Below are 64,283 nucleotides of genomic sequence, written 5' to 3'. Positions count from 1 at the left end.
AGTCTAAACTGCATGTGAAAGTGAAGCTTGACTTGGAATAAGAGGTAGAGAAAGTTGAAAAGGACAGACTTTGCATTTTTGTTCACTGGCATCTGTTGTGTTGCTGTTGCCGTGTTCATTTCCTCTAAGAGAGCGTCAGGGAGGGAAACAGGAAGAAATGCAGGTTTGTTCATCTGATGGAACCGAGTATATGCTTGGGCAAGGATACACATGAATTATATTTTTTCTTATCTCATGTGAGGCCTGTTTATTATAAATGTAGTGTGTTATATATGAATTACTAATTACTTTAGTTAAAGGACGTTTACTTAAAGGTGCACTTTAACTCTCCTGCTGGAGGGTACGACGCCTGGTTGTGTCTGTAGAGACGATATTGCTTTGCCTAAAATATTCCACAGTATGGCAACAAATCTATCTCCATAGAGAAATGTGGCCATGTTACGGGTCAGCTCTGCGGTGAGGTGACCCCGCTCACCGTAAGAATGCATGTTTTTCAAGGTATTTATGAACAAAAACATTTCAAATTTAAATTAACATTTTTTGTAGTGCCCAAAATCACAACAAGAGTTGCCCCAAAGTGCAACAGTGAAAACAGACTAAATAATGTTCATAGCAATTTAGCAATGTCCCAGCATCCCCTGTTCTTATTGCCTCCTTCTCGGCAAGGAAAACTACTAAACCTCTTCCACGGTGAAGGAGATATCCGACTCCCCCGGAAGGACAGGCGGACGCGCTTCAATTTGCAGATAGACTGTGGAACTGGAACCACTCAGGAGGAGAACCAGTCCTTCGAGGCAGATGAAGAACTGTTCATCTGGAATAGAGACCGTTTCTCTTGGCAGCTGAGGAGCATCTGGATCCGCAGGTCGGCATGAGGCTGAAAATAGAACCACTCCCCAAGGGAAGTGAGGGAAAGAAGGAGAAAAAGATGTGAACAGTAATGAACGGACTACAAGTGAAATCAAATATTAAATTGTTGATAGGAAAATTAGTCAGAAGCAGAGGATAGTGCTCAATACTTCCCCAGAATAGTTGATCCTAGGGCAGCGTAGCTTGGAAACTAGGTTTTTATTTCTGCTCCTAACTGTCCTGACCATAAGTGATTTCAAAGAGGAACGTTTTAAGCCTGGTCTTAAATGAAGAGACTGTGTCGGCCTCTTTAACATGGAGCTCATTCCATTCCACAGGAGCTTGGTAGTTAAACGCTCTCCCTCCTACTGTGCCTTTAGAAACTAAAATATTCATATATATATGTATTCTTTCCATATTCCAAGCTATTGAGACAAGCAGGTGGTGGAAAGACATTGTTGATGGATAAATGACGTTTAATCCATGACTTATAAGACTGACTATCCATGGTGTTTCTCCATAGGGATATCTCCTGTCATTCCACATGCTGGGCGAGCCTCATTATATCTTCATTATAACTCCATTTTGAAATGTAAATGGACTAAAACCTCAGAGAGCACACATGATGAGCTCGTCTCCATCCCTCGCCACAGACGTCATTGATATTGTTGACCCAGAAAATGTCCCAGGAATAATCAAATATAGATTAAATGCATCTTTCTGCAAATATGAGATTCTCTGGATGGCGCTCAAAAGGCATACAAATGTCTGTAATGTAACAATGTACTACTGTGTGTGTGCCTTGTTTCACATCTGGTGTGCAAAGAAAATACTACAGGATTTCCCACGACTCAGATATATTATTTTCTGTTCCGATTGTTCCTTTGTGGGTTTAGTAGGAGTTAAAAGTTGGAAGATGGCAGTTTAGGAATGTATTGAGTTATGTTTTCAATACTAAGTAAACTATTACTACTACTAAATACTCTTTTTTCAGGACTGAGCATCCAGCTAAAAGAAAAAGAGCATCAGTAATGAATTTAAACCAAAATGAGATAAAACGTCTCCAACAAAAACCTAAATCCATCACAAACAAACTTTAAGGTGCACTTTGTAACGTGTTGTTTGGTGGAAAGTCAATGGTGATGTTACTGCTTTGACTGTAACGTTCCACAGTATACCATATATACCAGTTACAAGTCAGATCTGTGGAGAGACGACGCCGCTCTCAACAAGCATGTTTTTCGGGGTTGCAAGAAAATAAACTCAAATTAAAAGAATGCAAGATAGACACATTTAAAGCCATACTGTGGACCATTCCAGGCAACATAATAAGAGACAAGGAAGCGACAGACTCTCCACCAGAAAAGTCTCCAGAGTGATATTGTGTACTGATATTGTGTACTGATACTGCATCTGCACCTTTTGGCATGAGCAGAGGACGCTGACAGGTATTCCATCACAGTAACGATAGAAATCTGAAAGTGCCTCTCAGTCGCCTCAACCGTCAAGTGCATCATGTCTCTTATTAATGTAGCATTCGCCTCGAAGGTTTTCTGCTCCTTTTGCCTTTTCCATGTTGTTATCCGTTAGCTTTGAAGCCATTCATCATAGTGTCTTCTTGTAGAATTGTGCATTCTCTCCTCAGATCTCATTTCAGTTAGTTTTATTTTCGGTTTTGGGGTTGTAGGCAAGTCAGAGAGTACCGGCTGAATTTTTAAAAAGAAGTGAGAGGTGCATTGTGTAATCTATTTTTATTTTTTATTTGTATTGTTTAGCATCTCCATTCCACAGATCTGAATGGCAAGCTCAAAATCTGGAGATGGGTCAAATGCTGAGAACGTATACCTTACCTTACGTTACCTTAAATGTGTTTAATGCCATATTTTTGGAACATCGCTGGCAAAGTTTCATTGAGACGAGCAGTATAGCCAATCTCTTTAAATAGAAATTGTAATCTATTCTGATGTTAGGACTTGCCAGTTGGAAACTTTTGGCTGTTAATGGGGAGAACTGCTAATAAAACCAATTTGCATGTGAGTCTCTATCTTGGGGAGATAGAGCGTGTGTGGGTTTTGCAGGCGAAGGAAATACAGCCTGCACTCCACTTTTACACTGAAAAACGAGATAGTGGATATCATCATTTTGAATAAGACTAAGCAAAATAGTCTCAGTATTACTTGAATATATGTTGCTGTAAAAAGCATAACATATAAATAAATCTGTGGTAATATTACACAGGCTCTGACTTATTAGTTGTACTATTATTACTGCACCATATTTCACTCATGTAAGCACCAATATGTGAAGTCCCTTTGTATCTGTAAAAGACCACGTATGAGCAAATGTTTAGACCTATTTTTATAACGACTATGTACCATTGTAAGCTCCCACTACGACACTGTTTGCAGGGTTTCACTTGGAGGCAGTTGGAGTGGATTAGAACGTTCTGCGGTGAATCTCTGGAGGCAAATGTACTGAAAGGATGGCTGGTGGGGCAGAAAAATTGGACGGTCAAAATAGACCTTTCCGTGTCCTGTGGCTGGACTAAAGCACTGTTACTTACTCCTGACATCCTGGCAGTCATTGTTCCATGCGCTGAAGGGCCTGTGGCAGATAAAGTCACCTTGAGGTAGGACAGTGAGTGATGCCAGAAGAGGACAAGCCATGCCATTAGACCAAGAGGAAACATTTAGTTTGACAATAATGCCTAACAATACACTGACATCTCCCCGATGCCAGTGAAGGATGTGAAATAGAAAGCGTTATCATGCCAGATGAATTTATTGACTTTATTTACAGTACACAATAAACACCAATAGCCGTCAGGATCACTGTTCAGTGGTTTTGTGTGCACTGACAACTGCTTCTGTTGAATTGTCCGAACAATTACCCCTTTACCACTGAATACATTCAAAATTCACTGGCTGAATGTATTCCAGATGATTCAATTACAGAGCGGACAATACACAATCCATAGTATTTACTGACAGAGATATGCCTACTGTTTATGTAATGTAAAGCAGCTGATATGTGGGTACAAGGTAGGTAGTATATCCATCTGAATTCAGTGCGAGGAACTCAGTTTCTTTGTAACTGAAGTATATAAATGTCTTTTTAGCTCTTCTCTTCTGTTTGTGGAGTACTTCAGTGGGAGTGCTGTGCCACATCAATGATGATTCAGTTTGGATAAATATATGATTTAGGTTCCATCCAAAACTGCCAGTCAGCAGTTCCCATGTTAAGAGAAGAACTTGGTGACACCTGTCCCACGGTTCTCCTTGATGTCTGTCAGATTGTATCCCATGGTCTCAGTGCTATACGTGAGCAGGTTTGGACAGGTAGGCGATGAGTGCCACTACCACGCCCACATACATCCCTGTTCCCACTGTGATGGAGAGCGCCGCCAGGAATAGTGCTCTTCGAGAGCTCATTCCTGCTCTGGAGAAGTCTCCCTTTGAAATGGCCTTGCCGGTCTGACAAAACAAAGCACACAGAAAGAGAGAAAGTAAAATAAGCCAGTGTTAGTCATCATTGCTGAGTGTATGAGTAGGTGTAAAGCAGTGGTTTAAAGAGCAAAAACAAGAAATGCTCTCGGGAAGCCATTAGTTACCATAGCAATTAGGTCATTAAGCGTTCGACATTGACAAATGTGTTGTTTGGGTGTTATGGTTTCCCATCAAAAAATGAGCCTGGTCTTTTATTTATTCATTCCTCGGACCTATTATTATTCCCCAGTATCATTTCCTGACATAATTACAACCCAAGGTGTAGCTATATTTATCTGAATTGCACACACAGCATATTACTGTCAAAATACACAGGTAGCAGTATGGTTTTGTGAACATAATACAAAAGACTAGAGCGTACGAACTACATGATTTAAATGATCAGTCATGTGAAGCAATAGTGTGCTATTTATGTGTGGAAAACAGATTGTGGTAGCACTGGTCTCGGCTTCTGTTCTCACTGACCTTAAACAGAAAGTGGAATAATCAGAGCTAATGGCAGGCGGGAGATATGCAGGCCCTTACCTTGTGAGAGTAGTAAAAGGCAACAATGCCCAAGGGCCAGAAGCAGCAGAGCATGGAGAAGATGGCGAGACCGAGGTAGTCCCGCGGGGGCAGCACAATGAAGTTATCCTCACTCTCGCTATCGCTGGAGCTGTCACTCTGAAAGACAGCAGAAGATAAAGAAAAATACACGTCACACAGTCTCAAAGGTCTGTAAATCAGACAAATATGGAGAGCAGTGAGCCAGACTATGACATCCAAACATATAATATAGGTAGTATTGTGCAAGTTGGACATCTTCACAAAGGTGACAACTTATCCATGGCAAGCTATGTGCCCTTGTCCATCTAGCAGCCAGAAAAAACATGTGCCTAGTCAACCGCAGAGGATTTGGTGGCTCTGTCAACAGGCACGAGCCCACTGACAGATAACACAGGATGAACGGATTGGTCCATCATCGCAGGCTGACAGGGGAAACAGCCAGAAGACAGTGTCATTTATGTGCTAAATTGCTTCTAGCGCAAAGAGAGACTTCCATCGTATCTCCTGCCGCTCTGTAATGCACCACAGACAGCGGGCGCTCAACAGGCACCAATACAGTGTCAGCACAAAGCAAGCAGGGCCATAGGGGCAAAGCAGGCTAATGAATGATAGAAGAAAATGTCACTCAGGCAGGTGACCTTTAAAACACGTGTAGACATCTCCCAGACATATTGGGTGTTTGTCTAAATAAATAGTCAACAAAACAGGCTGGTCTCATTTGTAGCTGCAGGGATCACTCAGTGCACGGAACAAGGAAAAGTACAAAACAGAAATCAATAGAGAAGGAAGCAAAGGAAGCAGCAATTTAAAAAATGTAATTAAAGTACAGTCTGATAGAAAACAGGATCAATACCTTGAATTTGTCACAAAACATCTACCTGCTATAACTGATACATGGCTGAGCAGATTAATTTTACAATATTTTTTTTACAACACTCAGCTGAAAATGTGATCATTTTGTATGAATAGTTTTATAATAGCAGCAAACCAAAACTGAACCCTAGAGTCTGAAATGTCTTTACTGTGAAATGAATAATGGTTCTATTATATTATGTGCATGTGTAGGTATGTTTTTTTCTTTCAGAATGTTGAATTCCCACATAAAAATGTATCAATTCCAAATAGTAATATTGGCCCTTGACCTCCAACTGAAAATGTTCTCAATTTCTAGAACATGAAGGCAACCTACCAACACAATCAAAAATAAATAAAAATAAAAATCCACTGGGTCAAAGAGTTGCCAACCCAATGCTTCTCCACCCGGTTAAAACCAAACGGGAGTCTGAGATGAGACCAGTGAGCCCTAACAGAGTGATCAATCACATCTGATAAAGCCAGACCTGATAAGAGCATTGCAGTGTCCCACAGAGTCAGACACAGAGTCAGACACAGAGTCAGACACAGAGTCAGACACAGAGTCAGACACAGAGTCAGACACAGAGTCAGACACAGAGTCAGACACAGAGTCAGACACAGAGTCAGACACAGAGTCAGACACAGAGTGCATGTGGCTGGGGACCTGCTCTTGCATCCATCCCATTCAGACACTATGTAACTTTTCCACAGTGCTCTTAACATCAGCTCTCTCGAGCCTTGTTACCCTCATCAGAAGGTGACAACCCAGGCCACATGCACACACCTACACACATCTACACACACACACACACACACACACACACCTCTGCTGTTAGCAGAGCAGTCACAGTAGCAGCCACCCACCTCTGGATTCTGTGTCCTCTGCAATTTCTTTTCTCCTGTCACACTGATGTTAAGTACTTCCTAGCACAAACTACAGGTTTGAACCACTTTCACTTTTCTCAAAGAGGGATTAGTTAGTTTATATATAAATATATACACATATATATATATATATATAAATATAAATATATATATATATACCATTCACATTGGTAACTTTGAGAAACAAGTCATAGACTGTGATATATATATATATATATATATATATATATATATATATATATATATATATATATATATATATATATATATATATAGTCTATGAGTTTATGGTATACAACTACAACTATTCCAACAATGTTATTTCTCTAACTACAACTTTCACCACTTTATTTGCTGTACTGAACAATTGTCTGTAACATAGAGCGTAATAGTTATTCTAGGTCATAAAACAATTTTGTTCGGCTGTGCATACGACTAAAAGGATTTTTTTGTGTCTTTATCTGTTTTATGATTTACCGGTAATGCATTCTTTCATGTCGTGTGAAGCAACTGCTACAATTGCTTTGTGTACGAATTGTGCTGTACAAATAAACTTATCTTGTCTAGTTCAAGATGATGCAAGGTTAAACGTGGATAACTTTTAATGCTCATAAATATAAATATTTTGCAGAACTGTGTAGTATTCATGAATACAGTTTTAAAACATTAACCTACATGTCACTGAGAAGAGAGAAAACGTCAGAAGGGACTATATTTACATAAGTATGTAAGCTTGGTTTTGCACAGATGAACTTTTTTCTTGTCATAACTTTGAGATAAGATACAAAAGATAATTATATATAGGAGAATCAGGAAAGCCTGGCTGAGAGATATAAGATGCACATAACACATTTTTATCTCATCGCTTGATCTCTTCACATTGTTTGGTGGCTCAAGGGCCTGTAATTACAACCAGCGCACACATATTCATGCATGGGGTGTGTGTGTGTGTGTGTGTGTGCGAGTGTGTGTGCGAGTGTGTGTGTGTGTGTTGTGTGTGTGTGTGTGTGTGTGTGCGAGTGTGTGTGTGTGTGTGTGCGTGCGAGTGTGTGTGCGTGTGTGTGTGCGTGTGTGTGTGTGCGTGTGTGTGTGCGAGTGTGTGTGTGTGTGTGTTTGCGAGTGTGTGTGTGTGCGAGTGTGTGTGTGTGCGAGTGTGTGTGTGTGTGCGAGTGTGTGTGTGTGCGAGTGTGTGTGTGTGTGTGTGTGTGTGTGTGTGTGCGAGTGTGTGTGTGTGTGTGTGTGCGAGTGTGTGTGCGAGTGTGTGTGTGTGTGTGTGTGCGAGTGTGTGTGTGCGAGTGTGTGTGTGTGTGTGCGAGTGTGTGTGTGTGTGTGTGTGCGAGTGTGTGTGTGTGTGTGTGCGAGTGTGTGCGTGCGTGCGCGTGTGTGTGTGTGTGTGTGTGCGTGTGTGCGCGTGTATGTGTGTGCGTGCGTGTGTGTGTGCGACTGTGTGCGTGCGTGTGTGTGTATGTGCGTGCATGCACGTGTGTGTGTGTGTGTGCGTGTGTGTGTGCATGCGTGTGTGCGTGCGCGCGTGTGTGTGTGTGCGTGTGTGTGCGTGTGTGTGTGTGTGTGTGTGCGTGTGTGTGTGCGTGTGTGTGTGCGACTGTGTGCGTGCGTGTGTGTGTGTGTGTGTGCGTGCGTGCACGTGTGTGTGTGTGTGTGTGTGTATGTGTGCGTGCGTGCACGTGTGTGTGTGTGTGTGTGTGCGTGCACGTGTGTGTGTGTGTGCGTGCACGTGTGTGTGTGTGTGTGTGCGACTGTGTGCGTGCGTGTGTGTGTGTGTGTGTGTGCGTACACGTGTGTGTGTGTGTGTGTGTGTGTGTGTGTGCAGGCATAAAACAGAATAGGAATACATAATGGAGCGACACAGAGTTTTGTGACTCTGAGGCGTATTGTGGCGTATACACCCTCATTTAGATTTGCCCATTATAAGTTAGAGGTGCATATACTTCTTACAAATTTCTAACTTTGTAAAGTTGTTGTACTGAAGACTTTCTGCACTGACGCACACACTTCGACAAAGGTGGGAAAAGTCAGCAGCACAGGTGCTTAGAGCTCTCATCTGAACACTCTTCATCAGATTCATTTGCTCTGTTCAATCGACATGGAATAACTTTGGCTCCTGGCTCAACTGCACACCCACACTCGCATCGGCCCAATCTCCCTTAATTTGCCAGAGGTGTAGCATTATTTATGGCATTAATGGCGATTGCTGCCACGTTTCCATCTATCTGCCAGGCCTGCGAGTGACAAGAGGCAGCATGATCATCATCCCAGAGAGGGTGCCATACTTCTTCCTCTGCCAGCTCAGAGCTTGAGGTATTTCACAAGAATCCCTGGTTTAAATGAGATTTTCACCACTTCTGAAGACCCTTTGCTCTTAAGCTGTCTCACTTCTCATCGCTGGCTATTGTTATGAATTTAAAAGAACAACGGTCCGGCAAGATAAAACCATAAAATCAGATGTGTCATTTTCTTTGAACGCAAATTATGGTGAAAGGCGTACAATTACCCTGCACTCAATTTGAAAGATACTGGTAAATTGACCATTTGTGGCAAAGTCTCATAAATGTGTGATCGACGCTGGCAGTCCATTAGAGAAGCAAATGAAATAAGACGCATTTGTGCCACTGCATTTGGTTTAGACAAGATGACCCTGACGCTTTTCCTTTAATAGCGTCAAACTAAGAGCCGAGAATGCCTTATTATTAATACTGTATACAAGTCTCTGAAGAATGCACAAAATCAATCTTGCCAGCAGTGTTCAGAATACTTGAAATGCAGCAAATCACACAATGTGCCACCAATGCAAAATCAGATGATAGGATCGTGTTATTGACCAGTGATTGACACCTGCCCTCACCTCCTCGTACTCCGGAACGTGCTCCTCCTCCACGTCGTACGACACCGTCTGGATCTTGGCGTCCTTCTCCCCCTGCGTGTCGTCCAGGATGATCTCAGCGGTGACCGTATCTGTATCCTTACTCTCGGTAAACGTGGTCTCGAAGCTCTCGCTCTTGGAATCCTTGCTGTGTAGGCTGACGTCATCCTTGTAGAGAATGAAGCCCGGTTTGTAAAAGGCCTCCACAGCCACGTGAAGCGAGGTGGCATCTAGGTACTGCTGTGTCTTGTGTTTGCCGTTGGTTCCGGTGTAGTAGTATCCGATGAGGCTGTCCTGGTAGGGCTGTGCGGTGTAGTCACACTGGTAGCCCTGATAGTCATTTTGTACCACTAGACGATTGGTTTTGTCCAGTAGCGGATTCTGTAGTTCACTTAAGCTCTCCATCACCAAAGCAAGTCAATTTGGCAATAGTTAAATGGTTGTATCTGAGGTGTATTCAATATTTCGGAAGCTGAAAAAGAAAGCATAATATATTCAGAATGTTATATCATTAAAGCATGGTACATTATTGAAACAGTCTTCATTCTAGATGGATTTTTTAACCTGAACATTCTTAAACGATTAGTTGATGAGATTTTTTATGGTTGCGTTTATACTGCATCTCTAAAAATACACAAAGAGCCACAATTGCCTGTAGAAGAAGGTGAGAAGAACAAATGGCTGTGACTGCCGACACGTTACCATGAGATGACTGCTTTTAAAGCTATTATTGAATCAATAGGTCCGCTCCGTGTCACTATGCCTTTCAGGATTCACAGCCCCCTCTTTCTGTCAACAGACATAGAAGAGGTGGACTGGTAAATATAAAACCCTCCCAGTGGATTATGTGAACGTGAATTGGTTTTCGCCAGGTATGTCTCAACGGGGTTAAACCTGCAAATGATTTGCTACTGAGCAGAATGTTGTACCCTTGACTTTATGCATGCAGAGTTGCAAAACAGGCTCATGTTATGTCTGATTTTTTGTTTGAATAATGTAAAGTATAGTGACAGTGGTTTCGACTAGGGTTAAAAAATTAATCATAATTGAATAGAAACTGTAGTTTAAATGGTCACAATGAGGAAATTGCAAAGACTGCAATTATTTAAAGCTCCAGTACATAACATTTTTGCCCCCAAAAATAGACTACAATAAAAGCATGTATTTTCATTTTGGTTGTTTACTAATAATCTGATAAAGACATGTGTCCTCACTGTGAGCAGGCTTGCCACTCCACAAACCTGACTCTGGAGTAGGCCTGTCAAGACAATTATTATTATGTATCGACTTGAAAGCAGGAACAATACTTTTTGGGATTCAAGATTTATCTCTTCATTTCTATAGATTGAACCATGGAGAATGGTTTTAACTTTCTATTTCCATGGAACCAGGCAGGAAAGTGAAAAAGTGAAATACTGTTGTTGTTGTTGTTGTTGTTGTTGTTGTTGTTGTTGTTGTTGTTGTTGTTGTTTTAAGTAACCTAATTTACTGTCAAACTGTTTAGAAGTTTATATTTAAATTTTCAGTCAAACGTTAATGCTCCTGGCCATAAAATGTGCACTCGAAACACATTCTTAGTTTCTATTAAAACATCATATCTTTTCAAACGTGAAAATGCTTGTCAGAAACATCACTTTTACACATTTTTCCAATATCGAGCTGCCCTAGTTTACAGACATCCCTGATGCTCTGGGTCGATGCTGAGGGCTGAACTGGAGTTACCACGGTCAGGTAAGAGCGGAAAGCCCTCGTGGCCAATTTACCGTATATATTATTTCAACAGAATACAACAGAGCCAACCTTATAACCAGCCAAATTTCCCCTGTGTTGAGAGCCAGACATAAAACTGTATTGTCTACAAGTTCTTATGCAGTGGAGAGGAGTACGCAGAAGAACAATGGGAGCAATAATGGACTTTCAGCAGCAATTTGCAACACAGAAGCGGAATTAAGGCGAGATCCACTTCAGTTGAACCTCAACTTGAGCGATCGTCGCACCCCGGTCACCTCTACGAGAAGAACACGGCCCCTGTGTCCAAGACGGGAATTAAATGCGTGGGGAAGTAATCTACATCAGAAATCAACATTCCTCTCACAAGCGCTCGCCACACTGAACCATAAAATCCCCATCTGCCGTATAGACACAACTGTTGCCTTTTCTACAAACAGAAGACGGCTGATGTCAGGGTCGTTCAGCCGACTCCCAAACTGGCCGTGACGGGTGTTTGACATCACGTGCAGGGTGCTTGTCTCTGAACCGCCCCTGACCACTCTTTATGTTTGTACCCGCAGACAGAGGGGAGGTCGCGGGGCTTGAGTGGTGAGTTGACAGAAGAAAATTAGAAACGAAGCATGTCTCACAATGCAGCAGACTGGGTTGCGGTGATAAGAAATAAGCTATTTTTCCGCGTGAACATCACAAATTGGATCTAAAGGGGGGGGGGGGCAGCACACAATTGAATGCCTATTGTTTGTTTGCTTGTTGATTGACAATTTCATGCTTTTGTCATCTTTGCAATTATATGTGGCCTGAGAATATTTTTAATAGCTTGGTTATAGGCGATATACTGTACAGGCAACAGACCATATACCATATTGCAATACAAGAAACATATACATTTTACATTGGCACATGATTTATTTAGTGCATGCTAAATTATGATTCGCCCTTGCATATGTAATGATGACACCATATGCATGCACCCGCCAGTACAGCTGACCTTTGAACTCTGACACATGCATTCATTGTGTTATTCTTATTCACCCTGCACCACAGCACTCTTCTATCGTGTTGTCTGCAGACTCCAGCCACACGTGCTTCTGAGGCTGAGCCCCCCACTCTCTCCAGATAACAGAGGATTCCATTACACACCACATTAGACAATAAAAAGCGCGGACCAAACCTACTATTTATTTGTCTGACACGAGGAGTTAATGGCGGTGATGTGGGATGATTAATTCCTTATTATTACCCGAGATCAACACGATGTTTTCAGATTTATGACATTTATTTGTGCATGGATTCTGTTTTAAGCTTCCTATTTCTCTTGTGTACTCATCCAAACAGGGCACCAACGCGCTCAAACACCCGCTAAAATAATTCCCAAAGAAAAATGCAAATAACATACGGGTTGTACAATTACAATTATTATCACTATAAGTATTTTTTTAAAAAGTTGGGTGTTACCTGTGTTAGAATACCCCTTATTCCCCTTTTGCTCATCACGTCGACGCAAATAGAAAAAGAGACATCTTCCACCACCGTCACCAGCAGGACATAGTTTCAGGACGTCCGTTACGCAGCCGTTACTCCGTGTTTACCGAAAAGGACGGACTTCGCTCCTCCGCCTGCCATGGCACCGCTGCTGCTTGGACACTGACGGGACTTTTCTCTTTTTTTTTATTATTTATTATACTGAGCTCGTGCGCCAAACACAACTCCAGTGGCCGGTTCCCCTCCGCGCGCCCCGATTGGCTGCGCGCTCGGCTCCTCGCAGAAATACGCACAACGGGACTTTTTGTGCGCTCGTCTTTTACGGAGCGTTTCTGTGTTTCAACGTCTCCAACTGGACTTCTTTGTCTCCACGCGATCCCTCTTGACCGGTGAAGTGATTTATTTCCCACCCGAACCACGCGTCTTCCCACTTCCCACTGGAAATAACATTGTAGACGTATCACAAGCTGTTTCGCCGTTGTATCCCACCGAGAACGCCCACCGAGCCACAGGCACAACACTAAACAGAGACGATGATGCATTTTGGTGTCTAGTATTTATCAGCAGCAGCATTCAAACACTGGGATTACCCTCGTTCTTTCAAAACATGTCATCTCACCTAAATCCACAATAACAAGCTCAACGTGGGCCGGGCGTGTTTTGTGATTAGTTTCTAAACATAGCCTCAGAGTGAGCCACTGTTAAATTCATTGCACATTTATATTTGATTAATATTTTAAAACAAATCCCATGCATTTCTCATGAGCTTGCCAATTTGGTTTTGCCTTTAACCTCCCCTCTGCTAAGCTGCTTATGATTCCCTGCCACCATTTATCACTGCAAACACAGTTTACATATATTAATGCGGATGTGTTTTCCACCAAAGCACAGGGATAATACAATGCTGTAGTTTTCAAACATAAAGTGCAAAAAGTATTTGACTTTCTAAATAAAATAATTTCAGTACTAACTAGGACAAGAACTGTGCTGTATGAAACAGATTGACAAGAGTATTTCAGATCAATGTGTTTAACGGAGGACAAATCAGGTCTCCTCTCACCAGAGTGCCAGGGAACACTGTGTGCTTTAGGGGGGGAAATCCAATTTGAGCTGACATATTCGCACTGTCATTTCATGTGATAGATTGCAATTTTGGAGTGCCTTGAACTTCTAAACCAGACAAGGCCCCAAAATGACCAATATTGGACACGGATATTGTTTGCACCATTTTTATTATTTGTTTCTAATTTGGGTGGTTTGATAATGCTTTAGTGGATGATGCGCTGTGCAATTAAATAGAGAAGATTGTGCTGTCAGTCAAGAAAGGCTGAAAAACAGATATTTAAGACTAAACTAAGGGTCTAAACTAGGGTCAAGAATAAACCAGTTTTAAATAATCAGGCCAATTGCAAGACTAACTTGACCAATGCATCAGTCTAGTCTATACGGGCAGCAGGGGCTCAGTGGTAAAACGTGTTCCCACAGACACTTAGCTCTGACCATTGCATCCTCGGGCAAGGCACTTTGCCTATGCATGATAGTGATGTATGTGAGTACAGTGCATCAGCAAAGTTTTCACTTTTCCCACTTTTTGTTATGTTAGTCTTATTTCAAAATTGATTTAATTCATCATTTGCCTCAAAATTACTGATGATCCTTGAGATGCTTCTATAACTTGATTGGAGTCCATTGGTTGTAAATTCAGTTGATTGGACATAATTTGGAAAAGCACACACCTGTCTATATAAGGTCCCACAGTTAACCAAGCCCCGAAGTCCAAGGAATTGTCTGGAAACCTCCAAGACAGGATTGTGTCACGGCACAGATCTGGGGCATTTCTGCAGCATTGGAGGTTCCAGTGAGCACAGTGGCCTCCATCATCTGTAATTAGAAAAAAGATTGGAACAACCTAGACTCTTCCTAGAGCTGGCCGGCCGTCCAAACTGAACTACTGTCAAGTCTAGAGGAACCCACCAGGCATTGCTCATCACCAGGCCAGTACCATCCCTACAGTGAATCATGGTGCAGCATCAGGCTGTGGGGATGGGGAGACTAGTCAGTATCAACTGAAAGATGAACGCAGCAGTGCACAGAGAGCTGGACCTCAGACTGGGGCGCAGGTTCAGCTTCTAACAAGAAAACGACCCTAAGCACAGGATAACAGAGGAGTGGCTACATGACAACTCTGTGAATGTCCTTGAGTGGCCCAGAGCCCAGACTTTAACCCAATGGAACGTTTCTGGAGAGATCCGAAAATGGCTGTGAACCAACACTCACCAACCATATTGAGTTTGGGATTTTCTGCAAAACATAAAAGAAATTGCCCACAAATAAGTGTGCCAAGATTGTAGTCTGATACTCAAAAAGACTTGAGGCTGTTATCTGTGCAAAGGCTGAAAATACTTATGACATGCTTTTCTTTTCTTAATACATTTGCAAATAATCCAATCAACCTTCTTTCAAGTTGTCATTATGGGGAATTGTTCGCAGACTTTTGAGCCAAACAGTTAATTTAATCCATTTTGGCATGAGGCAGTAACACAACAAAATGTGGAAAAAACTTAATTTTTTTAGTCAAACTTTAGAATCAATTATAAAAGATCACAAATTGCCAACTGAATAGACAGAAGTTATTCCAACATCTGTAAAGACACACACAAACACACACACACACACACACACACACACGGAGACACATATCTTATTCAGGAGGAGCACTCTGTTCCACATGCTCATAAAAATGTCCGAAGTTAATAATGTGTGCGCCTGGGCCTGTGTCACTTTCACTGCGAGATGCATTAAGGTGTTGATGGACACTTTATGGGAGGGACATGGGGCTGAATTCAGAAGACACTTGCTCCGCTCTCTCTCTCTCCATCTTTCTGTCCCTCTCCCGAGTCACCTTGTGTTCAGTTCACAGGCCGGTATGGTATAGCAGCCCTGCCACAGCTGTGATAGATACCGTTCCCTCAGGAGATGAGTATATTAGAAGGTGGGGGCACAGAAGCCACACCAACCTGTATCCTGCTCCTGCTTCGCTTCATCTTTGTCGCTGTCCATTCTCGGTGGCATCCATCGAGTTTATAATGAAGATCTGTAGTGCAAGAATCCCTCAAATCACAAGGCAACCGATGGTGTCACATACGGAATAGGATATCTCATGTCTTGCCAGTCCTCTGTAGATGGGCCCGTGAATATTTATGCCCTTTCTTGTGCTCCATTTCCTACGCTATTTTTAGCCACAATGTCCCTAAAAAGCAAATGCGCAATTTGTCAAACATTTCCCTCTTAAGATTTCAGGAAACAAAGTAATCATTAGAGCCGAACAAGCAGGTAATTATGTTGGCTCTGCTCTTTAATGTGCTAACCACTGAGGAGCGCGGATTTGTTTTACAGCCACCTACCTATTTTATTCACATTAGTCCAAGCCTTTGATATCGCTGCCAGTTCTGACACCGTGAACTTCCCCAAGGTCCATTAACCAGTGCTAATCATTTAAACTCTTATGGGAATTAATCAACATAATCCGATCGGCAAAGAAAGTATCAAACCACTTAATTTGATCTGGCTTTTATGGAAGGAAGTGAAGGGATTTAAGCGGCTTTAGCCACATGTCCATTTGTGCGTTATTTCCTGTTTGATTAAAGCCTGGGTAACTCGTGGAGAACCATCTTCTATTAGGATAACCCATGGGAGACACGGAAAACAGCTTGTATTTGGCTGTCAGGGATTCTGAATAACCAGGACCCTCATTGAGAGCATTGACATTTGCATCTATAGGCCTAATCTTAATAATTTTACATAAAGTTAGCATGTGTTCGCTTTTCCCGTGTTCAGCAGTGTTTTAGTGGCGAAGCAGGTGATAACCATCCATTTGGAGCAGGACACGGTTAGAGGCTGGTATAGATTCATCCACAGGAGGTAGAGAGAAGGCGTCTGGGCATGGGCACAGCTGAAGTCATCATCCAAGTCTTAGCCTCCAGCAGAAATAATCAGAGGAAAAACACAGCGGATTCAGAGCGAGCTAGTTTCCGTGTAGTATTTTCTACTTTATAAGCCACACTAGAGACTTACACATATATACACAATATTTCTGATACATTGGATACGGTTACATTATTTATATGCATATAATGAGTAAACAAGTAAAGTTGTAATGACGTTCACATTTTGCTTCAGTAAAAATGGTCTTTTATAGCATGCAGCCTTAACATACTTTAGCTACATTGCGCTTCTATTTCTGAAATGGGACAAAATCCACCTCAAAACTGTATAAATGCATTACTGAACAATTAATGAAAATGTGTCATAACAGATGAAGAATGGGAACATGCAAATCCCAATGTAGAAGCACAAAGTGTAATGTTTGGAAGGAATAATGTTGGAAGAATATATCACAGTATTATATAACACCATGTCAAAGCTGTCCATTATTCACAGGGAAATACTGGGTGTGACTGTCAAGTGGCTCATCACTATCATGTTTTGGGACTGTCCTATTATTCATAAATACTGGACTGCGATCAATGAGGCGCTGCAGACTTGTTCATGTCGGGTTTGTTCTGTTTGTTTAATTTTTATTTAGTATTATCTAAAATCAAGAAACAAATTGCCAAAAAAAAAGGGAAAACAATGTTGCCCCAATGAATTGTGACATTTTACACATTACAATATAGAAACATCATAATAACAACACCGCTATAAGCAACAATATTCCACGACTTCAATTAACTTGCTTTACTGACTATTTTTAACCATAACTCACACTTTAATGTTTGCTGCCGGCTCCAGTTCTCTTTCTCTTAATTCTCTTTATTTAGCAGGAGGTGCAACAAAATCCCTCATAAAGTCCAGTTTGTTTAGCATAAAACACTGCTATCAGGCGGCTACGGGATTAATCTGTCAGAGCTGTCGCACTAATCTTCACTGTATTTATTTGTTTGGCGCTGCTACAGAGGCGAGACAGACTGTAGGGCATGAAGAAAGAAATTAATTGAATGCCCTTTTATATCCACAGTAAGTGAAAATGTGTTCCTATGTTAAGCTGTCAAATAATAACATTACAGCCGTTGCACGCCAGCATTACGAGACGCAATTTCCTTTTTTTTTTAAAGACTTTTTGGCCCAAAGGCTTTATTAGACAGGAGAGGACAGCATGAGTTGGGAGATGAGAGAGAAGGGAGGACACGCAGTACATTGTCGGAGTCGGGATTCAAACTCACGACACGAAACTGTGTGTGTCTGGATGACTGTGTGTGTCTGGATGACTGTGTGTGTCTGGATGACTGTGTGTGTCTGGATGACTGTGTGCAGAAACAATCACTGCATAAAGAGTCTCGAGGGAACAATTCAAATGCAATACGTGTCAAATTAGCTGTGATTTGTCTTATCAGCGAGGGGAAAGGTCACCCCATCAGTCCAGGGCCTCTTTGTACGTGCACCTATAAGCTCCTACCCTCTTAGCTGTGCATTAAAAGTGCTAAGTGTGCAGCCTGGGAGAGTGAGGTGAGCGGAGCAGCTGTAGTTCACGTCAGTCGTACTCGGAGTCGCACTCACAAGAGGCAAACCGGCGAGGACAGCCCAGAGTTTCTCATCTGCTTCACACATCAGCCGAGTCCACTTCAGGAGTGACAGCGTCGGCATCCTGCTCTTGTGGGGCGAGATTAGGAAATATACATAAATGGAACACAAATGATGATTTAGTTTGACGGCCTTTGTGAATAATGAAGCGGCCTCCAGATCATTACTGTGATAGGTTTCTTGTAATGTGGCGACGTCGTCACGGCAGCCACAGCTCGGAAGTGTAAGATGACATAACAGCTGGGTTTAAAGCTGGACTTATTAATGCGTAGAGTTGAAACAGTCAGATGATATGTGAAAATGCATTATTCTGGATTTCAAAAACAGTAATGCTGACAATGTTGATAACAGACTCATTCATTTAACTAACATGGTGGTGTTTTGCGGTTGTAACACATCCAAATACGGCAATAATAAGAACAATGACAACTTCTTTTAATCAGAATTTTTGTTTTATTGTGCATTATTGCTCCCTGTTATATGTTTGCACCGAATTGCCAAAGCATATTTCTAGTTGATTCTTTCATCGCAATATTTCTCTCTGATTGCAGTTTATTATGTGTTTGTTCATCTACGTAATACAATTCAATTGCATTACGTGTTGCTAATTGACCTTATTTTGCCATCGTAAAAAATAAATATGAACACATAAAAACACATTAGAGACAAATCATTTTCTCCATGGCTTGCTATAGTTATGTTGACAACAAACAAATCATAACTAAGAGCGGGGTAATAATAATGCTATGAATAAATTATTGCTGGTGTTGCAGACAAACCAAACACTGCCGTGCCTTGAACCTAAACAACATCGGCAATAAATAGTCATTTCACTTTGTTTTGGTGCTTGAATTACACCGATTCATTTATAATAGACAGTTATAAGTCTGCATGCATTATCCGTGCTCCTGAACAACATGTGGTGATCCTGGTGTTATTTAAAAACATGTGTATGCAGCGAGGTACTGACTCAGCCAACGTAACAATGTATTACTTGCATGATACGGTTATTATATTCACATATTATTGGCCCAATGAGACGGATTAACCATAAATGTTCCCGCAGTGAAGCTAAAGCGGCAAACCTTGCCATGTTGAGGGACCTGCCTGTGTGCATATCTTACAGCTCTCAACTTTAAGACTCCATTAAACCTATTAAACATTGAGGTTGTATGGGTTTTTCTTTACTATTCTGCAGATAAAAACAGAGCTTAAGTGGCGGCAGATCCCCCCCATCTGTCTGCGGTAGTGGGACTCTTGTGGAAAGGTTATAAATAGGTAATCGTTTGGAGGCAGTGGCAGGTTAATGCAGGAGCGCTCCGTGTGCCTGGGTGAGTCACTGCGCTGTCTCTTTGCATCACGTCAGTTACCTGAGCTCTCCACCTGTCGCCTCGCCCCCCCCCCAGGACACCGCCAGCACCGGCCGAGACCACCAACACAGAGCTCTCATCTCAGACAGACAGGAGAATCAATCTGAAGGCAGCGTCATCATCGTCTGAAGAAAAGCAATGTGTTTAAAGTGAAAAGTGTGGTGTGGTAGCAGAGAGGTGTCAGCAGACATTTACGTTTAGCAGTTGGTTTGATTATATAATGAAGCTATTCTAAGTGATTGTTCTGTCGTTCAGAGGAGGGGATTGTGTGGGCTATGTTTTGTTCTGTTTTCAAAAGAACTGAGCTAAAGCAGACTGGCTCGCTCATGTAAAGTAATAAAGGCAAACACAATAAAACAAAATTGAATCATATGCTACGAGACGACATGTCTGATCATCACTAACTGTAAAAAACATGTTTTAGGTTGACGGTTCCCTTCTTTAAATCCCAGTAAAGCTCCATTACTAACAGTTGTTGGCCCGAGCAGACAAACTGGGCCAATAAGAGCCTTTTTCCTGCATTACATTTGGAGATTTTGTGATAGTTAATGGACTAAATACGTGGTTCTAAACCCTTTTTAGTCACGACCCATAAAAAAACAAATAAATAGACCACACCAGAAAATGATAAAGTATCTTATTTCTACTGTTTTATTGGTTTTATTTTCATGATATAGTCGTAGATAAATTCATCTGGTGGGCCAACAAATAGGAATCTACGTTTACCACTGCATTTGAAGGGTATAAAATCTTAAGATTATTGTTTAACTTTTCCCCATCTCATCTTGGGACCCCCTGAAATCATTTTGCGATGCCCATTGTTAAGAACCACTGGACTAAACGACCAGAAAGAATTCAAATTCACATTACACATCTTACTTTTGTTGTATCTTTTCAGGCAGAGCTTTGGCCTATCGCCACACAGAACATCTAACATTAATATGTACTGAAATGTGCTGCCTTGGCAATCTGGAAGTAAGACTGTCCCAGAAATACATCATCTGCAAGGTTTTTCATCCCAGTTCTTTGCTAAAATGCTTACAACGTAACCAAACGCTGATACAGAGATTATACCTTGCATAATCTTGTGCAGTTTAACGTGCCTGAAAATCACATTACGTGCAAATGGAAACGGCAAAACTAATTATTCATATCATGTGGTTTCAATTGTAAAACGCTCCTGCACCGTTTTTGTGATTGTGACTCTCGAGACGCCCGCTCCCTAATGCTCCACGGTAATGTTCTTGTCGGAGCAGGTGGGAGCAGATTGATGTTGGTGGCCTTGTTTAAAAAGCTATTTTCAGATTGCTTTGTCACACCGGATCATGTTGTGGCTTATAAACAGTAAAACAAGCGGCAAGGATTTCACAGATGACTATTGTTGTGTCAAACTAGCTCCTGTATCTAAAAGCCCTGCAACCTGTAGTGAAAAGTTGGGTGCACTCTCAATCACAGTTACACATCCGATCTGAGTTTGGTGCTAGAGGCAGCTCCCTGTGGCTTGAGTAAGTCATGTCTACGCATTGTGCTCTACAAATAAACTAGCCTTGCCCGTGGTGAGTTGGACAGCCGATGTTACCCCTGAGGAGAAAGGAAAAAGAACTTTTTTAACTTCCTGTGGTATACAACCTCTACATTATAGAACAAAAAATACTGCAATTTAATTCCAGAAGCGTCTTAATTGTATATTGAAGATCTGATAACATGCTGGCTCTGTAATTGACATAGCCTTGTCTTGTTTTGCTGAATAATTGATGGTTCCCTTTCTATGCATAATTTATCTCAAATGTGCTTTTTTATTTTATATTTGTTTTAACCTTAAAGACTAGTGTTGTAACTGTTTCACTGAGACAAAAATTTAATATTTGGACAAGTTTGGGACTGGAATCTGATTATAATTTACGATTATTTATTATTTATGATTATTGTCCACTACCAATGTGTAATCTGCACATCTAAACATGTCTTTTAAGATTAAACTACATACGGTTTATTGTTTAAGTTTCTATAGACCACTGCTAGTCTGCATATTTCATCAGGATATCCATATTTTATTGAAGCTCTCATTATGTTGAGTGATGGCTTGGACTGAGGTTTAATCAGGTCCTGTTTCAATATCTAACACACATCATAATGACCTATTTCTCACTTGACATTAAGTTTAAAGGTGGCCATGCAATTTTGTGTCTGGCTGCAAGTGTCAAGGAAGTTAAGTGAAAGTCTCCAGTGGAAGACCTGGTGTCATAAATGTTCTATTTTTACTAATGGTTCACGTCCTAAGAGTCTGAATCTGAATTAAATAGTAGGTGGTGGCCAACGTTTTGAAAAATGAGCAGGTTATATTAAAACACAACTCTTTATTTAAGACATTTTAAGAATATTTAAGCCTATAATAATAATAATAACAATAATAATAATAATAATAATAATAATAATAATAATAATAATACTCACCTTGTGTTGATGCTCAGTTTACCAAGAGAGGAATAGGTGGATATGGACGTAAGTAAAACATATAAGCCTGCAATATGTAAAATGTGTTTTAGGGTATTGTGAATTAAGCTCATTTTATTATTGCAGAGGAGGCCTCACTACAAGAAAGTCCTGGGAGGGATTTTTAGTGTGTAATTTGGAACCATAAACTCTAATTTGGCTCGAAAAACCTGACATACTTCTTGTATCTAGATTAGTTCATACAAACCGTTTGACTCAGTGAGTGTATAGTGGTACTGCTACTACAAAAAGCATAAACGTTTCCTAAAATAGCTGGACAAAGTGACACCTCACGTTACCATGGCTACTAAGTGCGAGCGGAGACCCATGCAGTGCACATAACATAGCCTACCATGGGATATAGATCCAGTTTGTATTGGCCTCATAAATACTCTAGCCTTTAAAGATGGCCTTAATTATAGCCTTTTGGAGAAAATAAAGAGGCTGTAGTGTATTTAAGGTCAGTGGTGTAGCTGTAGACTTGATCCTTAGACTGAATAATATAATGCTAAGGGTATAACAGCAGGGGAGTTTGCCAGTTCTGTCTCTAAGCAAAAATTGGAGTCTCGCACACACACTCAGGTAAGACTATAATGAGGTGTTTACATGAAAGAACTTTGGGGGGCCTCTGTATTGTTCATTGTTTGGCACCTCAGCATGGTCTCCAAATTATTTTATAATATTGTTTTTACATTTAGGCTACATTATAACATATCTGTCATGTGGAGATAAATGCAGAAATTATGCATGTCTTTAGACCAGTTGGTGACTAATTTTCCACTTCATAATTATTGCCAGTCAGGTTATCATCAGACTAACCTCTTTATAATCTTATTTTAGCTTTTCTTTCTTCAGTTTCCCTCAACTCTTGCCTGCTATTGCAACAACGCCTCACTGTAACAGAACACTTTTCTCCGTAGCCTGTTATTTACTGTCACAACACTGCAGAGTCAGGGAATGTATTCATCTCCGAACATTGCAAACCCAATATTGTCCTCTAGTTTTGTGCAGCACATTTCATTGCATCGCTGATTCTATTGGGATGCCCACTTTGAGATACTCTGGCGAGCCGTATAGCTGGAGATCCTGGGTGATAAGTTGCGTCTGCCCAGGTCGGCGCTGTCTATTCACATTATCTTTCTCTGCTTTCCTCTCGGCGCAGTCAATCAGCCATGGAGGAGGTCAGAAGTCCGCTATATTTGGGTCAAGGAAAGATTGTGAACATTTTACCTCCAGAAAAAGACGACTTGGCCTGCAGTACACTGGTATTACCTTTTACCTGGAATTCATTTAAAAACATTCAACCTGCACTATCTCTACTGACCTGTTATCTTTATTTTGTAGGAAGTGGAGGAAATGCTAATGGTCATTCTCTGGAGACAGCAGCAGGGAGGAAAAGTATCAAATCAAATTAATCGGAGCAGTTGGCAGCTCCCTGTGGTTCAGGAGCTTGCAGATGGTGGAGGCGGTATGTGTGGACTTCCTCACTCAGTTTGACCCAAATTAACTTAAGCCCGTCATACTACAGGCTCCAGGATGAGACAGGTGATCTAGGAAAATTATACTATTACATTTTATACATATCATATTATATATTATTCCATATGGACATTATTTATTACCAAACCTCTGTAGGTGGTATGAATAATCTTTGCATAGAATAATATGTCATTATTACTTTATATAGTGCTTTAAATGACACCCAAAGCGCTTTAGAATGCATTATTCATTCACTCCACGACTGGTGGTTAGCTACTACTGTAGCCACATCTGCCTTGGGACAATTCTAACCGCCTCATGGTCTCCCAACCAAGTTCTAACCAAGACCCAACATGCTTGGCTTCTGAGAGGATCAGGCTTTGACAAGCTGCTACAGCCACAATATTTACAGTGGCTAGCAATAGTATTTGTAACCCTGGAACGTTTTTTTGTGAAAGAGCAAAGCAAAGTGTCACACAATGAAATGAGACTGAAATGTGAAATGAGACTGAAAAGTGCAGCATGAAAAATTCAGCCTCCATGAGTCAATACTTTATGGAGCTGCCTTTCTCTGCAATTAAAGCTGAAAGTCTTTTGTCTCTACCAGCTTTGCACCTGCAAAACAGCTCAAGCTCAGTTAGGTTTGATGGAGAACGTTTATGAACAGCAGTTTTCAGATCTTTGCACAGATTCTCGTTTGGATTTAGATCTGTTGACACATGAATATGTTTTAAACCAACATTGTAGCTCTGGCTTTGTGTTAAGAGTTGGTCTCAAGTCTTTTGAAGACACAAACAGGTTTTCATCCAAGATTGTTCTATAGTTGACTCCGTCCATCTTCACATCAACTCTGAGCAGCTTCCCTGTCCCACAGCATGAAGCTGCACCATGTCTGACTGTAGGGATCAGACCAGAGCCCTGTCCTCCACAGGTTCCCTTGTCCCCCACATAGCTGCTGGCAAACGGCAAATGGGACTTCTTATGATACAATGGCTTCTTCCTGTCACTCTTACTAATGAACAGTCCTCCGTGAGATATTCAAAGCTTGGGAAATCTTTTCATAACCTAACCCTGCTTTTAACCTCTCCACAACGTCCTCTCTGACCTGTCTGGTGTGTTCCTTGGACTTCATGATGCTGTTTGCACCTCAACATTCTCTTTACAAACTTCTATGGGCTTCACAGAACAGCTGCATTTATACTGAGATTAGAAAACACACACGTGGACACTATTGAATCATTAGGTCAACATTCAATTTTCAAACTTCTGACAGCAGCAGTTTTTTTTTAATCTCTGAATCATTTAGAATTATCCTTCAACTTCACGATTGTTTGCCACTTTGTGTTGCTCTTTCACATAAATGCCAAAACAATTCATTTAAGTTTGTGGTCGACACATGACAAAATGCCAAAAAGTTCCAGGGGTACGAACACTTTTGTAAGCCACTGTGTCATTTTAGTTCAGAATAGGGCTGCAACTAACCACTATTTTAGGAGTCGACTAATCAACAATCCTTTTTTGTCACTCTTATTTTTATTGCATATTAAGATTGAGAATGAAGGTTGAAATATGGTGACTGAAGGCTTCAAGATAGAGAATATTTACGAATAAAGTGTATTATTGTTGTCTTTGTTAGGAAAAGGTCTTTTGACATATATTTTAGAGTATATTTAATCCAGATAATGATTATGATGATCAAAATAGTTCAGTAAATCCCTTGAACCTTCATATATAAGAATGTCTTTGCGATCTGGCTGGACATATATTAGCCCAGGACAGAACAAAACCTTCTAGACTCGTTGAGCGTTTATCTGTCTAATCGATAGTGGCCTTTATGTTTTCATCTCTCTCTGGCTCCTTGACTATGTCTTCTTCCACTTCCACTAGATTCAGTCAAATGCTGTATAGCTTAAGCCATTCTATTATATAACTATGGTGGGTGGTGTTGCCTGTTGTCTCCATAACTTCACGTAAAAAAAAAACAAAATGCATCTTCCACTTCCCCCACTTGGATAGCTGACCTTAACAAGAGAATCCAGACGATGTGCTGCAGGAAAGATTGCACATCTCTGCGTGACCTTTTGGTGATGTATAGCCGCTGGTCAGTAAGTGATATTGATGCTATAATGCCAGAGTGATGTGCAAGCTACATATGTCACTTTATCTTCAAGGTTTTTAGGCTTGTCCTTATGCCGAGGGTCATGGAACACGCTGCCCAGCCAGCCATCTGCCACTTAAGCACCACACTGTCCTTCATTTGGACTCTGTGTCCACTCATGTGATGGAGCAGGGAAGAGTAATGGTGTGAGTGAATGGACAGGAACGCTCTCCCAATGTTGGTCATTATCGGCGGATGTGGTAAAACACTGCTTGAGGTCAGATTGCTTTGTAAAAATTGCATTTGGGAAGCAACAGGCTTTGAAATGTAAGCCAGATTGAAATATCATCTTCGAGAGAGAGACGGTGTAGTATAAAACCTGAAACTTTCAATCCACAAGGGCAATGTTTAACTGAAAATGATAGCTCCGTCTGTGTCTGTCTGTTAAGTGTAATTCCCATATTGTAGGTACATTTAAGAGACTTGAATTGATTGTTTTTTTGTGTGTCTTTTATGCATCATCGAGCCACATCAGACTCTAAAATGTGTGGACGAGCGAATTGAATTTGTTCTCTCAGTTCTCTAAAGTCTGCCAGCCTTCAGTGAATATGATGCGTCTGCTCCTTACACAACAAACACATATTGAAGCACCGCTTGATTGTTCGGTGATACACTGTGCATTTATAGTGTGTGGGTAAGGGAATGCTGATGAGATGTAGCAGATGCAGAGTGTGGCTTGGAGGAAAGCAATAAAAGTCCTGTCAGACTGGCAGCACACTTGAGTTAGGCAGGAGAAAATAGAAATCCTGCTTGAGTGAAATTGTGCAAGTTGGCTCAAATTCCATATATAGCGAAGCTATTTATTTTTACCACGTATAAGGACTAGGACTCAAATCCATACAGGGGTGGAGCTGAATTCATTAGTAAAATTAAATTTAATAAAACAGAATTGAGCAATAATTGTTAAAGACACCAAACTGATCACCAGACAGTGATTGTTAGAACATTAGGGGCAAAAGTTTGTCACTACTCTGATCTTTAGACAGAGTACACTATTCACCTTTCACCTTTCACCATTACATTAGATCATTTCCCACATCTAAGTTTTGGCAGCTTAGATTCATGCTTATTTTTAAGAATGTATGTTCTTATTTGGGTACTTGACGTTTTGTCTAGAAAGAGTCACTGGTGTGAGAGACGGTTAATAAATGTGTTGGCATAAAAATAATGTATATTCTATTTAATAAAATTACACAATGTAAAAAGAGAGAAATATAAGAAGTTTAATGCTGTAATCCAAAGTGTGTCCTGTAATGTGAACCACTAGCACATGTGCTCCATGTGAGCAGATTGCAGCGTTCTGAGTCTGTGTCTGGTTCCAATCATTTGCTTCATGTCCTTCCCCAGATTCATCCTGTTTAATAAAGACAATTGGCTGAAAAATTCCCCCCCAAAAAGGAAAAAGGCATTTACACAAAAACTAGAAGGAGAAAGAAGTCTTACTTTCATTTTTTATCTTCTTTGTGCTGAATGTGCAACAGTGTGATGTCCTGCACGTGACTTTATTATTATTTCCTAAGAAAAATACTTTTCTAATAGCAAATATTTTAACATGGAAAAATTGTTAAACATGGATATGTTTTTGCAAATCATTTTCACATTTTGCTTCAGCAGCTTGTCAAACACAGTTACACCCCTAATGTCAAGTATCCATTAACAAAATGATAATTCAATGATTATTTACACATCACAGCGAATGCCGTATGTTTGACAGCTCAACATAAATAATGTCTTGTGTTTAAAATATTTTTACTTGAGCAACATAATATCACAGTTAAACACTGCATTATGCACAGTGTTTAAACAGGAATTAATCAGAATTGAACTGCGTTTAGTTCACATTTGGACTTAATTTACCCATATTGGACTAAATGGGACATTTATTTTGGACTTTGTCTACCTTGATTTTTTTTTTTGTTGTCTTCTTTTTTTCTTTCTCTTTTAAATGTAATTATTTTAATGTCCTGTGCTCTCTCTGGTCTTGTTCCATTTCTTGTGTTTGTTGTGTTTTCTATTTAAAATTTTATTAAAAAAAGAGCACCAAAACATGAAATCCAAGCAACTTTTACATTATATTTTGTTGTAATTGAGAATAAATCAACACCGGAATTGTTTTCAGTCAAAACAGCATATGATTGTTGATTTCATATCTCTTAGGACAGGAATATGTGAATATAATATATATATGAATTATTGAAGACAAGTCCTACACACAGTATATGATCTTAAATATGACAAAGCAGCCTTGTGTTGTCCTGCCCTGTGAATCCCCCGGCTCTGTTCTTATCTGGTATTCACCTGCAGGTAATGGAGTGTGTTTCCTGACATGTAAGTGAGCTGGTCCATATGTGTCCTGCTGCTCCGTGGAGACCAACAGGAGAAGCTGAGAAGAGCCGAGTGGCTTCAGACGGCCCTTTGAATCGCTCTGCGTTACTCACCTTCATAAGGAATCCTCGGCGGGGCCCCTCCCTCGCTCTCCTCTCTCTTTTTTTCATTCCTCCTTTTCTTTGTACTGTTTTGCTTTTCCTTGATCCTGCAATACATACTTTCCAAGGGTTCACAGTTCTATCACTACTGCAAAAATACCTCTTAGGATTGAATATAACTTTTCAATTCTTGTCTATAGCAGCAAGACTGTTGGACATTTCACTTTTCAACCAGACACAAACAAACAATCCAATTACTTCTGGTTTATTTCCCCCACAGCTGCCTTTTTCTGCCAAAGTGCACCTAAAGAAGAATTAGTATGTAATAAAAAGCTATCAATCATTCTGACAGGTGCAATAGATGTGCATAAATATAGCTCTACCCAAACTGCACTGCACTAAGGCCTGAGGAGAAAGCCTGATGTAATAGCCTCCTCGCTTCAGGGAAAGTATAGAACTGAAGTGGTTTGCAAATGATCATCTTCGTATTGGTCATCACTGCCCCGTGTTCGTTCTGAGTGGGACTAAATGTACCAAATACGCAACTTTATAGGTTGAAAAAATGATCTGAACAAAAACAAAAAGTTCTTCAGCTGACATTGAGGATCCATCCTACTCTGCACATGAACTGTTCATACCCCTCTATTCTAGTGGAAACTTTACTATTTTAAAGCCACGGTAAATTAAAACACAGCTTTTACTAAAATGCATTAAAAATAATACGTTAAGAACTGCTTGTATCGTTGGCCCCATTAGTTATTAGGGCCTCGTGTCAGTAAAAGTGCTGTTTCATGAGGTGTGCAGTAGAGCGTGTTATATTCGTTTCAACCTATGGAGATTGAACAGTATTGAAAAAGTTAGGCCCAGGTGTCATTTGCATACACATAAGATATGAAATCTGAAATTTAAAATAGCTTTTGCTGTTGTTGGGTTTTGACTTATAATTTACTTTGTATTATGGCGAGAGCATGATAATATTCCAGCTTTAACAGCGTTTGACAGTTTTTTTTGTGTGTTTATATTATGAATTTGTTTGGTGGGATAGTCCCTGTGGTAAATATTTATCACAGTTTTACATCAAGTGCCAGTTCGTGAAGAAACTATTGAAATAAAGAATTGAAATTTGCAAGAATCTATCTCACCAACAAGTGACATTCCATCAAAAATGCAGGGACATTTTAACAATGATTTAACAAAATAAAGGTGTTATCGGGTATTATTATTTGTCAAATGCACTATTGAATAATTCATATGAATGTTGGCCCTTGTTTACAATATGGTTGTACAATATAGAAGTACAGTCGTGGAATTACCACTACGTATGTCACATTTGCCCATAACCAGCAAGTAAAATATAAATTTATAAACTTAACTTATTAACTTAACTTAAAATAAAAAAATAGGACAAATCTTGAGTATAATCTTGAATATAATAAGTTCACTAAGTTTTATTGAGCTGTGTCGTCCAACCTGTCATTTACTTTAAATATGGTGACCTTACAAAGGATTCATGTTATCTCAAAATAGTATGACCACTTTCTTGCTCAAATGAACTGTAACTCGTGCCAGGTTTTATGTTACATTCAAATGAGTTCACAACCAAGAGTTTGTGAGTCTCCACCCACCCACTCTGAGCCCGTTCAGGAGTGGAGGATTCTGTTGGCTGGCAATTTATCAGCTCATCCGTTGTTTACACCAGGTTTTATCTTGACTTATCAGTAATTATCACATGTAGTTATTGTAAAATGATATGTGCCACACACAGCTGCAGAGCCCTGTGCCGCTCGTCCCCGCTGCCTCCCTCCTCCACCCTCATCAAGATTAATTAAAAATTTCACCATGGCTTCACACAATCTCACAGCCTCTTCTCTCGTCTCTCCTAGCCCCCCCCGTGTCTCTGTTCACACTTCTCCACAGTCTCCCACTCGGCTCCTTCGGCCATCATTAGAACGTAATGAAGTAAGTTTAATAATCAGGGGAGTTAGTGGTATGGTTCCTATCCCGCAGGCACAAGTGTCTGGAAAGAGCAGATCCTTAGTGTTAAATGCGTCGTGTTCTGGCCGGGCCCCCACGCTGTGCTGTCATGGGGGACATAATGGGATGTTCCATATCTTTCTCTAATTAGTTGGAGAGTGTGTTCATTAGACTTAGCAGATTTGGGGAAGTTATGGCGCGCTCACAATGGCCTCGTTCCCCCGTGTGTGCTGATGTCTGAGTGATAAATCATCTCTGTCTGACCGCGGTAATTAGGCAAAACTGTCATCTTCTGCTCTTCTGTGGAAAGTTGGGTCACCTTGTGCACTGCCTGGGTTAACCTGCTGACAGTGTAGCTCTTCTTTAGCCCTAACTGAGCGAGTAATTACTGCTGATTATATTAGCTAATTTACTTGGCACTGTAGTGTATATAACCTACTGCACTGGCCACTCTACATTAAGAAGCTAAATGTGCTATTACATTAAGCCACATTTTACAACATTAAGGCCACTTCTACGAGTAAAGAATATGTCTTTTTGCCTTTAGTTTGTCTTTAGTTAGTTTGAGATTCGTTGTCACTTTAGTTTGGCGTGCAGGGCTACTCAATTGTCCAAATATAACTGTGCATCTTACTTTGGACCCACAGCTTTTGAGGGAACCTTATTGACTACACTGAATTGTACTGTAATACTACTAGTACTACCACTACTACCACTACTACCACTTCTACTGCTACCACTACCAGAACTGGTCAAAGTACTGCAGTTCAATCCATGAGTAATAGTGAAGATATACCTTGTCAAATTTTACACCGATACAAGTAGGGTTAGAAGAGTACTGAAGTATTTGCTGTAGAAGGTATTGATTTTTGCAAATCATTTTGAATGTTGTGAATGATAACTTTGCAGCTTCAAAAACTATAAAATACTGTAGGTTGCTTCTAAAGGCAAGAGGCAAATAGTATTTTGGTCTTGTCCTGTGCAGTCCAACCTGTGTAACGAGTATAAATGCTGTAATATATTAGATTTTTTGTTATAATGGGTTATAATGGGTACATTGGCAACAAGAATTAAATTAGCCTATATTGTGTATATACTATTTCCAAAACAAACGCAACAATGATCCGACTCAAAGCTTGTTTGAACATTATTGTTAAAAACCCCTAATCTAGATTAAACTAAAACCTCACCCCTAACACTGCCCTGGGGGAAAACCTTCTTTCATGTTTGTTGCAGCATCTGTGAAACTAGTGAAAGTCTCTGGAGGGAGATTCATGAGGCTTTAATTGGACAAAACTACTCCTTCATTGTACTTTCTACTTTGTTTAAAATGTAGAAAAATGCTATATTACCATATCATCCAATCAGAGCACATCTTTTGGTGGTCCCAAGTGTTTTCTAAAAGCACAGCAGGAGGTATCGTGTGGGGTGATGGAGGGTGACGACTGCACCTTAGATGCCCCGTCTCACAATGCTGTAGAGCTGGATGCTCCGCAACTGCCTGGAGCAACGCTCTCTACTCTTGATGAATGGCTCTTTATCTGCCTGGATGAACTCTCTTATCTGCAAGTGTCAGTGAACATCTGTAGCCTGTCTGTTTGTGGATCTCTCCTTCACTGTTGTTCTCCTCCAGTTTTCTACTTTTTACCACGTTTTTTCTGTAGTTTTTCCTCACTGAAAAGGACAGGGGTGCTGGGACAGTTATCTATATGCTAAACTCCTGTGTTTTAAATTTTTTTAATCTGTTTCTCTATTTCACGCTCGCCCATGGACTACTACTAAAACTAGTACTAACTACTACTACAACTAGTACTACTACAACTAGTACTAACTACTACTACTACTACTACTACTACTACTACTACAACTAGTACTACTACAACTAGTTCTATCTACTACTACTACTACTACTACTACTACTGCTACTACTACAACTACTACTACTACAACTAGTACTAACTACTACTACTTCGACTAGGGGGTGAACTAAGCCTGCCAATACTTTCCATGAAACGCTTACTTTGAAGAGTTTCCCTTCTACAATTTAACACCTTTTCATGGTCAAATTCCAGCGAGAGATGATATGGCAAATTGTATTGCATTAATGTGCAGACACAACCTGTGAGATTTCATAGAAAAGTTAATTAGCTTTCACTAAAGGCAGGCACTGGAGCTGCTGCTGCGCCTCAGAGACTACACTGTACATGAGTCTGTGCCAGATGCGTAAGCTAAGCAACAAAACATTAGAGCATAACATGAATAACATGATATCATTGTAAAACATAACAAAGCAGCTATGATGTTGAAACAGCACATTTGCTGTTTTTCATCTATTAAATACTAAAGAATTTCCAATATTTTTTTTTATAATACAGAAAACAGAAATGATTCTTTCTGGTATTTACTTTAAATTACACTATAACTGATCTGAGTAGTTTGAACCTGACCAACTATACAGAACTAGTGCAATGCTGTAGTGACACCGTGTGGTCATAAAACAAACAGCAGGATGCAATGGTTTTAATCTGATGCATTTATTCCAAGATACGTAAGAGAAATAGTATTAGTAAAGATGGCACTTCCATACACTGGCACCATAAATATGCTATGTACAATCCACATTTACATTCACAGTACGTCACTTTTAAAACAATAATCATTATGTTGTACAAATACATTGTAAAAACCCAAAAAGGTCCACTAAGAACTGGCACAAAGATAAATATTTCAAAGTACCAGTATACAAAACAAAACGCAATGTAGTGTTTTACACAATAAATATGAGCACAACCTTGCAACAACTGCACTTATTTGGCGGAACACCTCAAAATGCCTGACACATTTTATATTGCACTTAGAGATTTGTGGCTTATCATTCACTATGGCATCATGGTATTTACTAAATAGAAAAACATACTTCATTTCTCCCGCAGAACAAACTTCATATACATCACTTTATAAGTGCCACAGATTAGATCTGGTGTTAGTGAACACAGTGTTTGTACTAAAACAGTGACATGTTAAATGGATTTCACTGAAACAGAATGAGGTTTTGGTAACGATGACAATCATACTGAACAGTTTTATGTTTTAAACTTCTTTAAAACGTTGGTCTCCGTCACACTCACTCACACTAAACAGTTTCTTCTCTACTGGTAAAGCACCGTCATTTTAACCAGAAAGCATTCCAACTGAGCCTAAATAACTTTATAACTAGTTACATTTCAGTCAGTACAAGAGAACATTCATCCCCATCACACTGTATTGTCTTAGGCCTGCAGCCCCAGTCCATGTGTTGAATGCTGTTGCCTGTAGACTGTACGTTTGGCTTTATGAGGAAGAGTCCTCCTCCACTGGGTGCAAAGCATGTCTCTTCAACAGTGTCTTAAGTATGTCTACCTCTCTCTCCGTCTCCTTCAACTTCCTGCGTAGCGTTTCGTTGGCTTTCTGAAGCCGCTCGTTTTCCTGGAAGACACAAAGGAGCTTATATCTACTGTGTGCTGAGGGTGACGTAGATAAAGGGCCCTGTTACTCACCACTTCCAGTGTTTCACATGTGGATTGGCTATCCTCATCTGAATCCTTCGTTTTCTGTAGCATTGAAGCCCGGTTCTCCCACTTGGCACAGTGGCGCTGTTTCCTCTGGGGCACAGGGCTGGGACAGGAGCTCAGGGGGGGAGCTGTGGCTGGGACCAGCAGAGCAGGTTCATGCACTGGAGAAGTGAGCGGGGTCAGGTCAGTCTGTGTCCCACTGTGGACCTTCTGAGGGCAGACAGGAGGGGGCCCCGGAGACGAGGGGCTCCAGTATTTGATCTCTGTATATGAGAACGGACAGTCCTCTGAACCTAAAGCAAGGATAACAGAAGAAAAAAACATTGTACAAATTAGCTAATGTCATTTATATGATCAGATTAGTGCATTTTCAGTCAACTATAAACACACTGCGTGCCAGATATTGAAATGTTTGTTTAAATGTTAAGAGTTAAGACAATATACCGTGGTTTGCAAATGCGTTTGTACCCTTGGAGCTACATTTTACACTCTGCAGTTTTTTTATTTATTTGACAACCATGTATAATTTTCCTTTCACTTTACAAAAATGCCAGTACAATTTATTCAAGTGGTTGCAAAGTGAAAAAAGGTGGAAAAGTTTGATGCAGAGTGACACCTGCAGGAAGTGACTCTGCCTCTGACAGCTGCAGGGAAATCCCTCAGAAACCTGCCAGGTGCAATCTGCATTGTCCTCTTGCCAGAAATGCAGATATTAGGCACAAACGCAAATGTTTATATGCAGCGTGGGAGATCTGTTGACGACGAAGCAAAAACGCTGCCGCCATTTACTGTATGTAAGTGTGAGATGTTTGTGCTAGGAAACCCGCCGTGCCCACCCACCCTCTGAAGTTCCCGTGGTGACAGACGTGGAGCTGAAAGTGGGACTGTCGATGGCGCTGGCTACTTTTGAGTTTTTCTTGCATTCGAATGCCACCTGGTCCTTGCAGAGCTTGTGGCAGTTCATTCCACAATCTATTACAGAGCAAAATATGAAAAAAAAAAAAAACATACATTAAATACATTAAATATCAGCAACAACAAAATACAAATCTTTGTTATTCATATAAATGTCCCTGTTATGTTCTGCAAATGCACCAAGTTGACCTTTTGCATGCTGTACTGTGAAGCAAACATTTCTCGGATCCATTGAAGTATGGGGGAGGGGGGAATTGTGGTTTTGCACTGAACTGACTTTCAGGTTATTTCTTTTAAGTTGCAAAGTTTAGCTACATGTCTGCAACAAAGGCCGACCACAGTTCCCTCTCTAAAGGTGTGCACAACCAGAGACACACTGATGGTAAGCGACTGAACACATGTACAGACATTTCTGAATACTCTGTCATTTGGTTGTCTTTAGCAACTTCCCTAAAATCAAAGTACTTCTCACAGCGCTTCATATTACAATGTGGGCCGCAAACTGCACGGTATTTGTGAGACAACATAGAAAAGAGCGCTCTTGTGGTGTGTGCATGTGTGTTTCTTCCTTTTGTAATCAGTGATGAATAAATGCACAACAAACGGTCAAACAAACAACATTATCTTAATCCTGTGTCAGGTTTTACACTATAAAATAACGCACCTCAATGTATGACTGTATAATTATAAACACTCACCTCTGCATCTGTAGCCTTGCTTTATGACACCCCACAACTACAAAGAAAACATATTTTTAGATCTGCTTGTATATTGTATTATGCATATTCAACATTTATATCTAATACTTACAAATCCTGAGCAATTGTCACAGAATGTAGGTTTCATATACGTGGTTTCCTGAAAGTTATGGACAAAACCAAGGCCCAGTTTGGAGCAGATGACACTCGCTCTCAGGAAATAAGCAGTAATCTCCTCCCGACTGACCATGCCTTCCCTGAGAGAGAAAAAAGAAGCCATTTTTATTTTTGAATTCAGCTTGACAGACAAAGTTTCCGGTTTAGGTAACACGAGGATGAAGTCTAACGCAGTCATATGCTTATTGTTAGCGTGTGCAGTTATTTGTTGCTTCCTGTTGCTCATCACTACAAACACCACCTTTTCACATCCTCCCAAACTTGCACTTGTGAATTAACTACGCGACCTGCCGAGCACTCACTTCTCTTTGTCCATTACACAGAAGGAAAATGGAAAGCTAGCAGCAATTTTCTCAAAATCCCCTTGAGAGATGAAGCCGTTCTCGTCGTGATCATAGTTCTTAAACACAGACTGCGAACAAGAAGGGGCGTTGTTAATAGCAGGTAAATGGCAGGGAAAATGTTCAAACAAATGAGGGTTATGCAACGCGACTTCAGAGGACTTACATCCACCATTCTCTGGACGTGTTTGCTGATGGTTCGGGGGTCCGGTTTGGGGGCCACTCCAGATGCCCAGTCCACAACTACAAGCGGCCTTGAGGGCGTGGTTGGCTGATGAAAAAAAGAAACAACAGAGCAATTAAAATACATTAAAAAAAAGCTATTTATAGATTTGGATGATTTGGATGATTGGCGCTCACAGGTGCTTTACAGTTCTTGGGTTCTCTTGTATATGACAGCTCATAAATGTCATCTTCAGTGTAATATAGGTCCAACGACAACTGTGAAGACAAAGAAAAAATATATCAAAACATACTCATTCTGAACTTGTTTTGCAAATGTATTTTCATAATAGCAAAAATGAGGTCACCGGAACGCTTTTGTGTGTTTCATGGGTATTCTGTCGCTCAAGTGCGATTAAAGCGCTTGATGCACGGATAGTATAACAATACAGCAATTTGAGTAGTCATTTGCAGTTGGTTTGTCACCCACATACTGCGGAGACTCTCAACACACCTCCACATCAGCGCCAGAGGAACCGGGCGCTGGAACAAACTCATTTGCATGTGGCTGTTGTTCAGTAAAGTCTGAATCATCCCTGGATGTGTGCTTACGGTCAACAGATGCACAAGGTCTTTGTTTGCGTCTAGCTTTGGGGGGAGCTGCTGGAGTTGGATGAGTTCGTTGATGTGGTTGTAGAGGGATTGAAGCTTCTGGACGTTGACCTTGTTGTCCTCCACATAGTCCGACATGGCCTCGTTCACAGAGATCAGGTCTTTGAGGTGGACGCCCAGAATGGGGATTTTAAAACCGGTGACTTTGTTGTAAGCCTGCCGATAGTTGTCGTAGTTTCGACGTGAGGAGAGGAGGTCGGTCATCTCATTGAGCACCTGGAGAGAAAAATAAGTGATTATAAAATGAAACAACGGTGTATGAGGAGTATGTATGTGTTTCATAGTATGATTTATGGACAGGGTAAACCAGCAACCAAATACTTTTTGTTCTTTACTTCAAGAAATGTCTTGTCTGTCCCAACTGCTTTACGACTGGACTGTTTTTTTTTTTTAGATATTTATTGAAGCTACATTAAAGGGAGAGTATATAGCCTGTGCTCGTATTTAACTATTATCACAACTGAACCTGTGTTGCCAGAGCCTTAACCTGCAGATAGAGGCCACATACAATTTTATAATTCTAGTTTATGGACTGGCCATAACTCATGATCAGCTCAGAACTTCCTCACTGAGCTATCTGGACTTTAGGTAGTGACCAGCGAGAGGACTTTTAGGTTTTAACCAACTGGATTTCAGCATTAGAACTGGAAACCCATATGAGAGACTTTCCATTTGCTTTCCATTTGGATGATCAGAGTGAGAGCCAAACTCAAACCACATCTACTACTTGACCTTCATGTCCAATGTTTTGTGATTTAGAATAAATCAACATTACATTTGCTATCAGAAAACAGTAATATGTGATTTGAGCATGTTTACCTTATATCTTAGGACACGGATATTGTTTGTTAATGAAATGTTAAATTCTACCTAACTGATCTACCTTTAACTGAATCATTTCTTTTGATAATCATAGTTAAGTGTTCTGCTTCTAAAATGGAATGCCCACACTATTCACCTCATTCCGCCCACTTTTGCCTCTTTTTGCCACCGTTCTGCACTTCTGTTTTAATGGCATTTCTGGTGGAGCCTTGCCACTAAAATATAATATAAAGTAGATTTGTGTAGAACGTCCGATGTTCATGTGACCACCAAGTCAACAATGAGTCCCTAGTTGGCCTGAAAACGACTTTAGTCTCGAGGTTGGCAGCCCCAGCAATGAAATACTGTGACTCACATGTTAATACAATGTCTTTATTTGCTTTCTGAGCTTCGTGTTGCTTTACCTTGGTGACTTCACTGGGGACGTGTGAGGTGGTGTCCTTCAGTCTGGAGATGGAGCTATGGCACAGGCCTCCCACCACAGCCATTAGTGTGTTGAAGTTGTGCATGACATGGAGACTCTAGTGGACAGACAAACACAAAGTGGACCTATCAGTCTCTGCACACTCATAACACGCACAATTAGGTGCGCGCCAGGTAACCCAGCTTATGTAATCGCCACAACAGAGCGGTTACGAAAGCCACTTAGATTGTTGCCTTTTTCTTACTGTGCCAGGACCATTCTTTTTGGAGAAAGCTTTTCCACTGACCTATTTATTTTCAGTTGGCCAACGCCTGCTGCCATTACAGCAATACAGTGGCTATGTTTACATGCACACCACAAACCTTATCGTTATCTGATGTCAAGAGTTATCAGATTATCAGACTCTCATGTAAACAGCTGCATCTGATGTGAGGAATCTGATTTCTTTGGATTTTTCACGCAAAGACAATTTTGCAAATAATTATAAACTATGTGGCAAAAATGAAAGAGAAAATGTTCACAATTGAAAGCGTTATTTTTAAAGTCATTGTACTTTCAACAGCTACTCTAAATATCCATTGATTAACTGTCACATGTCAGTAGGTGTTTTTGCACAGACCTCTTTTGTACATGACCGCACACACAAAACATTTGCCCTGATTTTTACAAGCCTTTTAATGTACCCAGTGTGAAATATATTGTGAGTCCCATGGGTTTTTGGATAATAGTAGTGGAGTGTTGAGGTTCCCCACAGTATAAGTGGCCTGACAGCTCCCTGAAGCGTGCACATCACTTCTGCACATGGCATGCAACATGAAGCGTCAGGTATAAGAGCATTGAACAAGATCAGCTCAGGCTCCATCTCTTTTACACGTATGCAGGCCGTTTTTCATGGTACAAGAACATACATTCAAAATTAAATATGTGGCACCAACATGTTTTAAATGTAGTTGTATATTAAATCCATGCTGACAATTTACTGCATGTCCTCCCTTCTCTCTCATCCCCATTTCACACTTTTTAAATTTATTTTTTGTGACCAGAAATACAAAACAAAGTGAGACAGGTTAATGTATTGATGCTGTGCAAGGACAGCAAAATTATATTAAATTATGTGAATCAGTGTACAATAAGCGTTGTCTATGGGCATTGTTATTATTAACAAGGTTGTTAACTTGCCTTGAATGCAACACATAATGTCGGAACATTATAAAATGATGCATTTTAATGTGTCAGAATGTGCTTTGTCAAACAACAGAATTAGGTGCAAATTCAGTCTAGTCACCTTTTTGTGACCAGCAGTATCCGCATCAAGGCAGTTTTGTCTACTGTTGCTTTGTCATTATGTCATTTAAAACTGTTCAAATGTGCCTTTGCTCTACCAAATAAAGTGTAATGGACTTAAATCATGAATTTCCTTGTATGATGATAATGACCTGCTTTTTAGTCACATATACCAAAGGAACAACAGTAGGTTTCCATAAAATAAAGACCTGTTTTTTGGTTGCCCAGTGCCATGTCATTGCATGAGGAGAGCAGGTAGAATCCATACCTGAGCTACATGGATGAACTTGGTGAAGACCTCTGCTCTAAGCTGTGCTGTGGGTCGGCTCAGCACCATTAGTTGAACCCACTGAGACACACCATTACACAAGGTGATGGAGCGCTCCATCACAGGGATGTCCTTCAAGCAGCACCTACGGATGTAGCTCTGATAGTCCATAAACTGGAAAAGAACATGAAGAGTTTTAGATCAAAACACAGACATTTCAATTGGTGAAGTAAAAGTGGACATACTCACTGATATTCTGCAAAATGACTTAAATTCCAAGAAGGTGAGATGCTCAGCCAACTCGTCCGGCTCCAAGTGATCGAAAAGTAGGGACACCTTCCTCTTTTTACTGCTGTTGGCTTTGATTTTTGTGCTCGCCTTCCATGACCAATCTCTTTCATTTCTAGGCAAATAAAAGACAAGTATTGTTTGCTTATGTGGCTTGTTTATAATAGAATAATCTACCTCATCATCAGTACTTTCACTATTGCACTTCATTGGATATGCACTCAGACACCAGAAATGAACAAAAACCATGTATGGAAAGAAGTGACGTTCTAGCTTAGTTTTCCTCACTCTTTCAGAATTGTGAGTGACCCGCGTTCCCCCCCCCCCATGCCCCATGCGAGGTGAGGTCTCAGTCGCCAGCTGGTCAGACTTTAGCACTTACATCCATTTGGTCTCCAGAAGTGGGCAGAGACTTTCCTGCCCCTGCTCTCGGATCAGCTCCCGAAACTGGTCCAAGCTGTCGGTCAGGCTGTGGTGCAGGCGGAACATCATCCAGAACTCTTGGATCCAGTGTCTGCATTTCAAAGAAGAGACTGTGTTTATGTGATACAAACTTGAAATGACGTCATTATTTCTATTGTGAGGCTGACCTGATGACAAAGCAGATCTTCTTACACTCCGCTGGTTGTTCATTGTCCATTGCAGTTTTAAATGTGAGCAGTAGGTTAGGGAATGATGCTTTAAGAACAATGAAGCGACAATATCACAGAAAACATAAATCCAGTCCATTCTACTTTATTCATATAGCATATTTTATAAACAAAAACTGTTTCAAAACTGCTGCACAGTTCAGATTACAAATAAAATAAAAATACAATAGAGATAATATTTAACTCCACTAAAAAGTTAAAACAATAAATATACAAAAATCTTTCTAAATTTACAATAGTAAAATCAAATAAGATCAAAACCATACAAATAGAAAACCATACAAAATAGAAAACAGTTACTACAAAATCAAGGGCTAGGTGACCTGACAATGGCACACCACGCATCAACATTATAAAAAGTTGGTTTGTCTGTCATGTTCCACACCGAATGGGATTCAACATATTTACTATCGCTTGCAATTATTCAATTTCATGTTTTCATGCATTCTTACTGAGAGCGGGTTCACCTCTTTGCAGATCTGACCTGTTATTTGGCCTGGTGGCACCTTAAAGGCCTCTATAGAGAGAGAGTGCACCTTTGAATAATATATTTATAGAAAATATGCTTGAAAATATATTATACCGTTTATAATTTTGTGTTATTTACAAAAATCCCAATCAGACACTGATTGAAACTGAATAATATTTGTGATTTGTATCATATTGTAGTTGCCATTTATGAATCACATACAATACTGATGATTGAATCACTATGAATATATGTCGATGAGAGGAAAGTTACTTTTAATTTCATTTTGATCTCCGACAATGAGCATAAAAGGAGTGAGAAATGAGTGTTTGCTTTGCAGAAGTGCACACAAAAGCCCAAGGCCAATCAGCTGAGAGATCAAACTGATGACCTTCTACATGATGTCTGGGTGTAAACCACTGGTGCTTTGGTTTTGACAACACAATACTGATCAATGCAACTGGATTAATCTTACACCAAATCATACTACAATGCAATACTAATGGAAAGGTATAATATTGTGATAACATTACTTTAAAACTCCTTTTATCCCAATTTCCGTCCCCAACCAATTATTTGATGAGGGGGACAAAACAATCACGAGATTTGTATGGCAAGGCACAAAACCTTGTATTGTATCAAAACAAAAGGTGGTTGGAGTTTTCCTTGTCTGAAAAATTACTTCATTGCTGTTAATGTACTGGTGAGAACCAGAATATGAAAATATTGAGTGTGATGTGGTGCCAGCGTTTCCTGTACAGGCCTTACTGGCAGATTATAGTCATTAGGAGGAGATCCCTGGGCAAAATCTGTACTTACAACCTGGAAAGAACTAATCAAGGAATACCACTTAAAACCAAACAAAGATGTTAAACGTTTTGTACAGAACAGAACCAACCTAAGATTTAGGATCTGGCCAACAAAAGGTATAGACGTTTTTTGTTGTTGTTGCCAGATTGTAAAATAAAATAAGATTAAATGTTTTGATTATTTATCTTGATCTGTAGCACTGAAAATAGTTTACGGCAAGTCATCCTATCGGACTGTTGTGGTGAAGATGGATGTCTTCACCACAACAGTCTGATGCAGCGACCGCATCACTGCAGACGCTGCACTGTCTATCCCCCATTCCATCCTTCCCTCACTCGTGAACAAGACCCCGAGATACGTGAACGAGACACCACAAGGGACACCCCGAGGGACACGGTCAAAAGCCTTCTCCAGATCCACTCCCATGACATAAACCAAGCCACTGATCAATGTTGACATTGAAAAATGACATTCGGACTCAATTTCAAAATGGATAAATTTGACGCGCTTTGGACTAGATGTCACACTATTGTTGGATAGTAAATGCTGTAGCTTATTTAGATGTCTTTTGTATCCCTTAATTTCCCTTTCCCTTAATAATAGTCTCTCTCTGTGTACTGTTGGGTTCTATGTTTTTATTTTTGTCCTGTTAACAATTTAAAAACTGGAAAACTGTATAAACCAACCAAAAATATAAGAATAATTCCATATAATGATGTCGTTGCATGCTAGATATCATATTTGTGTAGGTGCCAATTGCAGTAAACCAACCAACAGTTCATTAATGAAAGGGATTTGAGCTGCACCAAAAGGCAAACATGAGTGACATTTGGTGATGTGGGCGAAGGCAAAAAAAAAAAAAGAAACTGCGATGAGCATCACTTTCTGAATCATACTGGCCCAGAGCTGGAAGTGAATAACAAAAAGAGTATAGAGTATAGAGCATATACACAAATCACATTTATGCTAACTAGATATTGTTCATGGATATATATACTGCAGAAACACACAGCCTGTTAATGTATACAGCAGACAATGGCCTTTACAAATAATGCTGACACTTAAACAGTGAATTGGTTAGAAATCAGCTTCAAGTGGGGCCCAGAAAAAGACTAATTGCGTCATGGGAGCAAAAGAACCAACCCACGCAATCCCAAGGCCAGACGGTGATGAGGGCTGTTAATGGCCCCTATGATCCTCACCCTCATCCACCCCTCCCCTCACATACAAACACCATTTAGTTGATTTACATGCTACGGCCTGAATGAGAGGGTTACAAATAGCAGTGGGGTGTGGGGCAGAGTTGGATGGATCCTCTTTTAGTTAGTGTTTATATATAGATGGAGTGGACCCTTTTTGAAGCAGAGGTAATTAACACCTCGAATGGCAAAGCCACAGACTGGGCCCTTTGCGATTCTCTTTGTGACGCCATTGGTCATGTATAATATTATTCAGTTTTACCATTTACCACTGAGTAGCTTTCTCGTATTCTCTCTCTTCAGCCCTTGATTAAAACAAAAATAGTTGCTTGGATATTTATATAGCCTTTCATGATATTCAAAGCACAATTCCCTCCACTCCCTACACTCAAGGGTAATAAACCACAAATAGGCAGAAATGTTTTCTCTGACCACCACCAATCACTCAAGCCCATACCACATTCACACATAATATACAACTAAGGTTTGTGGGCAACTGCTCCAGTCAGCCTCATGAAGGATTAATACAGTAGCTGATCTCAACGGGTATCTAGAGTCATCATAAATCATCTATTGTTAAAAAGTGCTGATGATATTGTAGCGTAAAATCACCAGGAAAACTACAACTTCTAGTCCTCTGCTCTTGACATACATTCTTACAGTAAACACTCTTTTGTTATCTCCTCCCAGAACAGTGCAATGAACCAGTGTTCCTCTACATTCAGAACAGTTTGGACATTTGTCTGGAACATTACCATCACCTACTGAGATCTACTGGTTGTGAGTATTTGTGCGTTTAATACTTTAAATATGCCCATGTCCATGTAACAGGCAAAAACCCTACTTTTTTTTCCTACATTCGTTTTTTCCCTCAGATTCAGATGAGAAAAACGGTCTAAAGCTCTAATGACAAACTGCCATTTTCCCTCCACATTCTACAGTGACAGCTTCAGACAGATGCATTGTGCGAGCCAAGAACCAGCCTGATTGCCCGTTGCTGTTGACAACCAGAAGAAAGCGCAGGCACAAAGTAACAGCAGAAATCTGATGTCACTCTGCACATAATTAGCCAACAAATTATTCAAAGATGCAGTGGTGTTTTGGAGCTTTGTTTTTTTTTAAAAGGATATAAAGAGATGAGTTTGTCCAGAAGGTCGTCGGGCGACATGAGGAGCCGGTGCATGGTCAGTGTGATGTTCAACAGATGGCTGGTCCCTGTCAGACAGCCGTTGGTATCTGAAAAGAACAAATGTGGAAGAATTATTCACAGTGCTAAGAAATGAAAATGGTCTACAATCTTGAATTATAACATAATTCAAGTAAAAGATACCGGAATATCCAAATTGGGGATGTCACAATGTCATGATTATTCACACTTTATTGACATTGTAAAACGCAAAGTCTTCAGCAAGTATGTGACCAGCTGTAAAAATGGATAAAGTAAAGTCAATATGGAATAAACAGCTTTGCCCAGACAAAAAAAAGGCACGGATTGAAGACATTTATTTTTGGTTTGAATATTCTCACAATCCTGTTTAGTTGTTTTTTTTATTCCAATTATGTTTTGCATGATAATAATTCCAGATAAACCAAGACATTGTGACAGCTCTAGTACAAATCTAAATATACCGGTAGTACAAAAAAGACCTCCAAACTAGCAAAACAACTAGTTTAGTTTCTATCGGGGTGAAAGTAGTTTGATGTTTTTGCCTGTCCTATTACAGTTTGGTTTGCATCTGTTAAAAGCTATAGTTTGTTAAGTGTTTGTTAAAAAACCTTTAAGGGCCTATTTTCCCCAAAACTTCTCACTAAGATGAGCCCCATTTCAAACTGAAGTTGTTCTTGAACCCTTTGTGAAGCTGCACTTCTGTAGTTTTGGCCTCCGGTGTGATGATTTACTCTAATTATAAGTACTCTGCACAGAGAAATATCAGATGTTCTTTGGTGAATATAAAGAGCCGTATAGCTGGTGTCTGGAGGATGGACTGATTGAAACTAGTTTGGGAATTTGTTGGGTTTTGACAATCCCCCTTTCAAAACTGAAGCTAATTTGATAATTAAAAAAAAATGTATTAAGGACTTTTTTCCAGATGGAATCCATATAAAAGTCTCGTATTTTAGGGTTTTTTCATTAGTTGTATTGGAGTACAAACTGAGCCTGATTCATCCCAGAAAGTTTGATTTTATTGAAAATATGTAGAATACAGCTTTCTTTTCATATTTAACATGACGAGCAGAATGTTCTGCAGTTACCTTTTATCAGATGTGGACAAAAAGGAATAAATTATGAAAAAGTCTGAGGACCTACAGTTGGGCCCACCTCATTGTATCAGGCTTCTTGGAGTAGACAATTTAATAACGGCTCTGCCTCGGGTCGGCTCGGGGAAAGGGAGCTAGGACAGGGCCCATAATATACCATAGGCTACAGTCAATGGGGACGCAGCCCAAACTATAGACTGTAGGAATGAAAGGCTGAAGGCAGCATGATGGTCTGAGGAGTCTGAGGAGTCTGAGAAGTCTGAGGAGTCTGAGGAGTCTGAGGAGTCTGAGAAGTCTGAGAAGTCTGAGGAGTCTGAGGAGTCGCTGCTGCTGAGGCGTACAGACAGAGAGAGGGGCCAAATGAACGAGCTCTGTCAACATTAGTGCTGAGAGTTCGGCAGATGAAATGTAAAGATGAAAACAGCCTGAGCCACAATGAGGCTAAATGAAGTGGCGTAAGTGATGGTTTGTATCTAGAATCAAATATTTCAGTGGGATTACTTCTTAAAGGTCCCATAACATGCAAAATCGACTTTTCAGAGCTTTTAACCTTCTTACATTGCTATTTGTGCTTCATATATGTACCCAGAGTGTTTTTTTTGATTGATTCCCGCAGTGTTTAGCTATATTACAGACTATCTCCTTTCCTCGAATCTCCAAACTGACGGGGGGTGGCTGCAAGACCGCGTCATAACCACAGGCACACATCATCATCCCCCCTCCCCTCCCGCTTCCCGCCTGCCGCCTCCCGCCCCCTTCCCCCCGGCTCCGCGCTGCTGTCTCCCTACAAGCCCATTCCGGAGTGTTTCTGCTTCGATTTACGACAAAACACGGCTCAAAGAGGCCCAAAACTTCATTAATGATATCGCACTCTTTACTATTATCACAATGGTGAAGGTTTATGTGGCAATTGATGCAGCAACCGGGAAAATAAACGGAGAAGTTCTATCCGATACCGAAAAACCAGGAAATAAGAGCGCGATGGACATAAGACTTTTATATATATATATATATAGATCTATAGATCTATAGATATATCTGTTCTGCGCACGCTGTAGAATAAACACCAGATTTATTTAGTCTCAAAGTAGTGTTGATCTGAAGTTCTATCGTTTCTCACTCAGCGGAGCACCGCGGAGCACACAGCTGTGGGGCACGCACTACGTCACGGGTTGGGCGGGGGAGCCAGATTGCTCTTCGCAAGGGTGGGGGCAAATATCAAACCAAGCCGTTTGCATTTCCGGGTTAGTGAGGGGGTCCAAGGTCTGGGTGATATTTCTTAACTATTATGTTAAGGGTGTTGCACAACCCTTATTATAATCAATTATACACTTAGGATAGACTACGAAACGTGAAAAAAAGCATGTTATGGCACCTTTAAGGTGGAACAGCTCGTTGTCTTGGTGTTCCCTGGTCTCTATCCAGTATGTGTCTTTCCTAAGGCACATAATAGCTGGTTTAGGCACTATAGTTACATATACAATCAGAAAAGAAAAAGTTAATTGTTGAATGAATTATGTTTTATTTGGAAGAAAACATAGTTATTTTTCAGCTGCAGATTCACATAAGAAAGTGGACAAACTAATAATTTCTTCCTTGGCCAGTTATTGACCTTTTGCACACATTTAATAAAAATGTGATCATTATTTGTGCTATTCACTGAAAAACAAACAAAGCAATGCAGGAAAATGCCTTGGTTCCTTAGTGGAGTTATTAAAACTTTATTGTCAAAGCAAAACAATTCTGAAGACAGTGTTAAAAGGAAAAATACCTGTTCTGAACTGCTACATACTGGAAACTTATTACTTTGAGGTCCAGAGCAAAATGATGATAATTCTATCAACTGGATACACGCTGAATTTGTTGTGCCACTCATTCCTTTTCAGTTCAACCGAAGACCCTAGTGGATGAGCGGCAAGACATATTCTCTCCAAAATACTGATAGAATTCAAACTTCTTTTGGCCTGGACTGAGCTTATACAGAGGATTTTTCATGGTTTTACTCCTGGTTGCAATAATCAAAATTGCAAGTTGCATGGATTTGGTCCATTTGGTCTTAAGAGACCAAATCAGGTCTATTCCATTTGAAACTCGTTAATAAAAGACAAATTAATAATCATCTCTTTGCATATAACCTTTTTAAATGTAACACAAAATTAGGTTTGGCCCTCTGCAAGCAAATACTTATTCATTTTGGCCTACTGAGAAAAACTTTGGGCAAGACCTCAACAAACATGTTCTAAATGTATGGTTCTTGCAATAATTTAGCAGTTCAGTCTCACAAGGTAGAACATATCAACCAATGGATCGCAATTGTTGTTTTTGAGGTATTTAAGTTAAAATATAGTATAGAGTCATCAATAAAAAAAAGAACTAACAAAATATACAGTGATAGTTCTGTACTTAGGTGTTCATTCACATTCTCTGCAATATTTAAACCTCAACCAAGTCTTTGATAAGCAGGTTTTAGCAGGTTTTAGCAGGTTTTAGCACGTTTCTTACGCATTCCATACATTCATTACATGACATCTCTCTATCCTCAACACCACCTCCACCATCACAGGAGAATCATTGTGCTCCTTTGGCCCCATCACTACCTTCCTCCTCACTTCTTCCTGCTGCCCATTGGACGCATGAACTCAGTCGCTGACCAGTGGAAGAGGCGGCAGAACAGAGAACACTGTCCAGATTTAGGGCGATCATGGACAATGTCTCACACCACCTTCATCCAGGAGAGATCAGATGGCACAACTCACTGGCCTTGCACAGGTCGTGTCAATCTTTGGAAAGAATTTTACGACTGACTGGCTGCCGTCTTTACAAAAGAACCTGGCCGTTACCATTAAAAACCTGCTGCATTCGTCAATCCAATCGTGTCAGTGGCTGTATTTGTTCTTGTGAATTGTGACTATCAAGCAGATGCAATAAACATCTAGTACATTTTGTCTCATTATTGTCATTTATGCAGTGCTATTTTGATGAACAGGTGGGATTGGGCACTAACTGGCTTAATAGCCCCAATCATTCTTCAATTATTTATGAGATTAGTTTGAGGAACACAAATGAGAAGCTCTTTGTTAATGCTGTGTTGGCTGCACACATGGAACAATAATGGTAGTTAATGTCCCTGTATGGAAGGAGTTTTGGGTAAAGCAATGTGCACTCTAAACTTTCCAAGCGGCTCGCTTCATGTTTAAATATGCCTGTGTGTGAACCACTGTGGCAGGCTTTTCTCACTGCACTTGTCACTTCCTTTTCCTTGTATATTGCGCGCTTCCTTTTTTTCTGTGACCTTGACCACCTTTAGTCACCACCGCAAATGGTCCCACATCACAATGTAAACTCGCAAATGTCAGAGCCCGTCAGTGTTGGCAAACAAACATTACATTTGAGATAAATGTTATTGCATATACAAACATGATTTCATAGTTACTGTATGTGAAGACTGCAGGAGAAGACAATGAATAGCAAACCAGATTAATTAAAGGCATCGACCTTTACCAGAAACACTAAACGAAGACAGAAGCGGATTCCACACAATTTGGACAACAAAGGCACGGTAAAGTGTGAGGAACGTTTGGCAAATTTAACAATAATAATGTATTTTGTTTATTACTAAAAAACGGAAAAAATGTGCAAGGCAGCCAACAATACTCAATACTATTCTAATTTAAATAGCTATGCTTTCTTGTTTATTTTATACCAAGTAACTAAACTAATAAAAATATAGCCAAAAAATGTCATTTTCCTCCTGTTCCAGCTTTATTATAACATGTTACAACCTTCATCTTTTCAGGAGAAGCAGCATCTACAACATAGTAAGCAACTGAAATTACAGACTACTTTTATCCAATCCCATAATTCCACGGTTTATGACTGAAACTGAATGCAGTGAGTGGAACATTTCGAGCTGTTCTCTCTGCAGCTCTCTCCCACCATCAAGGACATTAAACGCTTGTGTGCGGGGGCCTCTTTTAAACCACATCACCTTGGAAATATCTCAGCTCCATGCCAACATGTTTTTTTTCTTCTTCTTCTCTAATCTCTGTTATCTGTAAGCGACTTTAGCCACCGCCGACTAATCCTGCATTTGTATACTGCGAACAGGGCGTGTCACTAAATCATTGGCCCCTAAAGCCTCAGCATACACCTCACCTGTTTGTGCAAATACAGAGAGTAAAATGAGTAAATACAAATGTTAGAACAGCAACGTGTCATAACACATCTAAAACATAATTACCGTAAGTTGGCCTATCTGCTGCTGCCTGATATCAACTGCTGGAAGGGCAGATATTTTTGTTTTAAACACAAAACTGATCGGAATGTCTTTATCTCTTATCTGTTGTATTGTGAGTGAAAACGTTAGTGCGGTATTGTAAGAAAAAAAAACAGTGCTAACAGGAGTTTGGCAAAATTGACAACTATCAGACAAATGGGAAATATATGTAAAATGAATCAGAAAAGTGTAGAAATAAAAGCTTATTCTCAATATAAATTCACATTACAAACAAATCACGATATTATCTCAAATTCAATCGCGTGTCCACCCCCAGTTACACATTAAAATTACAGTTACACAAACATCATAAGACTTTCTTTGCCAACAGCGCCCAGTAATAAGTATGATATTACATTAATTGATTGACCTAACGATGAACTTAGAGCCGACACACCAGTATCGATATTGGCTCCTCTCTAAATTAAAGACGGCAAAGAGGGGTTGATCCAGATAATAATCACAACTAAAACTTGAATAATTTGAACAAGAATCAATATTGAAATAAAGCACATAAACAGGACAGAATTGGACCTTTTCTGAACAGATTTAGAATGGTCTGGATCTATGAGAACTTGGATAAGACCACTCAATACTTTTTTGCATCATCTCAAATGTCTTATTTAGGTTAAAGTACACACAAAACCTCTTTTTCAAGGGTGACCTGAGCCAAGGTGTGAAGATTCCAGCACAACATCCACACATTTAAACAAGAAACATGAAAAAAAAAACTACATTTCAAAGCAATTGCTATAATATACATCCACAGTGTAATGCTTACTATCATTGTGGTCCAGAATGAGAAGAAGTTTCCTTTAGTATTAACATTGCATTTGACATTTTAGTATTCTGACAACACAAACGAAATGTTGCTGCTGTCTTATGATGTTGCTTTTGTATAACTCAACCAATAAATATGATATGACCAATTACAGTTGGTTTTTCCATTGTAGATTGATCTTGTTTAATGCCAATAATCAGATAAATAAATTGTTACCCACAAACTTGTTTAGATGCTCAATGGTTTCCTCTTGGAGTTTCTCTGTTTGTATGGTTAATGCTGAAGTTAACAGTAAATGTAGTAGCACAAAGTGTACAAATGTGGGAAATATTGGAATCACCTTTACCATTTCACAACTTTACTCTTTTCAGGCGTGGAATACAATAATTACCACCTACCACCGTCATTTGATCAGTGACATCATCTTGCTGAGTCAATACGAAAAGTAAAACAGCTGTTCTAGGACGCTTATCACACCCAATAATTCACTGACAACCAAACAACAACCTGGAGCCAATGCGCTCAGATTATAATGTCAGGTAACCAGTTGCTACATCGTATTTTTCACAACTCTTCCTACCGCAAACGCTGCCTGTAAGAAGGTAATTACTGAAGGAAATCCCCTGTCCAAACTCTGCCACTGGCTCGAAGATAAGGGATAAATTGTACTGTACATTATCCCAACAATAACAAACACCATTGTCCTAAAGTTCTTGAGAGTGCATCAGATGGATTAAGGGCCAGGTACGTCACATTTGAACAAAAGGTAGACAAACAATGTCCACTGATCCGAGTAGGACAGTGTGTTTACAATCATTTCAAGTATGTTCTTGTTCTTCTGAGGCTCTTGTATCACGGATCCAAGTCATTTTTAGCTCCACTGGCTGAGTAAGTCTAACATATTGTCACACAAGTTTAAGCCAAGACGAGTTCAACTAACAAACCTCGCCTTTCTTCCGTTTGTTTCCAAAGCTCAGAACGTGTAGGAGTCGAAGAAAACACTTTTTACACAATGCAAATCCCCTAAATGCAAATATACCAAGTGAGGGAAAATTCTTGATAAAACAATGTACAATTTCCAGCCCAACATACACATTGAATGCATTGAACATACTGTTATTTGACAAGTTTATTTGTAGAGCACAATTTTTAGACAAGGAAATTCAAACGTGCATCACACAACAGGAAATAAAATGCATTTAAAATCACACAGACATGACAGAAATCACACAACCTTCCTTTCTATTCATTCAATTCAACAATTTTGCAGATGCAAAACCAAATTTATTGGACCACACTTGCAGACACTCCAGACACTATTTCCCATATTTTCCTTTTTTTTAAAAACATAATCATGCACGTTTTACATAGTTGTCAGTTCAAACAAGTGTAAAATGTTACTTTCAGACAAACATAAGGGCAAATATCTGATCAAAACGTAGATAAAGCAGCACTAAAATGTTGGAAAGTAGTTATTATTCTACTATAACTATTGCGCCACTGTCCACAGACTGTAACACGGAGCCTATTTTGGGGTGGCCGTGCATTACAAACTCCAGTGTGGTCTGGCGAGAGCGATGATGTCAGCGCCAATTGATCCACACCTCGGAGCGCTCCACATTTCAAAGGGCCGGCCCATCATCTGAGGACCCGCGTTTGGGGAGCTGACCTTTGCGCTCGGACAGGCTTTAAGCTACTAGCAGGTAATCCTTCAAATAGCTCTTACGTGAACGCTCACATTTGAAAAGGTGCTGGGGGACCTGACGCTTGTGGTGAGGGCTAATAAGCATCAGTAATATAATGTGCTGTTGATGGATTCTCAAACTGAGGGAGAGTTTAGGCGGGATAAACCAGAACTCAAAGGTGCACTATGTAGCATGTCTGATTCTTTCCATAGGGATGTTGTGGAATGTTCCAAACTATAGGCCATTAAAGGCGACATATAATGCAAAAATAGAGCTTTGTTAGCTTTAGGGCTTAGGTCTAAGCCATTATCTTACTTAAAGTTGTATTTTGACTGATTCCTGTATGGCTGTGTGATCTTGTATTGTCCTGCAACTGTGGCTCGAGTGCTCAGAAAAAATCAGTTTCACCTACCCCCTATCCCCGCCAACATCCCTGTACTTAGTTGTGATTATTGGAAAAAATGAAAACTCATAGGGCTCTAAAATGTTCAGTACCCATTCTTCAAAAAATAGAACGGTGTGACTTTAAATCCATTGCTTTGTTATAAAGGGGCGGGGCCAACAGCAGACAATCAAGAAAGTCACTGGACCTGTTTCTGTTACTAAGTAGTTTTGGAAAAAGAATGCATTTTACAATTAACAAAATGAGTGTTGTAGTTTAATATTAAGTTAAAAAAAAAAAGCATGCAATTCTTTTTTACATGCATTTACCTTCATGGAGACAAAACACCCAGCAGTAAGGTTACATTGTGCACCTTTAAACTGACCTAAACCCGGGGTAAACCGACATAAATATAAAAAGACACAGATCAAACCAGAACTAATCAAGAACAAAATGAACTGGCAAAAACGCAGGCAGATATGATGACAAAACCATGTATCGGTGCTATATCTGAAATCCTGTACCATCATTTTAATTTGGACATATATTTTCCACCCACCAAAGTGAAAATGAAGCCAGTCCGAGCTTCCATCTTCTGATGGATGTCATTTTATGTGCTGCCCATTGTAATCGCTCCGTGTATTGCTCCCGCTCCATTTGTGTAACCAGGCAACAACTATTTGAAAGGTTGTCTCTTCTTCAATCAGCATAAGTCTAAGAGCTCTCCAGACAACTTGATGAAGCCACTGATCTTTCCCCTGATTGATCAGTCTTCAGTCTCATTAATCAAGGTTGGTTTTGGTACAACACAAATGCAAAATCGATGCATGTTAGCAGCTTATGGACAAGTCTATACAAATGAGATGAGCCTTAAGCTATCCACGTCTGAAGAATGCCAGCACGCCTTGAAATAAAGTTCTGTTTGGACTTACCAAAGGACTGCAGACAGGCCTGGATGATCTCGTCCCAGCTCGCCCCCTTGGTGAGGTGACCCAGAGGCATGATGGGTTTGCTGGGAGCGTTCTGAGGACCGTGCCTGTGGAAGCGGTGAGTTCTTCCAGGAGGAGAAACTCTAGATTTGGACCCACATCCTGGAGCTACTTTCCTAGAGACACAGCAACACAAAAGACCAGAGTGAGGAGAAGCAATGGCTGTGCAAATGTTGTTCAGATTTCCCCCCAAAAATGGTTTTAGTTTATAAAATTGATGAGCAAAGTTGCATGGTTGGTATGTCTTTTCTATTGTGGAAACACAAGACCACCCCTCAGTGGTATTTGACTATTCATTGTTCTGGTTTCCTTCCTTTGATTTAGGGAAATACCAGTTGATTGCGGACTTCCAGTTCAAACTGTTGAATGAGGAGTAAACACAACCTGTTGCTCCGAAAGCATTTTTACATGTTAACGAGCTCCATAGATTTTCGTTCTGCTGAGCGAGAATTCAGCCAAACTAAACTTTAAAAATACTCAAACGCACAATAAAGACTGGCACTTACGCGTCCTCTTTGCCCTCAGTTGTTACATTTTGGTTGGGGTTGTTCTCTTTAGCCTGACATCCCATGGCGAGGTATTGGGCGACGAGCGGCTGAACGAGGCTGTCCATTTGCGTCCTTTTGCCTGGGAGCGTCTGCTCTGTGTGTGCGCTGCTGCTGCCGGCGCGCGCTGCGCTGCATTGTGCTGACTCTGTGCGCGCTACACCATCTACACCAGCTACACCTTCTACACCAGCTACACCTTCTACACCAGCTACACCTTCTACACCAGCTACACCTACACCAGCTACACTCAGCACACTCACAGTGAGGCTGAGAGGGGGCGGCAGAGGTGCAGCTCGTCACTCACACTGTGCCAAAGCAAATGTCCCACAGCTTCACAATTTATGGAGTTCGATGAAGAGATTTTCATTTTGATATGTTTGTCTTTGCTGCTACTGACTCTTGGTGCTGCAGGTACGATGATGTAGCCTAAACAAAACATGTAAATGCATTTATAAACATAATTGTAATAAATTGTACCAATTGAGCTGGCAATGATTCATCCTCAAAGTTTGTTCAGGATACATAACAGGAAAAGGGCGCACCTTCCTCTACAGATAACAGCTCTATGTTCCACAGTGGTTTATGGAGCTGTCACAGTGGAAGGTTCCTACACAACATCTAACAAAGCTGAAAGTATTTGTGATGGAGAACAGAAACAGCAGTTAGGTCTGCAATCATAGCACGAGCCGCTAACCTCCAAATATGAAAAGCACTTTATCAAAATATAGGCTATAACAACTTAAAATCTACACTCACAACGTAGAAACAATCTAATACACAATATTGTGGATTTTCATTTATGAAGAGTAATCCATAAACAATGGTTTCATCATATGATGTTAAATATTAACATAAATCAAATAATTAGCTCATAATAAATGTACCATGGCTCTACTACAATATCTGCTTGTATAAAGTGCTCATGTGGCCTGCAGTAGACAAGGCTGCAGCGCCCTCTTGTGGTTCATGGCCTGCACACAAGTGGCTTTCATTTATTTGCTTTCCTCGAATAAAGTCACATACCCACAGACAGACTAGGATAGAAAATATGTGTTTGAAAGCCTTAGTTAATACCGTACAATATGTGGCTAATGCTCACAAAGAATACTTTGCAAGTTAATTTGATCTGTTTATTTGAGAGCCAAGTATAAGCTCCGTGAGGCGTGATGGATGTATGGTTCTGAAAACACCTGGAACTCCAGTGTGCAAACCAAACTATGGTGCAAGCACGTAAACAACAACAACAACAACAACAACAACAATCAAACTAAACTAAACTTTTTTTTAAATAAATCTTTATTTTTTCTTTTATTCGTTAACTCTCTTTCAAGGATGACCCGGGCCAAAGCACACAGTATAACAACATTTACATTTCTGCACTAAACAAGATCGCATAGTATAAAAGATTTCAAACAGAACTACTACATTTAGACACACTGACAATTTTCATAAGAATGATGCTCTTGGGCACTTGGGTACTTTTGTTTGTTTGAAAGAAAAAAACAACAACGAAAAAACTAAACTAAACTTTATCGTTGACAGTCCACGCGGGGCACCTGGACCACGTGACACGGGCCCGTGCGGAGGCGGCGCATGGATCTATTGTAATTAGCACATGTTAGCTAGCGTTAACTAGCCAGAGTGTGACGTTGAGTTGCGTGTTTTTAAAGGTTTTACTCCTCAATTGTATGTATTTTAGACAGTTAAAATGGTGGGAGATGACGTAGAGTTTCTAAGCATTTTCAAAGGAAAGCGCATCAAACTAACCTTGACAAATGCATCTTACTTCGGCATCGTCCTGCGCATCAACTCCAACAAAACCATCATTTTGGGCGACGGTGGGCCTGCTTTTTCACTGTACTTTTGAATATAAGACATATATTAGTGCACAATCTGCTGATTACACATTGTGTTACTCATTTCAGTTGTTGGGGCCAATAGTGGGTGCAGATATAGAGGTTCTAAAATGTTCTTCGGCCGTGACATTGTCGATGGTAAGACGATGATGACATTAAATATCATGCTACCACATGTTATTTCTTCTGTAACTGTCTCTTATTTCATCCATGTAATAGTGGAATTTACACACAAAGAAGATAAGGCCAGTAGGTAAGTAAAGTAAGTGATGACCATATGTGATTGCACTTGTATTGAACTCTGTGTTGGTGAATAAAAGAGATGTTGGGGAGAAGCATGTAGAGGATCACTTGAGTGTGGAGAAGTTCCAGCCTTACAGGAGAGCTGTTGGACTAGGTGAGCTCATCATACATTTAAATAACTCCATTTTGTGATTGTCTCATGATGTATTTTCAGATGAAGACGATGAAGATGACGGGAAATACATTAACTTCATTGTCATTGACGAGTTTCATGAAAAGTTTGGTCCGGCTGTAGGTTTATCACAGTTTTATTCTAGTCTCCTTGATTAAGTGTAAATGCATATGTAATGTGTATTTTAGTTGATACACATCAAAAAGCAACAAGTTATTGGAGTGGGAGTGGATGGAGTCGAACTATACAAGAGTGGGCGTCTGTGCTGGCTTGAGGTAATATATAGAAGAAATTGCCTCTGTCTAAACTAACTAACTAATAAATACAATGGTTTACTGTTAAGATTGCTACAAAGTACAAGGTGTACCTATTTGATATCCTACTTCTGGGAGCTCGTGCATTTAAAAATGGTCTCTCCATGATCCTGCAGAGTAAACATATTTTAAAGGTGAGTCTGAAAGCACGTGTGACGAGCTGTATTATATTAAAATGTTCATTCTTGAATACAGGTCATTCATGACTGCAGAGCTATTGGAGGATGTTTGTCTACACAGTTTGGAGTAAATCTGACAAACGTTTTCGACACTCAGGTGAACAGGTCACATTATCTTCAAAACAAAACTGGTCTTGAGTTAAATTAACGTTCTCTCCTGTTCTCTCTCTGACAAAGGTAGCAGATGTGATGTGCTTCTACTCAGAGACAGGCGGCTTGCTTCCAAACAGAGTAAGCACACTTCAGGATGCGATCCATCTACATCTGAAGGTGCCTTCATCACAGCTTTTATCCCTACAAATGAAGGCTCAACTCACACAGGTACCGAGCTTAAGCCTCTTATGAGCTGATGTGAGGATTTACATTTACTTCACATCTGTAAATGACTGTGTGACAGGAGAAGGAGATGTGGTGCAAGCGGCCCAGCCCACTGCCCCTGCTGAAGGTCATGGCTCTGTCAGTGATCCACCTGCAGCCTCTGCGCCTGGTGCTGCTCGACACACTTATGACAGACTACATGCACCTGGTGGATTCATATCTCAAAAGTAGCCACTTCCAGCCAGATGAGCTGGAGCATCTCACTATGGTATGTAGTTGGGGATTTGAAAATCACTGCACTTCATTGGCCAAGCGTGCTGCTTATGGTGTCCAGGCACACTTTAGTAAATCCATCTCCTGATTGTTTATTAGAAGAGTGTTTTGGAGCTGCCTAAGGAGCTCCGACAGTTGGATCAAATGCGCTGTGATCGCCAGGAGTGGGCGGCTGAGCAGTTTTCAGTGACGGAGGAGGGTCTGCTTGATCGTTTTAACCCCAAATTCACAAAGAGGGCAGAAGAAGAGCACCCTAAAGCTGAGAGCATGGAGGTTTCCTCTGACAGTCCCCAAGCCTCTCTGTGTTCTGGCAGAGAACTAATGGACATAAACCAGAACGAGAAGTCTCCTTTTCCAGTCTTCCCTGGTATGGGACGAGGCTTGTTCCTCCACACACCAGTAGCTCAGAACCCTGGAAACGGTGCAGCTGAGTCAGCGTCTGGTAAGAGTGAGAAGGCGCTTAATGAAGCTCATGTACCCAAGTCTCTCAGCCAATCGTTCAGGTCCTTCAGGAATTAAGAAAACGTTATTTACTGCATTACCTTATTTACTAAATTTATTTTGTGCTTATTTAATGTAACCACTAGATGGCAGTAAATATTGGACTATCATGTATGGCTTGAAAATGTTTATTTTCGCAGTACAGCATTAACGTTGTGGTTTTAAGTTTTGCCAAGCCACTTGCAAAGTGTGTGTGTTACATTTATTACTTCACGACATGTTGCCAATAAAACGTACAGTTAGGTTCAGTTCAGTCTTGTTTCATTGAACAAATTGTTTAATAATTCATTAAAATGCAGTACATGACACATCATTACTTGTTCTGATCATTTATCTTAATATATCAATGTGTGATGAAAACAAAGCTACCACTGGTAGAACACGACCACGAACAATGCCACTCCTCCATTAAGGCCTGGCATGATTGATGTCCATACAGCCTGCTTCTTTGTTGCGCTCCATTATTTGTGAAAAGCAGAGGCAGACACTGATGGAGCTGTTGTTAATTGAGCAAGAACATTGCAGGCTGACATTTGTGTTGATTACTGCTGACCAAAAACACTTTGCTCCAGCTTTTTTGTGGTGTGTTTGTGATCACAGGTGGCCTGCACCTGCCATGTCCTAAAGAGCGGGTCTTAATCACATCATTTGCCTCTGGAGGTGCCACGCAGATGATAGCAGAGGATGTGCCTCTCCATCTTCGCTGGTGCTGGGACTCAGCAGCAGGACACTGCTGTGGCCCAGGGTGCAAATGGGCCCGGTATAAATCACATCTTATTGCCATGGTTATCTGCATGCAAAGGCTTGGATCATTTCCAGAACCTTCTAATTGAAAGCATGAACAGATAAAGAAGGTTTTTAATTAACTGGGAGGTGGCCCAGAACAAAATCATTTTTCTTGGCAACCAGCTCCTCCCCAGCTTCTGCCACACAAGTGGGTCTAATCTAAGGGCGATGCCCTGGCCTCAGTGCAAAATGTGTGTATATATAGGAACATGAAATGAATCCGTCAACATCACATTTGAGCAAAAAGCCTCTCTAAAGTCACTAGTTGGTGTCTGTATGGTTATTATGTACCACTGCCTTAATTTTTGCCAAGGAATTAATAGTGATGAGATTTGCTGAATGCATCAGAAAGTATCTCCTTGTGTGTCCGTCAACATGTGAGGGCGTGATGTGTGGGGCCTTGTAAGACAGGGCCCTGTCATTGACAACCAGATTGGGGCTCTTAATTTAGAGGACCTTGCATTTCCTCTCCGTCACAATAATGCCTTATGTGCAGCACTTCCTGTTTCTCAGGCCTGGGAGGAAGGAACAGGGCGCTTGTCACACGGTAGTCACTGCTTCCTCTCCTGCTCCCCCGTTTTCCCTGCTTCCAAACATCAGACATCCATGTGTCCTTCACAAGGAAAGATGACTGCACCTTTAGCATCACCGCAGGAAGCACCAGGTTATTTTTGGACATAAGTCGGAAAGGTAGTGCACAGACATAAACACAAACTTTAGGATGTCCAGCTGTGTTGACTTTGCATCCTAAAATGGAGACTCCCAACAGTGTAAAGCATAACGTTTTTCACAGCTGATTGTTTTGAGTACCTGTGGAAACCTAAGGGCCTCCAGATTTCAGTGGTTGTCAATAAAACTGTTTGCAAAGAATCAAAACAAGTGGTTGTTTGCAAACTAGTGGCTGTCATGCAGGTACAGATGGTCAGATAATTAGAAATATGACTTTGTATTAAAGGAACCGTGTATAAGATTTTTAATTTAAACTTAATAAACTTGAAACCTCTCTGTCCCGAGGTACCAGATAATATGCTGTAGCTCTGTAGCTTTTATTGATAACAACTGTACTAATTTATTTTTAATTATAAAAACATTGGACATGTCCAATTTGTTTGATTATCCAATCAGAAAGTAGAATGAGCTGCACATGTCTCATTTGAGTTGCCAGTTCCTACAACTAATCAGTTAGTTTAAGCCAGTGCATCCTCTGATGTGAATGGTCACGACCTAAAGCCCAGCACCTGCACCAATCATGAGTGAGAGCTAGTGCAGCCTCTGCAGCTCAGTGAGTCAAGAGGATCAGAGCTTTCACTTGAGACATGGCCTGTCCATAAACTGAGAAGGAGGATCACTTGTATGTTCCCAGCATCAGCTTCACTTGTGATTGTAGTTCCTTTTTAAAAACAGAATAAGTGCGCAGGGTACAAATGATTCCTTTTGAAAGCATGATTATTACAAAGTGAATATATTCCACTATGCTAGACAGTATAAGCCCTCTTAAAAAAACATTTAACTTGTAACCTCTAAGTGCTTCCTTATAGACTGGGCAGTGGAGATAGGCCGGGAAATCATGGAAGATACAGTCCCACATATGATTGTGAATTATGATTTATTGCCATTGTCAGTGAACCGAATTCACAAACTAGGAACTTGCTTTGGCATTAAGGTGCAACATACAACAATGAATAATAATGAATCATATAATATAGGTCAATGATTTGACTGTCTTTTCTGGTGACCGAACTTTTCCAGAGTAAGTTAGTTTGGGAAAGTTTAATGTATGTAACACAACATGTTTTCCAAATGATGCCGTACATTGTAACATTGTAGAAGCATGGTACATTATTTCAGCTTGTGGCACCCTTGTGACAGCACCCAAAACAAAAGCTTTGTGTCCTCCTGCCCAACCGGAGAGGCTGTGTTGTGTATGGCGGAAAGTAAATAAGGTGTACTTTCCACCATACACAACACAGCCTCTCCGGTTACCGACAACACCGGGCGACAAGGTATTCAGAAAAGGTCAGCGCTCCAAGGCAACCATAGCCCTTCTTTTACGAGTGTTAGGCTACAGATCTGTTCATAATTAATAAGCCTTGTTAATTATTAAAAGCCAGAGGGATAACTTGGCCAAAAGCTACCTGTTTGAATGGGAGCTGGCTGGAATGGGCGTGCTGTTTGCTGGTTCGTCCTATAAACACATCATTAAAATTGATTGTCGGACTTGCTGACTAAGTGCACATGTAGGATTGCGGTCCGTTTCACTTTGGATGCTGAGATCAGGGGAAAGCCTGTAGCTCTGATTAGTGCTATGTTTTTGTGCACGTTGTTTGTGAGATGATTAAATTTGTGCCATGTTGTACTTTTTTACATGTGACCACTTCGCGGACATTGAATGCTAATTACTAGAGTGGCATAAGTTGGCTGGCACTGTTTGACTGACTTTGAGGGAAACTGATACGCCAGCCTTACCTGAAAAGAATTATACCATTAGCATTGAATGACGGACAGTATTCAGCACTGCAACGCAACAAATTAGAAGCATGTACAGAAAATAATCGCCATTTCATTATTGATGCAATTGCATGTAATCCCTGTATCTATGGGGCGAGAGATCGTATATAATCAGATATCAGCTTCGGCAGCCAATCTTCCATCTGTTAGGAAAAAGCTATTGTTAAATCCGGCACAAGCCCCTCTGACGACCCCCCTTCCGCCTTTCTCTCACGTTACAAAATGACCCTCTTTTGCTCTCCCTTGGTCATATTCACTGCACAGAATAAATATTTTACGTGAGAAAGCCTGACCTGTCCAGATGGCCTTATTTTTCTCTCTTTTTGTCTTAAATTAGAACAAAACATAACATCAATATTTCAACTATCGTAACTAGCAGCCAGTCTCAATGTGCAGGAAACCAAAGCCAGGAAGTGTGCCGCTCATTTGCTTACACACAGTCACATCAACAGATGCAGGGAACACAATATGGATCTTAATGGAGTTATGCCATGTTGTTTACCCAAGGAGCCGAGGGGCGCAGGGACAAGCAGGGCTCTCCAAAGGCAGCAGCCACCAAACACTGACCTTCAGCTGGGTCCGATGAGGCAGTGCTCTAGTGTGGCAGGTGAAGTGTCCAGAGTTGAGTGGCAGGCATCAAATATGTGGGACAATAGAAAAACTTTGTTTACAACACAACATTGTTTAATATTTTACTATTGTTAATTTACTTTGTTCACTTGTGTGTGTGTGTGTGTGTGTGTGTGTGTGTGTGTGTGTGTGTGTGTGTGTGTGTGTGTGTGTGTGTGTGTGTGTGTGTGTGTGTGTGTGTGTGTGTGTGTGTGTGTGTGTGTGTGTGTAATCATAACAACATCAAACACAACAACAGAACAAGAGAGAGCACAGGTGATAAATTAATATTGTTCCAACTTAAAGTCCCATTTGGTCCATAGTCGGTTAAATTTGTCAATTTTCAAATGAAGTCAGAACGTGATTGTTTGCAATTTTCTGTCCATAATAATGTCGGTTTAGTAAGAAATTTATTTTTTAAGCAGTGACATTTTGACTAAATGTGGCAGTTATTTTCTAAAATTGCCCACTTCTGGATGAAGGAGGGATTACACTGACTTATTTCTAACAATCATAATACATTTGATTAATATAGCACTTTTCAAGACTCAATGATTTGCCAGTTGCCCCCATCCCAAGTAAATTACCCATTCATTATATAGGCCTATAAACTATTGTGTAATACAGAAATACTATGCAGCATATGCAGTGTTTTTTTTTTTTTTACAGTGATCAGAGATGGAACATTGTTTGCTAACTGCAAAAGAAAAATGTCGACCTTTTTATGGAATCGTACTTATTATTTCAAAATACTGTAAATGATCCAAAATACACCCAGCTAACTATTTAAATAGGGGGAAATGAAAAGCTGTTTACTCTTCAGGAGATGTGACAATTAGTTATTAAAATGTTGGCACAGGCCTCTCTCTGTGTGATTAAAGAGATGGCAGATTAGCTCCTGGCAAGTTTGTCATAATGAAAGCGTGTTTTGTAGGAGCGCGTGTGCAGATGAGAGGTGTTGCAGCCACAGGGCGGACCTCGGGGGCGGGACGGGGCTCCCTGTGGTTGGCTAAATTAGGGCCTGCTGCTAGGGCCTGGCAGCTGCTCCGGGGGGCTGGCATGCTGTCAGACTGGCACTGCGCTTCTGTGTTACCAGGGCCAACCAGGGCACCACTCGAGTCACCAAAACAGCCTTTGTCCACCAACTGTGCCATACTTGCATCTGCAGTGGGCTTGGGGAAAAAGAGAAATTATTCAAGTGACCTAGATAAACTAATGGTGGTCATTATGAGTGAGTCAATATGTAAATAAAATTTTCAAGGATTTGTTTGTGCCTCACACTTTTTAATTCCTTTTTAATTAATTTTGAAAGATTTCTCCCTTAAACATTATTTAGGGCTTTTGTTATCTTAATGCCATTTGCTCCACTTTGGCCACATTGTCCTTACCTCAGCGTCAGCGTGTCCATTGCAGAAGTTGTACATATGTCCCTGATACATAGTTTTAAAGTGAAGTGGGATGTTAAAAGTAAAATACTTTGTAGTGCTTTATTAATCTCAGTTCAATATTTATGGACAATCCCTAAACACAACCACCGTTTTTCCCTGTGAATAGTGCACTGTGCACTTTGACATGGTGTTACTATGGTCTTACCATTGATATATATGAATATAAGATATATGTTTACACATTTACGTGGTTTAACATTATAAATACTTAAATCTAACTGTAGGGATACTCATTAAAGTAAACATAATGAAACTGGAGCTTTAGATAACACAGATGTCTCGTATAATTTTGTAATTTCTACAGCTACATAAAATATATCTCATTGTTGTACAAGGCCTTGTCTGCCAATTGTCCACAAGCAGTAGTAATAGTCAAATAGTAGTAGAATACTCTACTGGGCTTCAGATCATCCACGATCAGCTCTAGGACCTCTCCTCTCATGTGGGTGGGGTGCAAATGCCTCAGTCCAGGTATGTTTCTCAGATACAGTAAAACAGACACAGCAACTGCTATCTCTGTGTCACAGGCAGCTGGATGTGAATATTCATGAGTTTATCTGACGTAGCGTGGACATAGATGTAAGCATGACATTTAACAGTGGACATATCTTGGCCCATTTCATGTCGAATCAAAAGAAACATCTGCCTGTCGCACCATTCTAGCGCCATTCATCATGTGCCAGCCTTCCACCAAAAAGACCTCACCAAATACACGTATTCTCAATGAAAGGAATGGCACGTATCCCACACTGTGTCCAGCCCAGCCGTCTTGGAAATCCATTTTAGAGGTAAATTCACTCAAATAATCTGCTGGCTAACCGCAATAGCACAAAGTGAATGTGTTTGAATGTGTGTTTGAGGCTGGCCCAGCTCTAACCCAGCAGATGGCCTTTGCTTCTAAGGCCTGAATGAGTGGGTGAAGCAGTGGGCACACAGAGAGAGATTTGTGAGTAAACTGTTTTGCCTCCCGTGCTTTTGTTCTGGTAATAGGGAGGGCAAAATGGCCTCCTAATGAGAGCCAAGTGTTTTGGGCCTGTTGTTGTAATGGGGATAGAGTGGAGAGGCCAATTATTGCAAATGATTGAGGCAGACAAGACTGTTGAATTTACAGTGAGCACCATTCATCCTTGTTCATTTTAATTAGATTGCAATGGAAAATAAATGTATGTGATGATGGAAAAAGTCCTCTCAATGTTTGTATTTACGTCTGT

At 40.4% G+C, this 64,283-nt stretch overlaps 4 protein-coding genes and 1 long non-coding RNA gene across 6 annotated transcripts; 2 read left to right on the top strand and 3 right to left on the bottom strand.

Moving 5' to 3' along the window:
• Positions 1 to 3,611: 3,611 nt before the first annotated feature.
• LOC140370703 (synapse differentiation-inducing gene protein 1-like) lies at positions 3,612 to 12,924 on the bottom strand. The gene is made up of 4 exons (XM_072457908.1): positions 12,709 to 12,924; positions 9,505 to 9,994; positions 4,881 to 5,018; positions 3,612 to 4,322 (listed from the first exon to the last, which is right to left on the bottom strand). Exons 2-4 carry the CDS (start codon positions 9,925 to 9,927, stop codon positions 4,164 to 4,166), a joined length of 720 nt encoding a protein of 239 aa, XP_072314009.1. The 5' UTR covers positions 9,928 to 9,994; positions 12,709 to 12,924; the 3' UTR covers positions 3,612 to 4,163.
• A 9,931-nt stretch (positions 12,925 to 22,855) lies between these two features.
• Positions 22,856 to 26,656, top strand: LOC140370934 (uncharacterized). The gene is made up of 4 exons (XR_011928415.1): positions 22,856 to 23,443; positions 23,523 to 23,646; positions 25,674 to 25,758; positions 25,829 to 26,656. It is a non-coding gene; the product is annotated as an uncharacterized lncRNA (long non-coding RNA).
• Positions 26,657 to 32,733: 6,077 nt separating this feature from the next.
• LOC140370376 (RAS guanyl-releasing protein 1-like) lies at positions 32,734 to 40,497 on the bottom strand. 2 transcript variants are annotated; one of them, XM_072457507.1, is made up of 14 exons: positions 40,408 to 40,497; positions 40,200 to 40,331; positions 39,779 to 39,932; positions 39,530 to 39,703; positions 37,958 to 38,074; positions 36,672 to 36,947; positions 36,258 to 36,338; positions 36,064 to 36,168; positions 35,859 to 35,968; positions 35,492 to 35,636; positions 35,380 to 35,416; positions 34,607 to 34,738; positions 33,752 to 34,059; positions 32,734 to 33,680 (listed from the first exon to the last, which is right to left on the bottom strand). In XM_072457507.1, the coding sequence occupies exons 1-14, from the start codon at positions 40,455 to 40,457 to the stop codon at positions 33,546 to 33,548; spliced, it is 1,956 nt and encodes a 651-aa protein (XP_072313608.1). In that variant the 5' UTR covers positions 40,458 to 40,497; the 3' UTR covers positions 32,734 to 33,545. The 2 variants fall into 2 exon arrangements, with proteins under 2 accessions (XP_072313608.1, XP_072313609.1); XM_072457508.1 differs by lacking the exons at positions 40,200 to 40,331; positions 40,408 to 40,497 and having other exon boundaries at positions 39,775 to 39,914.
• Positions 40,498 to 44,011: 3,514 nt separating this feature from the next.
• On the bottom strand, positions 44,012 to 54,013 carry LOC140370377 (RAS guanyl-releasing protein 1-like). The gene is made up of 3 exons (XM_072457509.1): positions 53,824 to 54,013; positions 53,261 to 53,433; positions 44,012 to 44,181 (listed from the first exon to the last, which is right to left on the bottom strand). Exons 1-3 carry the CDS (start codon positions 53,928 to 53,930, stop codon positions 44,027 to 44,029), a joined length of 435 nt encoding a protein of 144 aa, XP_072313610.1. The 5' UTR covers positions 53,931 to 54,013; the 3' UTR covers positions 44,012 to 44,026.
• A 1,457-nt stretch (positions 54,014 to 55,470) lies between these two features.
• On the top strand, positions 55,471 to 57,817 carry exd1 (exonuclease 3'-5' domain containing 1). Its single transcript, XM_072458140.1, has 11 exons — positions 55,471 to 55,703; positions 55,791 to 55,859; positions 55,941 to 55,974; positions 56,042 to 56,118; positions 56,179 to 56,255; positions 56,325 to 56,411; positions 56,480 to 56,584; positions 56,646 to 56,726; positions 56,807 to 56,950; positions 57,027 to 57,215; positions 57,323 to 57,817. The coding sequence occupies exons 1-11, from the start codon at positions 55,574 to 55,576 to the stop codon at positions 57,737 to 57,739; spliced, it is 1,410 nt and encodes a 469-aa protein (XP_072314241.1). The 5' UTR covers positions 55,471 to 55,573; the 3' UTR covers positions 57,740 to 57,817.
• Positions 57,818 to 64,283: the final 6,466 nt, after the last annotated feature.

Source organism: Eucyclogobius newberryi, unplaced genomic scaffold (genome assembly GCF_026437365.1).
Source record: "Eucyclogobius newberryi isolate DKJ021-1_F unplaced genomic scaffold, fEucNew1.0.hap1 SCAF_21, whole genome shotgun sequence".
Taxonomy (NCBI): domain Eukaryota; kingdom Metazoa; phylum Chordata; class Actinopteri; order Gobiiformes; family Gobiidae; genus Eucyclogobius; species Eucyclogobius newberryi.
The sequence above is the reverse complement of the archived record's forward strand: the minus strand, read 5'-3'. Positions and strand labels throughout refer to the sequence as shown.

Coding starts and splice junctions, on each gene's coding strand:
- LOC140370703 (XM_072457908.1), bottom strand. CDS start 9,927: ATGGAGAGCTTAAGTGAACTACAGAATCCGCTACTGGACAAAACCAAT. Junction 5,019..9,504: donor ACGTTCCGGAGTACGAGGAG/GTGAGGGCAGGT, acceptor GCTGTCTTTCAG/AGTGACAGCTCCAGCGATAG. Junction 4,323..4,880: donor CCTTTTACTACTCTCACAAG/GTAAGGGCCTGC, acceptor TTGTTTTGTCAG/ACCGGCAAGGCCATTTCAAA.
- exd1 (XM_072458140.1), top strand. CDS start 55,574: ATGGTGGGAGATGACGTAGAGTTTCTAAGCATTTTCAAAGGAAAGCGC. Junction 56,256..56,324: donor ATGAAAAGTTTGGTCCGGCT/GTAGGTTTATCA, acceptor TGTGTATTTTAG/TTGATACACATCAAAAAGCA. Junction 57,216..57,322: donor AGCTGGAGCATCTCACTATG/GTATGTAGTTGG, acceptor GTTTATTAGAAG/AGTGTTTTGGAGCTGCCTAA.
- LOC140370377 (XM_072457509.1), bottom strand. CDS start 53,930: ATGGACAGCCTCGTTCAGCCGCTCGTCGCCCAATACCTCGCCATGGGA. Junction 53,434..53,823: donor ACTGAGGGCAAAGAGGACGC/GTAAGTGCCAGT, acceptor CTGTGTCTCTAG/GAAAGTAGCTCCAGGATGTG. Junction 44,182..53,260: donor GGCCTGTCTGCAGTCCTTTG/GTAAGTCCAAAC, acceptor TGTTCTTTTCAG/ATACCAACGGCTGTCTGACA.
- LOC140370376 (XM_072457507.1), bottom strand. CDS start 40,457: ATGGACAATGAACAACCAGCGGAGTGTAAGAAGATCTGCTTTGTCATC. Junction 38,075..39,529: donor AGTTCATCCATGTAGCTCAG/GTATGGATTCTA, acceptor TCTGTCCACTAG/AGTCTCCATGTCATGCACAA. Junction 35,417..35,491: donor GTGACAATTGCTCAGGATTT/GTAAGTATTAGA, acceptor TTTTCTTTGTAG/TTGTGGGGTGTCATAAAGCA.